This window comes from Oryx dammah, unplaced genomic scaffold, assembly GCF_014754425.2.
Source record: "Oryx dammah isolate SB20612 unplaced genomic scaffold, SCBI_Odam_1.1 HiC_scaffold_2, whole genome shotgun sequence".
Taxonomy (NCBI): Eukaryota; Metazoa; Chordata; class Mammalia; order Artiodactyla; family Bovidae; genus Oryx; species Oryx dammah.
In genome coordinates this window covers 92,210,189-92,281,212 of record NW_024070186.1, presented here as the reverse complement: position 1 = coordinate 92,281,212, position 71,024 = coordinate 92,210,189, and the positions used below count along the sequence as shown (strand labels likewise).

Sequence of the window (71,024 nt, the reverse complement as noted above, 5' to 3'; positions counted from 1 at the left end):
AGCAAAGATGAAAGACCCCACATGCCACAGCCAAGACCTGACACAGCCAAATAAATATTTTTAAAAAGAATAACTAAAGTCATTTTTTAAATTAATTCATTTACTACTCATGACAAACCCATGAAGTTTGTGCCATTGCCTTACAGATAGGAAGGGTAAGGCATAAAGAGGTTGCTCAAGGTAAGTAGGTCTGTGCTGAGGTGAATGGCCCAGAAACAGAAGATTTGGATCCCAGTGTCTCCATCTGTTGCTTGCATGAAGTTACTCTCTCTGGCCCTCAGTTTTCTTATCTCTGACATGCAGACTGTGATCCAGGCCCTCTGATGAGACTGAAGGTGCAGGTGCTTTGCGAACAGTAGCTCGTGATACCAGTGGAAAGTTAGCATTTACGGAAAGGAAGGATGCATTCCAAGGCCAAATTCAACCAAAAAGAGAAAATGGTTGATTTGCAGAATTTAATGGGCTTGCCACTCACAGAGAGGCAAAGATAGGGTCCTAGTTAGTCTTGCCTAACTTGACAAGACAAGACAAAGTTCTGATCTTGCCTGGGAAATCCCACAGACAGAGGAACCTGGTGGGCTAGTCAAGGATGAAAAAGACTTGGACACGACTTAGCTTAGTGACTAAACAACAACAACCACACAACAAAATGGGCTTATTCCACTCCCCATAGAGCTGTTGTGAGGATTGAATGATATGCCCTTAATACTGTGCCTGCAAGGAGTGAGTAATCAGTACAATGTGATGTGTGTGCTCAGTCTCTCAGTCGAGTCTTACACTTTGTGACACTTTGGAGTGTAGCCCACCTGGCTCCTCTGTCCGTGGGATTTCCCAGGCAAGAATACCAGAGTGGGTTACCATTTCCTCCTCCAGTTGATCTTCCAGACCCAAGGACTGAACCTATCTCCTCCATTGGTAGGTGGATTCCTTACCACTAAGCCACCAGGGAAGCCCCAGTAAAATGCTGATAGGGCTATTATTTTTTCTGATTTTTTTTTCCTCCCCATCCTCTGTGTGTCTTTATATTCCCCCAGAGACAGCTTCACCATGTGTGGGGCCCTGATGGAGAGGTATGTGGCAGCCATGGTGCTGAGTGCAGCTGGAGATGCCTTGGGATACTTCAATGGAAAGTGGGAGTTCCTCCAGAATGGGGAGAAAATTCACAGGCAGCTGGCCCAGCTTGGTGGCTTGGATGCCATAGATGTGGAGAGGTGGAGAGTCAGCGATGACACCGTGATGCACCTGGCCACAGCAGAAGCGCTCCTGGAAGCTGGCAAAGTCTCAGACTTGACTCGCTTGTACTCCCTCCTTGCTAAGCATTACCAGGACAGCATGGGAGACATGGATGGCCGGGCACCAGGTGAGAGCAGCTGGTGGAGATCTGGGCAGGTGGAGAATTAAAACAGACCCAAGGAAGTCACTTAAAATGTTGACTGGGGTTTAAATATCAAAGATACTAGCTTTTTATTTTTTAATTAATTACTTTTTTTTTGCCACACCCTGAGCCATGTGGGACCTTAGTTCACTGACCAGGGATCAGACGCATGCCCACTGCATTGCAAAGCAGTCATAACCTCTGGACCACAGGGGAAGTCCTGAGACATTAGTTTTCTTAGTTATGATAAAAATAGAAACAAGCTAAATGTTCTGTCATTTATTTAATTATGGTGACACATCTGCAGCCATTTAAAATTACACAGATAAGTATTAAATGATATGGAAAGATGTTGTATATGAAGTAAAGTAGATTATGAAACACTGCGTATCTTATGAACCCATTCTCATTAAGAGTATGTATGTATATCTGTTGGGAAAGATCTGGGTGATAAGAGTATTTATAGTTTCCTATTTTCCTTTCAATTATTTGTAGTTTCTAAGTTTTCTTTAATATCTATGAATAAAAAATTTTTCTTTTTAAAGAAGACTGGAAAAGGTCTTATAGAGACTCTTTTTCTGGTTCCAAGTCTACTCACAAGTGGTTCTTGCTCATTTTTTTATAGTCATTTGGCCAACAGCTGATGTGAACCACCTTTTCCCTGGCTCTTGTATTAGTGAGCTTGACCTGCCATAAGAAAATACCACAGATTGGCTGGGCTTAAACAACAGATGTCATTTTCTCACTGTTTGGGAAGCTAGAAACCTGAGATCAGGGTGTTGGTTTCATTTCTTCTGAAGGAATCCTTTCTCTTTGGCTTGCAGACCATGCTGTGCCCTCTCAGAGCATACATTTCTGGTGTCTTTTTGTGTGTCCAGGTTTCCTCTTCTTATTAGGACACTGATTAGATTGAACCAGGGCCCATCCTAACATTCTCATTTTAAATTCATCACCTTTGTAAAAGGCCCATCTCCAAATATAGTCACATTCCGAAGTTCTAGGGATTAGCTCTTCAACATATGAATTTTGGGGTATACAATTCAGCTCATCATCAATACAGTTCAGCTCATAACATTTCCTGATGAAAAGCCCCTCCCACAAACCCAACAGCGTCTAAGTACGCTTGTGTAAGTAAGGCACAGTGCTGACTTGGGGTTTGGAGTTGGGGGCCTTCATCATCACACGTTCTGGCTTTCCCTTTCCACCCAGGAAAGTTGGAAGCGGGGCTTGGTTCTCTCCTCCTGCCAGGCCTTTGCTTTGGTTACCCTGACCCCATTCTCTGCCTGACTCTTCCCAGGGGGTGCCTCAGTGCAGAACGCCATGCTGCTGGAGCCAGACAAAGCCAATGGCTGGAGGATTCCCTTCAACAGTCACGAGGGTGGCTGTGGGGCCGCCATGAGGGCTATGTGCATTGGTCTCCGGTTCCCTCACAGCAGTCAGCTGGACACACTGATCCAGGTGAGCATCGAGAGCGGCCGGATGACCCACCACCACCCCACAGGCTACCTGGGAGCCCTTGTGTCTGCTCTTTTTACAGCCTATGCTGTGAACGGCAAGCCTCCTCAGCAGTGGGGAAGAGGACTGATGGAGGTACTTCCGGAAGCTAAAAAGTACATTGTCCAATCAGGCTACTTTGTGGAGCAGAATCTTCAACACTGGTGAGTTTGCAGGTGCACACTCCTGCTAGAAAATGGTTGAGTCTGTGTGCACACCTGCATGCATGTGTATGCCTAAAACTCAGCCTTTTAGCAACCATCATCGGTCTCCCATCCAATTTCATCATCCACTGCATCCAGCCCCCTCCCCACCCTCCTGCTAAGGATTCTAAATACAGTCCCAGCTGTGATGGCCACCAAGGAGCCAAGTGAAGACCTCAGTGAGTAGGGCGGCTGCACTGCTTCCCTCATGTGTACGGATCCTGTTCTCCAGAGTTTTGTGGCTCTTCCTTTTCTCTCTTATTTTTTTTCCTGGCCATGCCACAGAGCATGTGGGATCTTTGTTCCCCACCCAGGAATTGAACTCGTGCCCTCTGCAGTGGAAGAGCAGTGTCTTAACCACTGGACCGCCAGGGAAAAGTCCCTGTGGCTATTCTTTACTGAGATGAACTTTCCTGATTATTTCCTGGAACTTGTTTTTTCAGTGTTGTCTTGACAAACAAATAATATTGTGAAATCCTTGGTTAAAATGACCTAAAGATAGGTTTTTCCACCAGGTAATTAATAAGTGGTAAGACCACATCTTCCCCTTTTTTGAATTCACTTCACATTGCCTTTCTTAGAATAAAAATGTCCAGAGGCTTTCTACTGAAATCATCTACAGTCATGATGTTCTGAAGTTCCCTCTTAAAAAAAAGTAGCTGTATAAGGAGATGATGTGTTAATTTGGTTGATTGTAGTGATCATTTCATTATGCATATGTATATCAAATCATCATGGTGTACACCTTAAATATGTACAATTTTGTTAAAGTAATATAAAATAATAAAATACATGATGACAGACTAAATAAATAAAGTTCACCATTGAAAGTTGACACTTGACCTATTTCTCAACTCAGGAAAAACAAACCTACATTTCTCACCTTTAACTTGCTGTATATCTTCTTTATGCATTAATAGCAACAGATATTGATGCATTATTTATATCACTCCTTAGCAAAAATGTATTGAATGAAGGTCACTTAGCATTCATTTTGATTTTTAATATCATATCATATTGGTTCTAGAGGTTGAAGTCATGTTGGAACTCTCCCTGTTCACATGTCTATCTGGTACCTTTCCTGATGGCTTTTGACTTTATTTTTTCAATTGATTGTAGTCTTTTTTTCTTCCTGCAGGTCTTACTTCCAAGACCAATGGGAAAAGTACCTAAAACTCAGAGGAATTTGGGATGGCAAATCAGCCCCTACCTTCCCCAAGCCCTTTGATGTGAAGGAAAGGGATGAGTTCTACACTTCTGTGAGCTACTCTGGCTGGGGCGGCAGCAGTGGACACGATGCCCCCATGATTGCCTACGATGCCATCCTGGCTGCAGGAGACTCCTGGAAGGAGCTTGCCCACCGAGCATTTTTCCACGGTGGAGACAGTGATTCTACCGCTGCAATTGCTGGCTGTTGGTGGGGAGTGATGTATGGTTTTAAAGGAGTGAGTCCCTCCAACTATGAGAAGCTAGAATACAGAAACCGGCTGCAAGAGACAGCTAGGGCTTTGTATTCTCTTAGGTAATTACCCTAGGGAGAAGTGACATTCATTTCTGGTGGTTTCTCCTCTTGTGTAGTCCCTTTTCTACTGTTTCACTTTTTTCAGAGTCAAGAGTCTTAACCTTGTACTCAGGGAATTTTGAGGTAACAGTTCCTTGGGCACCTGAAACTCAATGTTTCCAAACTTATCTTGTCTTCACCAGCCCCTGCCCCAAATGTACCCCTCTTCCTATCCTGAAGAGTCTATTTCTCAGTTAATGGGATCAGCATTTCCCAAATTAGAAATCTTATAGCCTCATATTTGGGTTTCCATTTTTACCATCTAATCTTTCACCAAGTTTTTTTTCTGTTTGTTTCAGGTTGGGTTCCCAAAAGTGGATTCTAAGACAAAGATCTGAGTGCAAGTAGTTTACTTGGGAGGTGATTCCAGGAGGGACTGTTAGGAGAATGGGGAAATGAAACAGGGAAGGGAGAGGAGCCAGGACAAGGTGTGTTGATGAGCAGGTTCCCACTGGAGGCACTTGAGATGCAGTCCATCTGGATCCTTTGCGTAAGGCACTCAGAGTTTTCCCACCGTCTTCCATCTGATGTTGGTGGAGGACCACTCCCAGGGGTGCTAACCCCCTGGTGCTTCCTGGCATGCCTTTTATAAAGCCAAACATGAGTGTACTCAGGTTAAGACTCAGAGATGTTTGCAGTGGCAGGCTGTAGGGTGCATGGGAACAGTGAGATGTGTATGTGGGGGTCCCCACAGCATCTGCTAGATGGTTCCACATCCTGAATATCCTTCAGATCTGTCATTCTTTTACCTTATGGCACCACATATTTTTCAGCTGGATTTCTGCATTGCAAACTATTTAAGTCTGAAGAGATTCTGCTCCTATTAATAGCTGCACCCTCTAATTTCCTAGGTATGGCACTTGACATGGTGCCAGCTCGTTGTCACCTATTTGACAGTCTTTATTCTCCTCTAGACAGAATCTAGCATGGTGCCCAGGTGCATAAGAGATGCTTCATCAACATATATTAAATGAATGTTATTTATGAGCCTCCTGCCTGGTGCCTCTAATTCCAGTACTGCCTTCCGCATTGCCCTACAGAGAGAACTTTACAAATACATAACAAGTTGATCATACTGCGCTTCTAATCATGTACAGTGACTACTTACCTTCTGCTTCTACATTTCTGGGTGCTCTTCCTTCTCCTCTTTGACCTTCAAGTTCCAGCTCAAGTAGCATCTCCCTGATGAAAACCCACTCTGACTCTTCAGGTTCTTGGCCTCTCTCTTCAAAACACCCACAGCCTTTGTCTCCAGCTCTGTCACCATACTGAGCATGTTGTGTGGTGACTGTGGGTCTTCTGAGGATCCTCTGAGGCTCCTTGTAAGGGCTTGTGTCTTACCCTCTTTGTGGTCTTCCTGTCTAGCCTATTGGAGACATTCAGTGTTTACTGTGGAGGTTCATCTGTTGGTTTTGATGTGAATGCTTTGAGCATGCACTGTCTCTTGTGTTTCAGATAGCCTCTACTCCATAACTATCAGGAGTGACCTGTGCTGGCCTGAGAGAGATGGAGGATTTGAGGCTTTAACCAGGCCTGTGTGCTGACTTCAGTGAGACAGAGATCTCAACTCTGTATCTGAAGCAGGCCTGCAGCAAAGGCATCAGATTTATCATTCTTTGATATGTAAAGGGAGAAGAAAATTCCAAAGCTCTTTTTCTGGTTCAAAAACTTCTCATATGTATTTATATATTTCAGAAAACAGATGTGTTTTAAATAATGAAACTAGTACAGTAAATTCTTCAGCAGGACAATCAGAAATTGCAGACTTTTAGGGGTGGGGATTTACCATTTACAGAACATGGTAATAACCTCTTAAATGCAGGTGTCTTAAATCCATGTGCACAAGAAGACTCCTCTGTAGATATATTTTGAAGACAGTTTTAGAATAATAGAAAACAGTAAATACATATTTACACAGGATTCTTGAACAGAAGATTAAGATGGAGACTTTTATGACTTTTTCAATTTCCCACTTGATAAAAAGTGACAGTATAGTACAGAATAGTGTGTACTTTTCTGCAGCTGTAGGAAAAAAGGAAACATTTGTTCCCTGTCTTTCTGGGGTTTCTTTTACCAGTAGTCAGGAGAGCTTGCAGTATTTATTTATTTATTTGGCTGCACCAGGTCTTGCAGCCTGTGGGATCTTTAGTCGTGGCATGCAAACTCTTAGTTGTGGCATATGGGAGCTGTTCCTTGACCAGGGATCAAACCCAGGCCCCCTGCACTGGGAGCAGAGTCTTAGCCACTGGACCACCAGGGAAGTCCCCTGCCTGCAGTTTTAGGGTGGGGCACTAGAATTCAGTGAGCACTGACCAAGCGGCAAAACTGAGATGCTTAAACCTTGTAATACAGAAAAGGGAAGAAGAGCATTTAGCCAGTGGATTCTGAGGCATGACCTGTTTTACCTCTATAACTGGTTTGATGAATTGTCTGAATTTAGTGGAAGCAAACATGGAATGATTTTCTTTTTCTCCAGCCACTGCCTTCGTATAAGCTGCTTTCCCTGCTCCTAAGTGTCATCTTTTTAGTTTTGTGTGGAGAGTGGGGTGGTGAAGGGTATTAAAAATCCAATCCAGTCCAGATTTTTTTTTTTAATTTCAGCTTTACTGGGATATGAATGAATGTAAAATTGTAAGATATTTAAAGTATACATTGTGGTGATTTAATATACATATACACAGTGAAAGGTTTCCCTTCATCTCGTTAATGAGCATATCCATCACCTCACATGTTTACCTTTTTCTGGTGAGAACATTTAAGTTCTACTCTCCTAGTAAATTTCAGTTTCACAGTATAGTGTTATCAACCATGGTCACCATGTTTTCCATCAGATCTTCAGACCTTATTCATCATAAAAGTTTATACCCTTTTACCAACCTCCCTTTATTTCCCTCACCACCACTGCCCCCTAACCAGCCCCTGGCAACCACTTTTCTACTCTCTGTTTCTATTAATATGGATTTGACTTTTTTTTTAAGATTCCACATATAAGTGATATCATGTAATATTTGTCTTCCTCTCTCTGGTTTATTTTAGTTAGCGTAATGCCCTAAGGTCCACTGATACTGTCGCAAACATCAGGATTTCCTTCTTTCGCATAGCTGAATAGTATTCTATTGTATATATGTACTGCGTCTTCTTTATCCGTTCGTCAATTGACAGATACTTCAGTTGTTTCCTTATCTTGACTATTATGAATGAAGCTGCAGTGAAGATGGGGCACAGATACCTCTTTGATGCCCTGTTTTCATTTCCTTTGGATATATACCCAGAAGTAGGAAGCCCCATCCAGTTTAATCAGTTCTAACACTTTAAAGTCATGTCCTCCTTCCTGCCCACCACAGTCAGTCTCGAGCCCAACGGGCTTAGAGGAGAAAAGGGGACATGGACGCCTCTCTCATTCCTCGCCTTCCTCTTTCGGGGTTCCCTGTCTCCATTGTTGCCCTAGACCCTCACCAGGGGAGCCCTGAGGGAAAAGAGTCAGTTTCTCTCCGGAAGGTTCTCCTCATCCTTCCTGGTCACAGCAGAGGGGTGCAGGCTGTGCCCCACCCCCCGGCCCCCTGCTGCTCTCTAGACTCCGCCCATCCCTCTCCAATAGGACAGATCTGGAGGCAGGGGAGGTTGCCCACCTTCATGTGGTCGCCCTCACTCTCAGCCGGTAGCCCCGCCTCACTTGTGAAGCAGAGCACCGCCTTCCTCCCTTACAGGAAGGAAGGGGAAACCCGTAGAACTTAGGATTCTCGCGATTTCTGCATCAAACCGCTGATTTCCTGCAGAGAGAAGTGGGGAAGGGAGGTCTCCTAGAGCAGTTCAGCTGCCTCCCATTAAGTCCTCAGGGATTTGTCCTTCCAGTCTCCTTAGAATGTGGTGGTGGAAGTGTGTGCATGTGAGGGGGTCACGGCAGAGGAAGAGGGTGGGGACTTAACATTTTTTGTTTTCTAGTTGCACTTCAGCTGCGATTGGAGACAAGAGCGAGCATCTCTTTAAGAGCCTGTTCTATTTGCTCTGCAAATTCTCACTCTTCACAGCAGGCACAATTCAGAATGAGATCAGACTTTCAGATTCCTTTTTCTCAAAACCTCCTCTCAAAACTTGACTCTAAGTTGACAGCTTTGCTTCCTATTTCCCTGAGAAAATAGAAGCAGTCGGAAGAGAACAACTGTCAAACCCATCACCTCTGCCTCTCCCCACCCACACCTGGGTTCTGCCTTCTCTCCTGACCTGTGAATGTTGGTGTGTGTGTGTGTATGTGTGTGTGTGTGTGTGTGCGCGTGCGTGTGTGTAAGAGAGAGAAAGAGAGAGAGAGAGAGGAGGAAGAACCAGAATGAACAGAGGAAAGAGATAACAGACTTAATTATATGCATAATGTTAGAATAAATTGAGAAGATGACCTGAACCACAGTATGAACTTCTCATGCTAATCAAGTTAATATGTGTGTCCTGGAAAAGAGAAAAGATCATGAGTAACGTTACAGGGATTAATGGTATTTTTGACCTGCTAAATGATGGCACTTCACTTGCTTTGTTATCTGATGGCTAGATGTTCTCTAGAAGTCTTGGCAATATGTACTTTTTAACCTGCAAAATTAGCATTGGTCTCATCTCTGGGCTTCTTCAATCACTATTCTCCATTCTCAATGGAGAATGAAATATTCTCCATTTCCTCATCTGTCTCCACCCCTGCAGAGCAAGTTAATGTGTATCTTTGTAAAACAGCCTGAGCTCCGGGGAGAATGATTTCAGTCAGCCATCCCCATGGATTACCTCCTCAAGGAATGGGGTCAAATTAAGGACCAGGGGTCATCCAGACACCATAGAGGGGGCAGTCTTGCCATCATTTTCTCATCCTTGGGGTTTGAGTTTGAGGAAACTGACACCTAGGGGGTTGGTGAGATCTTCCTTTGGGGAAGGAAAGACAAGAGCAGGAAGAAAGTTGCTAAGCGATGAGATGGAGCTGGGGCTTAAACCCAGGTCTGCTTGTCTTCAGTCCTACTACACCCTGATTATTTGCTATAATTAGAAAGTGTTTCTTTAATCAAAGCCAGAATGAAACCCAAGAGTGAGATGTTGGTGGCAGCAGCTGGTGCTCTCTCTTCATCTTCCTACAGCTATGAAGTGGCATCAAAAGGGAAGTGAGTGGTGGGTTTGAGTTGCGCGTTGGGCTTTTGTACTTCTTAATTAAAAATCATACGCGTGTAGAACTATTAAAAACCACACTTGAAAAAATTAATGTGACCTCATTTTGTAGTCATAAACAGGCCCAGAATTAATTAAATTTATTAATTAAATAATAAAATTTATTTTATATTAGTTTATATTCCCCCTACTTCCAACCCCACCCCTAAACTGAAGGCCTGGGATCCTGAAGGTAGATGAGGAAGCTGGGTGTCTGAGTTGGGAACAAGCAGGCAGGAAAGGCTGGAAGGGATTCCGTGGATTCCAGGGGTTGAAGCCTATAATTTCCTCTCTTTCTGTCTTCCCTTCCACCCCCCATCTCTTTCTCCCCTCTCTTTCTCTCAAAACAAGTGTTTAATGAGCACCTCCTATGTGCCCAGCAATGTTCTAGGTAGCAAGCACACAGCAGGGAGCCTGAGCAATGAGCGCTGGATATTGAACCCAGCATCCTCGATCTCTCATTTGCCTCCCCGTGTTCCCAGATCATAGGCAAGTAAAACCATCTGATTCCGCTCTAGGAGGCCTCCACGTGGTCTCAAGATCAGGCCCTTTCCCACGGCCCTTCTCTAAATAAGCATGCCCTGCAGAGTACCACCCCACTCCACCCCCTCCCCTTAGCAAATACTGAGCACTGGCTGAGTGGCAGGCGCTGTGCCAGGTGCTTGGGGACACCTCAATGAACAAAAGAGACCAGAGTTTTGCCCTCTGAAGGCTGATATTCTCCCTGGGGGAGACGGGCCATATACACTGATTATAAGCTGGTCCGCACCAGTGTCTCCTGTAGAAAAATCTCTATCCTCACCTTCTAAAACATGTCGCTTCACTTTCCAGGGGTACCCCGCTTTCTTGGCGCCCTGAAACAGTGCTTCTAGGCCACAGGTCTCTGTGAGCGTTGGTTTCCTCACTGGTCACATGGAGACAGCCTTGGTAAGAATTAACAGAAGACTAGTGGCTCTGGCATGAGAACTGCAGAGTCCTGGGCACAGCCCCAGAGGTTCTCAGTCAGCGTGTCTGGGTTGGGCCCAGCAGTCTGCCCTCGGTCCCCGGGGTGATTCTGAGCAACTGCACATGGAGAGCACTGACCAGATGATGAGTGTGAGGGGAGGGTGCTCTCTGCGTGTGAGCTGCGCTGAGGCTGCACAGGGAACACTGTGCTGGAGTAGCTGGAGCCACTGGCCTGGTGAGCCAGCTCTGATCGTCCACGAGAATGCCGTCCTCCGTCTCCTGCTCTGGGGAACCTAACTGATTCACGGTCCCAGTTGCTGCCCTTCTGAATCTCCCCTCGTCTTTGTGCAGACACCGTCCCCAGCTAGTGACTGAGCCGGGCGGGGCTGCTAACACAGCTCCTTCTCACAAGAGACGGGCTGCTCTTTAGCCTGAGACTTCAGCTGAGGCTTCCCCATGGCCTTGGCCAGGACATTCTAGGAACCGGCGGTATTCCGGGACTTCCTGAGCAGTCCTCTTTCTTCACAGATGCCAGCCCTCCATCACCTGCAGGGTCTCAAGTTTCTCCCTGCCGTCTTCTACTCACAAATGTTACTCCCGATGAACCTCTTGCACATCTAGTCCCACCCTGGCTCCTCTTCTCTGAGGACCTAGACCTCTGCGCCTGGCTTGGTCTCTGACACGAGTCGTGCCCTGTCTGCTGCCACTCTGCTTCCCGATGGTTGCAGTGCCTGAGCAATGGGATCACGCACAGGAGGGGAAGCGAAGGCTGGCCCCTCCAAAGTCATTTTATTCCCGTCTTGGGTGGCCCTAGCACAGCCTGTTGGTGCAGAGGTTGGTGCAGCCTGTTGGTGCAGAGGTTCAGGGCATGGCCTCTGGTGCTCGCTTGTCCTGCTTCAAATCCCAGCTCTGTCTGAGCTTGTGTAGGGTATAAGCCCTCTGTGCCCTGAAGCTATAGACAGATAGTAGTCACCTCACAGAACTGTGGTCTGGAACGTTCCGTGCTGCCCTGTTGGCGGGTTCTCAGCCTCACAGCAGCGTGCTGCAGTTTCAGGAGTGCTGGGCAAGCACCGTGCCTCGCCTTTCCCTGAGCTGTCCGGAGCGAGCCCTCCCTGGTTTCTGCTGCTCCTCTGGATGAAGAGGCCAAGCGGTACACTGGAAACACCCTGGTTCCAGGCCAGCTCTGCCACTTCCAGCAGCACCATCTCCTCTCCATAGGTCATTTTCGTTCTCTATTTCTTGGTTCCTTTATCTGTGAATTTAAGAAGCTGAACATCTCTTCTTAGAGGTTGGACTTACTTGTAGCCTCAAGATTCTATTAAGGATAGTGCTCTCAGAGGCCAGTTTCATCTTCTTTCATTCTTTCTGGTAAATGTACAGTAAACACATACTGTTGACTCAGCTCTGTGCTGGACACTGGGGACCGAAAAATGAAAACAGAAGGTCTTTGCCCTCAAGCTGTTCAGAGTCCTTCTAGGGGAATAAACATATCCACAGATGACTCCAGGACAATGAGGGTTTGTGACTGCTTAGAGATGAAAGACTTCTGCCTTGGGTTTTACTAACATTTTATAATGGGAAGTGGGAGAGGTGCAGGAAATTGTTTCCTGATGATGTTTGGTTCAGAGAGGAAGGACAATGTGTTTCAATGTCACTTGCCTTAAAAAAAAAAAAAAACTATTTATTTTCATTGAGAAGAAACAGAAAAACTGGGTAAGTTAAACAAAGAGGGAGAGTTTTCTTTTACAGGTCATGAGGTCAGTTAATGATTAGTGAGACCCAAGTGGGTGTTTGGTGAGAGGCTGGGTTATACGATCTCTTTGTCATTAGAAGTCAGTTCTACACCAGCTCTGAGACTTCCAGCTCAGTGATGCCCCCAGACTTCTGGGAGAGATGCTTCTGGTTGTGGGGTCTCCTTTTGTGGCTCAGTGTTGGAAGTACAGGTAAGTTGGGGGCTGGATCCTTGGGTGAAAATTCTTTCAGTCAATAATTCTGTTTTTTTCATGCCATCTATTTATGCAGCACTAACCTTTGGAAGGTCCCCTGTGAGTCCTCTCCTGAGATGAATTTAAAAGAGGGAGGGAAAAACCTTCAATCATAAGGGGAATGATGGCACGTCCTTAAGTAATAAAAACTAAACTTCTTCTAGCTGTTTTACTCATTTTTCTAAAATCTACATTACTCCTTTTGACCTTGCGCAAGACAAGAAGAGATTAAGGAAACAAATGCAATTTAACTCCAAAATATGATTCATTTTCACACTATACATACTCACTGTTCCAAGATGTATTTAATTTTAAAATCAAAATTTTCCAAACTAACAACGGTTTTGTCATTGAGATTGTTAGAGGTTTTTTCTAATCTTGCTGACCCAACTCAAGTTCAGGTTTGTCATCCCTCCTGGTAGGACTATGATAATTAGTCTGTTAAGTCACAGATGACCTGCAACCTTTAGCACAACTTCCCTCCGATGTGAAAACCCCACCCACCACTCTCCCTTGCTTAATATAGCAAATCTAAACTCTCCTGTGGCGTGGACAATCCAGGAAGACTGAAGATCCCCTTCTCTGACCAGCAGTGGCATCACCCTTAGAAAGCTCCCTCTCCCCTGCCCCCAACAGCCGACTGCTTTTCTGTCGCCTCCACAAGACATTTAATTCTCATTCCCCAGCTTTACAACGTGTCTGTCTGCCTTCTGCCTGCAGTTGCTCATACTACCTTTTCTGCTCTTCACGTCTTCCAGGAAAGCTTCCATGATTGATACCACCCTTGCAGCACTGCTTACCCCTTCCCTGCCTCAATGGGTGATGTTGAAAAGGTCTACTTACTTTTATGTGTGTGAATGTGTGTGTGTGTTAATCACTCAGTTGTGTCTGACTCTTTGCAACCCTATGGACTGTAGCCTGCCAGGGCTATCTATGGGATTCTCCAAGCAAGAATACAGTTCCTTCTCCAGGGGATCTTCCCGACCCAGAGATAGAACCCAGATCCCCTCCATTGCAGGTGGATTCTTCTCCATCCGAGCCACCTGGGAAGCCAGTTTAATGTGTGCCTTTCCCCTAATTCTGTCATATATGTGTGTGAGTGTGTGTGTGTGTGTGTGTATAAAGTGACCGTATATCTTGTATTGTGAAGTGGCTATTTATATACTATACACTAGATCTAAAAGGATGTATTTCATACACATTTTTGATGAATGTGAGAAAAACTGCCTTGTAAGGAAGTTATAACTGTTGATTAGTATGTGGGCATGTTTGTTTCCCCATCTCTCCACCAATACTTTGTTAATGTTATCAAATGTTTTTCGTATTGTCACTCTCATAGGAAAAGCAGTATAACATTATTGCCTTAATTTTTATTTCTTATTACAATTTGTGTCTCTGATGTCTTGTTTAAGCAATCTTCTTATAATCTTTCATGTTTTCTTCTGAACTCTATGGATTTAAATGAAGATCACCAGGGGCAAATCTTTTAGACCTGGGGTATTTTTTTCCTATTCCCATGGGGTATTTTTAAATATGATGTTGAATTTTATTTGCCAACATTTATTTTAATTTTTGCATATATTTATTATTTTGTATATTTATTCATAAAGGAAACTTATCTATCATTTTCTTTTCTTTTATTGCCTTTCTTTGGTCTTGAGGGTGCTGCTGCTAAGTTGCTTCAGTCATATCTGACTCTTTGCAACCCTGTAGACTGTAACCCACCAGGCTCCTCTCTCCATGGGATTTTCCAGGCAAGAATACTAGAGTAGGTTGCCATTTCCTTTTCCAAGATGATTATAACTGCAGGAAATAAGTGTGTTCTATGCAACAGTTTTATATTGGGTTGTCCAAAAAGTTCTTTCAGGTTTTTCTATTCTAGCCTCCAGAAAAATCCAAATGAACTTTTGGCCAACCCAATATAAGATAAAGGTTATTTATGATTTATAGATTTTATGGACTTCTCAAATAAAACCGTCTGGCTCTAGCACATTTTATGGTGAGAGAAGACTCTTGATTACCAATTCAATTTTTTTTTTGGTGTTTATTAGGATTTTTATTTCTTTATTATTCAGTTTTAGGAAATTATATTTTTCATTGCTGTTAAGTTTTCCAGTGCATTTGTCTGGGAATTTTTAAGAATATCTGTTATACCTAATGTTTTGCAGTTTTACTATCACCTGTCTAGTATAGATGCATTTTTTTAAATCTTGCTCATTACCCTGAATTTAACTTTTGATTAGAGAAATCATATCTTTTTTTAGTTATAGAAAATTATTTGCAGCACAACTTCTTTTCCCATCCTCTTGCCTTAGAGAACAGCCACTAGATAAATGTTGGAGCTTCTCCATGTGTTGCCTGTACTTTTTAACTGCACTTTCTTATTAAAAAGCTTCTTTGACTTCTTTTGTACTAGACAATAGTGTATATTTTTATTTCAATGACCTTTTCATTTCGAATTTCTAATTAGCTTTTTTTTACTGTATATCTTATCACTTATGCCTATTTTATTTAATAATTTCCTATGCTCTGTTCTTATGTTTGTCCTTGTATATAATCTCAGCTTACTCATTTTAAACCTTTGTCAACAATTTTTTAAACTTTATTTCACCTGGATCGAGTCAATGATTCACTCATTGACAATCTTTGTAAATGTTTGATGTCTTTATATATTTGTTTGCAAGCTTTTTTAAAAATAAATTTGTTATTGAAGTACAACATATATACAAAAAGTACACAGATTATTAATACACATATTAATGAGTTTTTAGAATGATCATCCAGATCAAGAAAGAAAACATCACCCGTTTCTTAAAACCCATTCCCCGCATCCCATCTTAATCACAACTGCTCCAAAAGTAACTATTACCTTGACTTCTAACACAATAGATTAGTTTCACTTTAATTTTCAGTCTCTCTTCGTCTCTGTGTCTTCCTTCCTGAGCTCCCATCTTTGCCCTCTCTCCTTTGGGGGCGGGGAGGGGGTTGTTTCAGCTTCTGTTAGTGAGGCTTTGTCTTTCCATCTATCTTCCTCAATAAAGCTATTACCCCAGTAAAAAGTTTCTCTGTGTGTTGTTTTTAGTTTCCTTTTCCGAGCTGGGGAGTCCTTCTCTCCATTGCTGGCTATAGATGGGTCTTTTCTACCGCTGACAGAGCACTTTGGACCCCTCAAACCTCACAAACCTGAATTCTTACAAACACTGCCTTCTCCCAGACCTGAAACCCAGAACCATTTCACAATTCTGTTCTTGTTCGTGGAGATATTATTTTTACATTTGAGGTTGTCTGTGTCTCTTTCTCTCTGTCTCTCTTGGGTATTCATCTGTGACTATACTTTGGTTGAAGTGGTGCATGCAGGGAGAGGCTATCAGAGCATGATCCACTGGGCCATGCTCCATAGCCTTGAATGATGGACAGTTTCATTCTTTAAAAAAAAATATATTTTTATTTATTTATTTCACTGTGCTGAGTCTCAGCTGTGGCATGTGAACTCTTAATTGTGACATGTGGGATACAGTTCCCACACCAGGGATTGAACCCAGCCCCCTGCACTGGGAATGTGCAGTCTTAGCCACTGGACCACCAGGGAAGTCCCTGAACAGTTTCATTTTATCATCTGCAAATATTGGAATTTTTCTCCCCTTTTCAAACATCATAACTTTTATCCTATTTCATTATCTTGTTTTACTAGCTAGGACTAGAACTTCTAGTCCAATATTTAATAAAAGCATTGATAGCATACATTCTCATGTTCCCAGTTCCAAATGGAATGCTTCTAACATTTCACCAGTGAGTATAATTGTTGCTATAGGCTTTTGGTAGATAGCCTTCCTTTCTTATGTTAAGGAATATTGGGTACTGAATTTTATCATTTTTCCCCCTACATCTATTGAGTTGAGCATATGTTTTTTTTTTCTTTAATGTGTTCATATGTGAATTACATTAATATATTTTCTAATGTTAAGCCATCTTTTCATTTCTTAGACTAAACCCTGCTTGGCCATGATGTATTTTTAGTTCTTGTTACCCTTGAAGGATTTGATATTTTATCTAGGGTTTTTATGTCTATGTACAATAGTGAAATTGGCCTTTAGTTTTCCTTTCTCCTTCTTTATTTGTCCAGTTTTGACATTTTGGCTATTTTCATAGAATGAGTTTGGATTCTTTCTCTCCTTTCTATTCTCTGAAATAGTAAGATAGGAATTGACTTGTTGGTGGAATTTCTATGTGAAATCTGTCCTGATATAGTTTTTTGATGAATAGATTTAAAACTACTGTTTCAATTCCTTTATGTTACAGCTTTAGATTTTATTTTCTGTTTTTTTTTCTTTCTTGACTAAGTTTTGGTAAGCTATTTTTCTAGGAAATTATTAGTTTAGGAAAACATCTGTATTTTTAAACTGTTGGATGGGTGTAAATATGCTCCTTTGTGGTTTAAAAAAATTTGCTGTGTTTACATCCCCTTTTAATTCTCTATATTATTTATTTGTGACTTCCCTCTTTTTTACTATGTCTTATAGAGAGTCCTGTGGATGGAGGAGCCTGGTGGGCTGCCATCTATGGGGTCACACAGAGTCAGACACTACTGAAGTGACTTAGCAGCAGCAGCAGCAGCAAAAGTACATCTTATTTTTTTAAGTACATCTAGTTTATTATCCTGTTCGAAGAACTACTTTTTGGTATTTATTGTGTGTGGCAAGTACTATTCCAGGCAGTAGAGTGAACAAAATAGATAAGATTCTTCCCTTCTTTGAACATATCTTCTAATGTGGGAAAATTAATAAGCAATACATTTAATAATAAACTGGTAAATAAAAACTTGATTAGGTGATAATTGCTATAAAAATAAATCAGGATAAAGAAGATTCAGAGAATCGAGGTGAGGCACTTAGTTTGTGTGTTGTGTTCAGTCATGTCTGACTCTGTGACCCCATGGACTGCAGCCCACCAAGCTCCTCTGTACGTGGGATTTTTCAGGCAAGAATACTGGAGTGGGTTGCAATTTCCTCCTCCAAAGGATCTTTCTGACCTAGGGCTGGAACCTGCGTCTCCTGTGTCTCCTGTATGTAGACAGATTCTCTACCAGCTGAGCCATTTGTTTCGGGCACATAGGCAGATGGCAATTTAAATGGGGGTTAGAGGAAAGGAGATGACATTTGATAAGCGAAGACTTAAAACAGAAGTGGGAATTAGCCACGTGGATGTCTGGAGAAAGACATGCCAGGCAGAAGGAATGCCCAGCACACAGAACCTCCAACAGGAACCTGTCTAGAGTGAGGAAGAGCTAGGAGGACAGTGGCTGGAACAAAGGAAGCAATAGTGGGGCAGGAGAAGGCTCCTTAGGAGGATGGTCTAGATATTTAGGGCTTTCTTCCACTGTTGGGACTTTGGATTTTATTCTGAGTGAAATGCCTTGGTGGCTTTTGCACAGAGATGTGACATGATTCAATTTACTTTTCTAGCTGCTGCTGCTGCTGCTAAGTCGCTTCATTCGTGTCCGACTCTGTGCAACCCCAGAGATGGCAGCCCACCAGGCTCCGCTGTCCCTGGGATTCTCCAGGCAAGAACACTGGAGTGGGTTGCCATGTCTTTCTCCAATGCATGAAAGTGAAGAGTGAAAGTGAAGTCGCTCAGTCGTGTCCGACTCTTAGTGGCCCCATGGACCGCAGCCCACCAGGCTCCTCCGTCCATGGGATTTTCCAGGCAACTGTGCCGCAAATTGGCTGAAGAGGATGAAGGCAGGAAAAGCATTGCAGGCCACATCATTTTGAGAAATGATGGTGGTTTAGACCAAAGTGGCACCAGTGTAGGTAGTGAGAATGGTTTAATTCTGAATATTTTGTTCTGAGGATTTACTTACCATTTGTCTGGGGGTGGGAGAAAGCAAAGTGTCAGATCTCTCCAGGAAGGTGGACCTGAGCAACTGCATGGGCTGAATTGCTCCCGATGACATTCTTGTTCATTTGTTTCTTTAATTTTAATTACCTCCTTTGTATTTATTTCCCTACATTTTATTTGCAATTGCTGTAGTATTCTTTCTCAATTTTCTGACTTAGAAGATTAACTTACATGATCTGTATCTTTCCCCATTTCCCCCTCATATTTTGCATTTAAGGTTATATTAATAGCTATCAGCCTAGTACTGTTTTAGTTACTTTAACTCAAGTTTTGATATTGTATTGGTTTTATTGTCTTTAGTTTTTAATCTTCTCTAATTTCTATTGTGATTATTCAACTCATTCGTTTACTTAAAAGGGAATTAAACTTAAAATCTCCAAATGTATCTTTAAATAATTTTGTTACTGATTTCTAATTTTTACTGCCGCTTATTTAGATAACGTTGTCTGGACTCTCTTGATTCTGTGATGCTTGCTGGGCCTTGCTCTGTGACAAGCTATGTTTGCTACATGGCCAATAGCGCAGTGCAGTCTGCAGAATGTGGTTCAGGTCTCCTATTCAAGTAGAGGCTTTTCATCTTTTCTTCCAGAGGTTAGGGGAGGCAGATGAGGTGGTCAAGTCATGACAAGTCTATCTTGGATCATAGGAGTGCAAGTTGCCACAGGCTGAGGAGCCTGCAGGCCTGCACTGTCAGAGTGGGCTTCACTGCAGGGGTGTCCGAGGTCTGGCTAGTGAGAAGGGTGATGCAAGGGGACTGGGACCAGGCCTGGGGCTCAGATGCAGAGGTGAGGAAACCACTGCTGGCATGCTGCAAGAGTGGGGCGCCCACGTTCTGCTCACAGTACCATGGCCCACTGCACTGCAGATCCACAGGCCTTCTGTACATGCTCCCCAGTTACCTCTGAAGGCAGAGAACTATTCCAGAAACCCCAGAGAGCTGTCTTCCTTGTGGAGAGGGCTGTGCAAATCAGTTTGCAACCTAGACCTGTCTTCTGATGTTGCAAATGGCTTTGTCCTGTGGTAGGAGTGTGAGGTCGCTGCTAACATTACCGGGAGTAGCTCCTGCCCGTCTCTTTGTGTGAGACACCTGGGTGTTAGAGGCCCCCCTCTTTATCACAGGCATGAGAGGGGGCTGTTGGGTCTCAAAGATAGGCCAGATTTTCAGCTCCCTGGGATGCAGGAGTTACAATATGCTGCCATTTCAGTTCAGTACTGTAGAAGGCCCTTCAGTGACCTTGACTATAAAATATCCTATTTAACTGTATCTGTTGGAAGGCACTGTTGAATACATATAGCTCATTAAAGGCCTTCTCTATCACCTGGACAGCCACATGCTGGGCACTGCAGGCTCTGGAGTGGCTCTGGACTGGCTCTGGACTGCTCCTAAGGACAAAAGGTGATTAGTGAGAAGTGATCACTCTGGGATGGGATGAACAGACCAGAATAAGCCTAGTCCCCAGAGCAACTGCTTCTTTTATAGCCCAGGGTTCTTTTCAGAAAGCTGTATTATTTAGTCAGGACTTTTGTAAGAAAGTGCCAGAGATGGGTGGCTTAAACAACAGAAGTTTATCCTCTCACACTTCTGGAGGCTGCAAGTCTGAGATTAAGGTGGTGGTAGGGTTTGTTCCTCCTGAGGGTTCTGAGTGAAGGATCCATTCCAGGCCTCTCTCTTTGGCTTGGAGATGGCTGTCTACTCCACATGTCTTCACATCATCTTTCTTCTTTGTGACCAAATTGCCTCTTCACCTAAGGACGTCAGTCGTATCAGATAAGGGCCCACCCTATTGGTTTCATGGCCTTCCCAGCTGCCTCAGTGGTAACGAATCTGCCTGGCAGGAGACGCCAGTTCCAACCCTGGGTCAGGAAGACCCCCTGGAGAGGGAAATGGTAGCCCACTCCCGTCTTCTTGCCTGGAAAATTCCATGGACAGAGGAGCCTGGCGAGCTACAGTCCATGGGGTTGGAAAAGCGTCAGACATGACTGAGCACACAAGCAATGGCTTCATTTCGATGTAATTACCTCTGCAGGACTCTGTCTCCAAATAGAGTCACATTCTGAGGTTTTTAGGATTAGTTAGTTAGTTCAACACATGAATTTATGGGGGGAAGGGGACTCAATTTAGCCATGACAATATCCATTTCATCATGGCCTTTAATCTTCTCTAGTTGAGCAATATTTTATTCTTCTCTGGTATCTTATCTTTACATAAGATAAAAAATCTGTGAAAAATAGTCACAGATTTTGGTTATAGAAGTGATGCCTTTAATAAATGAGTCATTACCCTTGCTGATTTATGATCAATCCCTATAAGCCCCTGTTTCTTTCTTTCTTCCTTTCAAAAGCGCTTATCTTCTTTTTAAGAACAGATGACCTCACCTTTGAAGTTTCTTCGGTTTTATTTGTTTTTTCTTCTAGGGGATGCACCTCCTACCCCACAGACGAATTGCACTGACTTCCAGAATGCCAATCTCCTCCGAGGCACCAGTCTCAAAGTCCAGTTTCTCCTCTTCACTCCTTTGGATCCCAGCTGTGGGCAGCTAGTGGAAGAAAGTAGTGACATCCAAAATTCTGGGTTCAATGCCACTCTAGGAACCAAGCTAGTTATCCATGGATTCAGGTGGGAGCCAACCAACCAATAAGATCACCTCTGCTAGGAACTAGAAAATGACCCTCATGCCACAGGAAGTTAGTGGGGAGCAAGAGGAGAAATGGATTCACTGCCTGTCACACGTCCCCTTGTTCACCTTCTGCTGGCCTTGAAGAGGTCTCATAGCAACATGAACACACAATGTGTTGCTCTTTCTTATTGGTCACATATGTTACTCCTCTGCTAAGTCTCATCTATATACTCTCAAACAGTAAATATGAATGACCCTGGATAAGTAGCACATGAAGCCTCGATTTCCAAGCCTGAATAAAAGGGAGGCTGTAAAAATGGTCTCAATGATCCTTTCCTCCCTCAAGTGTGGGTTGCATGATTCATTTCAGCCAGTGAGGTCACAAGCTTTGTGCAATGTAACATCATGATGTTTTTACCCAGGGTTTTATTTCCTCTTCTTCACTTCTACCTGGGTTTCACAACCTAAGAAACTTCCACTTCCATCATTCCCAGAGATGAGTGTTTCTCAGGTACTACACCCTTCTTCAATTTCTTTGATGATCCACAGTCCAACTTTTGTTGTAATATATAGTCTCTGAGTCCCAAATCAATCACCTTCCTTCCTTCCAACATCTTCTCTCCAAAATTCACTGACAATGCCAAAAACAGTAAAAAGTTGCTGGGAAGAGAAAGGGAGAGAATATGGTGAAACAGTAGCTAGAACAACTGAAATTGGGGAGGACCCAATGAAGAGGTGGACAGTGAGGCACTGCCCAAAGGATAATTGCTTCCTTATCTCTGGCTTGGTTCTCCCTGCCTCTCAAACCCCCGACCCCAGGGTCCCAGCCATATCCTCCCTTAGGCATTCCTTCCCACTCTTGGGCCAAAGTCTCTCCTCTGGCAAATCCTGCATTCAGCCACCATCCGAGGCTCAGCCAGAGACACCTGTGATCCGGAGACAGCTGATAGAGTGGAGAGCTGTGAAGCCTTGCTCTGCTGTCTGTTCCAGATGCCCGCAGGCCATATTCCCTGGTGTGCACCCGGGTTGGGCCCCTCTGTCCACATGAGCAAGCTCTGTGCCATGGAGAAGACTTCTTTCCCATTCCTAATCTCTTAGGAAAGCTTTCTGAAATTTTTCCTCTTCTTCTTTTCCTAGAAAAGTCCTATTATACTCTAAGTTCTAGAATAATAAAGAATATATCTCATTTTTCTTTATTTCTCAGAAAGCACCCAACACATTGCCTGGCCCATTTGTTGCCTGAAGGGTGAATGCATGAACAAGTAAATGGAAACATCCCCAAGGAAGGTGTCTGTATTATAGAGTGAGAATTAAGATTGCAAATCTTGAACTCTAATACACAAAGCTATCTTTTCTTTCCCATAAGTTACACAAGCAGGGTCAGCACAGGTGGTCCATGTGATTTATGCATTGCACAAAGGTACCTGGCTGAGGGCCAGTAGGGCTGAACTCTGACCTGAGCTCTGAGCCCTGGCCCAAGGCTACATCCACCTGGAACAAAGGTACCTCTTTACAGTTTACCCACAGGCTCCACATGTGCAAGCAGGAGCCCTGATAACTTCAGGATTACGTCCTCCTTATGCTCAAAGCACTGTAGGATTTAGTGCTCATATTTCCCTCCACCCACACCACACACACACACACACACACACACACACACGTGACTTTTTTCCTCTAGATTTGTTCTGTTTGTAGAAATGTCATTGTAATTTCCATGACAATGAATATTGATGTGGAAGCTAATCTTTCTTTCCTTTCTCGCCCCACATCTAGGGCTTTAGGAACAAAGCCTTCCTGGATCGATAGACTCATCGGTGCCCTTCTGCGGGCAGCAGATGCTAACGTGATTGCTGTGGACTGGGTGTATGGCTCCACAGCTGCCTATTTCTCAGCCGTGGAAAATGTGATTAAGCTGGGACTCGAGATCTCTCGTTTCCTCCGTAAACTCCTGGTAGGTGTAGAAGACCTTAGGGTGAGCTCTGGCTGCTTACGGGGGAGCGAGAGCTCAGGAAGAAAGAAATAACACATGAGGAGGAGCTTTAGGGAGGAAGCAGAGCCACCGGTAGTCTGTGGGTCTTTGGTTCAGATCTCACCTTTACCACTTACTGTGTTGACCTGAGGCGGAGTTTTGAACCTGAGACTCCAGCTGCTCCTCTGTAAGACGCGCCACTGCATGTTACATCGGGGGTGCCGATAGCTGGCCCTTCTATGCTTTCAGGAGGAAATGGCTGTGGTCAGGCCTCACACACCTTGGGCACCAAAAGTGAATGGGTTGTCCAGGTGGGAAGCCCAAGGAGAGGGCAAGTGATTAACTGCGTGAGATTCTGCACTTTCTCCCCAAAGCATGTGTGGCTGGTATGTCGTGCCCAAGACCTTCTGCTTCTGATGCCTCGGAGAAAATTGTTACCCTTGGAACAGGGGCTGGGGTGGCCCAAATGTAACTCATTGTAAATGCCTGTTCTAGGCGCTGGGTGTGTCAACATCCTCAATCCACATCATCGGCATCAGCCTGGGGGCCCATGTAGGGGGCATGGTAGGACATTTCTACAATGGCCAGCTGGGACGGATCACAGGTAACATTCTTCCCTGCCCATTCTCTCAGGTTTAGAGAGAGAACATGCCTGGAAGAGCATTTGCTAAGGCAGGCAGAGGGAAGTGTGTTGGGCCTTTGTTCTTATGATCAAGTCATTGATCATCACGAAAATTTACCTATTGTGGGCATTTTGGATAAGATGGTATTGTGTTGTTATTGCATGATCTCTAGTGTCAGTGTTGGAGGCCATCTATTTCTTTCTGAGCCTCAGTTTCTACAACTCTAAAATGGGTTGTGACAGCTCCTGTCTCCTTGGCCACTGTGGAAATCACCTTTACACAGTGTTTCTAAATAGTTGCACAGTGCTGGGAATTTTATGCTTCAGGAACTACCCTCAATCAGTAAGGAGCCAGAGCTGTATGGTAAATACTCTGGCTTCCTAGCACTTCAGTGGGACAATTCTGAGTTGTGTTTTGCTGAGTCCTGCAGGGGGACCCCAGTGGGATGAGACTCAAAGTGATAGTCTAGTCATTTAAATTGTCTTTCATTCTCTGGCTTTTTTCCACTCCTCATGATGCTTTCTGTGCGTGCATGCTAAGTGGCTTCAGTCATGTCCGACTCTGTGTGACCCCATGGACTGTAGCCTGCTAGACTCCTATGTCCATGGGATTATCCCAGCAAGAATACTGGAGTGGGTTGCCATTCCCTTCTCCAGGAGACCTTCCCTATCCAGGGATTGAACCTGTGATTCTTATGTCTCCTGCATTTACAGGCGGATTCTTTACCACTAGCACCAGCTGGGAAGTCCATGCTTTCGGTGATTTTCTCCCAAATAGGCTACTTGCACTTTACATACTTGTCTCACAGTCTGCTTTTTGGGTGGAATAGGGAGGGATCCAAGGTAAGGCCGGGAGAGAGTAATATTTACTTCACTCTATCATTATAAAGGGGCTTCCCAGGTGGCATTAGAGGTAAAGAACCCTCCTGCCAATGCAGGAGATGTAAGAGATGTGGGTTTGATTCCTGGATCAGGAAGATACCTTTGGAGGAGACCATGGCAACTCACTCCAGTATTCTTGCCTAGAGAATCCCATGGACAGAGGAGCCTGGTGGGCTACCGTCCATGGGATCACAATAAGCTGGACACAGCAGAAGCAACTTAGCATGCATGCACACATGTTGTTGTAAGGACTAGAATGTGTGAAGTTGCCCAGCACAAGGCCTGGCAAATTGTAACTACTCAAAACATTATAGCCATTGTTATTACTATGTGAGGATGAATATTACTGACATTAACCCTTACCAAATGGTCAGGGTTAGCAAGTTCATTTCAGAGCCAGAGGAACTGGGTCATGAAGAAGTTAGAGTTCTGTCTACTCAACAGATTAGTGTTCCCTGGAAAAGGTGGTCCTGAGCTAGTTCTCTCACCTTTGGGTCCTTGTTGGGGGATTCTGATCCGAACTATAAGGGTTGTCCGTGTAGGTGTGCAGTGGATCCATGAGAGTTCTTGTGGCTGAGATGACAGGGCCCCTGACATGTCTGTCCTTGCAGGCCTGGACCCTGCTGGACCGGAGTACACCAGAGCCAGCCCGGAGGAGCGTCTGGACCCTGGGGATGCCCTCTTCGTGGAAGCCATCCACACAGACACAGACAGTGAGCTGGGGGGTTGAGGGGCAAATGAGCACAGGGCAGAGGCGAAGAGGCTGACATTTATTGGAGTGGCCCTAGGAGGAGACCCTCCCCCTCTGAGCTTCTGTTGCAGTGAGGAGTTTATCAGCATGATCTCCAAAGACTCTTCCAGCCCTATCTTGCTCTGGGACTGAGATGAATGATTTTATTTTTAGCCAGCATGAGACAGAAGGATTCTCATTTGTGGACCAAAACTGTTTGGTCATGAGTCTCACTCTGATTCAACCCTAAGCCTCATCTGAGGTAGTGTTTGGAGGGCACTTCTGCCTGGCAGGCACACGGGAAAGTCAGGCTGCTTTTTCAGGGTGAACATGCCTCGCCCCGGGACACTGGGGCATTCCACTCCTGGGGCAGATGCTCGGGCCTATCAGAACTTCTCTCCTTCCCAGGAGATGAGGCCAGCCCTCAGTCTGGTGAAGAATGAAAATTGCCACCTCCAATAATGACAGGCACAGGCAAGAACCCCCAATTCTGAATCCATCATAACCAGCGGGCACTCCTCCTCATTTCTACTCAATGTCAAATGCCCACAGAGTCTAGTGCTAGGCCCTGTGCTCAGTGTGTTGGGTACAAGAGGAAGTTACATCTGTCTCTGACCACAGAGTTTGCAATTCAACTGAGAAACGGCCATGTCTCATTCCATTTGGCTAGAAGCCTTTTTAGCATCCAAAACTCACAGATTCATGATTCTAGAAGTTCATGTAGTCATATAACTCAACCCTGTTTTCCACCTCCATTTCACAGATAAGAAAACAAAGTCCATAGCCCTCTGCTTAGTTATTAAGTTAATTAACCATGTTAATTAACAATGTTAACCCTTTACGTTCCTAAATTTGCTAAATAGGTGACCCATTGGTCTCTATTTACTTGTCCTAGGCCTCTCAGTCCCCTTCAAAGTTGTAGCCACTACCTAATATGATAAAAGAAAGTTTTTATTTTTATGATAAAAAACTAACTTCCATTTATTCAATTAGTCTTGATTGATCTATGTAGCAGGCACTAAGAATACTGTAATGCACAGGGCACCACATGGAACTTGCAGGCTAATAGGGAAAGCATTCGTTCACTGATTTGTTCAATAAATAAGTATTTGGCACTAACATAGGTACCGTAGAGCAGGGAGAAGACGGGTAAAGGCCCTGCCTTAGTGGAGCTTACATCCAAGTCAATTACAAGATAATTCTACCTCGTGATTGTGATAATGAGGGATGTGGGAGAAGCGTCTGTGACTTGGCAGGGGGTGCAGGGTCTACTTCAGGTAGGACTATTGAGGAAAATCTGTCCAAGGAGGTGATGTCTGAGGTGAGATTTCATGGATGAGAATGAGCCAGCACTGGAAAGAGCTGGGAGAAGACCATTATAGATGGGGAGGACAGCCAAAATGAAAGCCTTATGGTGGGTGAGGGCAGGAAGGAGAACCGTGTAGTTAGCACGCAGCGAGTGATGTGATGAGAAAATGGAGCAGGACCAGACTGGACATGGCAGGGAGTTTACATCTTATTCTATGATCAATGAGAATAGGGCAGCAATTTGGATTCCTTTAAAAGATGACTCTGCTGGGCAGAGCGTGGACTGCAGGTGGGCAGTAAAGGAAGGCCCTTTGGAAGGTGTTTGCAGTGGTGGCCTGGATGAGGGGCCGATAGTGGTGAGGCAAAGGTGGTGGGAGTAGAGATGGAGAGAAGCAGAAGGATTCAAAATATATTATGGAGGTAGAACTGACCTGACAGATGATGGGCAAGGAGGCATTCTAGGTCATCACTTATACCCTGGATAGATGATGGTAAACCAGTAACACACACTCCGCTGCTTCCAATTGTGACAGATAATATGAAGGAGAAAGTCATGGTTTTTGGCAGGTGAATTGGACTGATTTTGAGGGGTCAGATAGCGTCACACTGATGGGATAAAGGCTACCACCTCACAAACTCATCTCTTTGTAGTCAGATTATATTTCTCCTCAGTCATAGAAGCACAAAAGCATGCAAGAGACTGGAAATGTGGTCTCACACATATATATCTGAACTGTTACTTTAAGTAAAATAGAAACTATTCAACAAGTAAATTTACCAAGCTTATTATAATATTTACTGATTCATAAAAACTTAAGGGATATTTTTCTTGATTTTATTAGGCAAATATGAGTATCTTCTTATGAATTTATTCTTAGCTTCCTTTCAGCGTGACAAAACCTCTTAGAAAACCATCTAAGGGCTAGTTAGTTCTGTCATCTTCTAGCATTTAGGAATAAGTGGGCCCCCATTCAGCACAGAGAAGGGGTGAGTACCCAAGGTCAGACTTCAGGCTCTGCGGCCAGTAGACCCTGCTATGGGACCTGGAAAATGGCCCCTGAGGGAAGAGGGTAACAGGGTTCTGCCTTCTTGCAGATTTGGGCATTCGGATTCCTGTCGGACACGTGGACTACTTCATCAATGGGGGCCAAGACCAGCCTGGCTGTCCCACTTCCATTTATGCAGGTCAGAAAGCCAGAAATACTCAGTGTTTGGCTGCTCCAGAGACTGGACTTTGTTAACAGGTTTCGTGTTGAGTCAGCCAGTGTGAGCCACAGGAGTCTTCCTGACAGTGTCCCCTGCCGTGTCCCATCGAGCTTACTCAGCACTTATTGAATGGATGTCTATGGAGACAAGGAATTCTAGGGGAGGACTGCCTGAAATTAAAAGATTGCTCCATATTTAGGTCCTCTCCCTATGTCTCAGGCCCTACCATCATCCACCATCCCTCAAGCCAATAACCTCTCTTCTTCCTGGGCCCCACTTTGTGGCAGAGTCCACACTAGCTACATCCTTTGCAGTGCCGCGTTGTGTCAGAACCAGGCTGATGCACCCAAAGCTAGCTAGCTGAAGGTTCAGTTCACTGCACAACCATTTCCCCAAACTAACTAAATTTAAGTTCTCCAAAATTGCTTTCAAGATAATCTTCTTGAATACATTCAGTGAATATACATATCTTCTCCTCTAAGTTTACTCTTCTGGAATGTTCTTTTTGGATATACTGATTATGTTCTTAGCATAATTTTAAACAATTTTAAATTTATCAAAAGCTAAGCATTAAGGGTTGTTCAGTCTTTTGATATTCTTCTCATGAATGTAGCTAACCTATCAACAGTTCATATGGGAGTTTTGATTTCTGAATACTATGTTTTTAACCTTTTCCTGCTTTGCCAAATTTTTTTCATTTTAAAGATTCTTTTGACAATCGTGTTGAGTAACCACTAATCCAACTTATCAAATTCACTGGTTTTCCAAATCATGTTTCTCTTCATAATTCATAATTTTTTCAGCAATTCTGATCAGATTGGATGGTTTGATTTTAATGGCTTTTGAAAATTTCTTTGCATTTTAGTTGGTCACTTGCAATTTTCTTCACAATTGAGAAGAAAAAAACCACAATTTTTTTAAAAACAATTTGAGAAGGGTTTGGTGTGTGTTTTCCAGCTCCCTGTTGTAGCTAGAAGGTGGTTGGCCATGGACAGTGTCCAACTATGGGGGAAGGGAAAGTCCGCACACGGCTCAGGCTGGGTTCTGATCCCGGTGAGGGGGTCCCAAGGTGAAGGGAGAGCATGAAGACCTTAAATGCTGGAGTTATGGCTCACTGTGGACCTCCTAGTGCAAGCAAATTCATTCAGTGTGAATTATCACAAATTTAAAAATAGTCAACAACAACAATAAGAAACCAAGTGTTTGTTGTGTTGGGACATTTGGCAGATTCCGTGTGTCAGTCATTGGTTTGGCTTCCGTAGATGGACCATGAGCTGCTGCTGACTCCCTTGATTGTCTCTTTGTTGGATTGGGTTTAATGAGGTTGAATAAAATTGGTTGTGTGGGTGATGCTGAAGAAGGCAAAAATGTGCAGACCAATATCCATTTTGAGAAGGAGGGTCAGGATTGCCAACTCTTCATATGCTCCCATTTTTCAAAAGAAAATCTGCATGATCATGGAAGAATGGGTCTCTAAGTAAGCAATTTTATTGGTAAATTAAGCTTAGTTAAAAGAAAAAAAAAAGAATCACTTCAAAAAAGATTAAAAAGAAAAATGAGAGTATAGTAACCATGTTCATCAATATTTCAAAAATGTGGCTCAGGGGGATATCCCATGTATTTATAGCCTGTTGGACTATAACATTCAATAGAGTTACCGTAAGTAGCATGGAGGGAGTTTCCAGGTGTCTTGAACTGAAACCTTGGTTGTGTCTTTTGGCCTTGTTCAGGCTACAGTTATCTGATCTGTGATCATATGAGGGCCGTACACCTCTACATCAGCGCCCTGGAGAACTCCTGTCCACTGGTGGCCTTCCCTTGTACAAACTACAAGGACTTCCTTGCTGGACAGTGTCTGGATTGTTTCAACCCTTTTCTTCTTTCCTGTCCAAGAATCGGTAAATGCTCCTCCTTTGACTCCCTCTGACGACTTGGGGAGAGTTCAAGCCTTGTCACCTCTTCAAGTCCTGATCTCCCACGGTCAAAAAGTCTATTCGAGTGGGGTAAAGAAAATTTAAGTAATGTTCAAAATTCAGCTAGAAGGTGGCCTTTAGCTTTCTGTGTCCCACCCCCCCGCCCTCTGTAGTGCTTCCTGATGCCGTATGCACTCTGTGCACACCCTTCATACACACAGAGACCCTGACCTGCAAGTCCACCTCAGCATGTTCTCCAGAAGCATCAGTGTGGTCCAGATCCCTCGCACCCACTCTTGGACCTGATGCCCACCATAGTCTGTGCACCATGGTCTTCCGTGCTAGGCCAGCCATTCTCCAGTTCCTGATAGGCTTGAAATCCAAGTGCTGTGGGGGAAATCCCTAAGACTGGCATTCATTGCCTGCCTTAGAGGTGTGAGGCCACGTGCCAGCTGGAGGGGTTCCTAATTACTGATTGACCTGGACACATTCCTGGAGGATCCAGGCTAGTCTGGAGAGAATGGCTCAGGAAGGCTGAGGGATCCAGCCTCAGCCCTGTGCAGATCATTGTTGTGAATATCCTGGGGTTATCCAGCCTGAAGGGTTCCAGAAAAAACTCCTGGGTAATGTGTGGTTCCTCCCCCTCTCATTCGCCCACTTCCCATCCCCCAGCTGCCACTCAGAACTGCAGCAGTCTGCCATTGTTTATATGAATGAAATGAAGATCAGCTTGACAAAATGTTAAAGTAGGTGTGGTTTCCCATAATAAAGCAAAACAACATTACTTCCTGCTCATCAGGCATATGTCACTGTTTCCCACGCATGTGATGGACCAGATGGTTAACAACCACTTTACACTCTCTGCTCAGCCTCATCTCCCACGAGATTTTCCCTTTTTTCTAAACACCTCAGGGATGCTAACTACTCATACTTCCAAGAATATTTTTCATGTTTCCTCACCCAATATCCCTTTGCCCAGACTATACTTTCTGCTTGGAAAGCCCTTCTCCAACTTATCAACCATTATTCTTCAGCTCAAACACTTCCTGTGCTCCAATGCACAGGATACAAATACCACTAAAAGAACTGTCATATAGATTGTCTTGCAAGTTGAAGACATCATTTCATAATTTCATATAAATACCCCTTGGGAGTGGGCTAGATAATCTGAAGAATGTATTTACTGTCTACTTGTGTGTTTATCCCTGTCTGGATGGAGTTGCTGTATTCCAGGACTCACCACAGTTGTTTGTAGAATGAGCAGGTGCATGAATTAATCACTGAAAGGCTGGGTGCCACTGAACCCTGCAATGGCCTCCTCAGGGCCCTGCTGTCTTTGCTTCTTTATCTCCAGGGCTGGTGGAACAAGGTGGTGTCAAGATAGAGCCACTTCCCAAGGAGGTGAAGGTCTACCTGCTGACCACTTCCATGGCTCCGTATTGTGGTGAGTGGGGAGGAACGCCCTGCTCAACTCTGCCAGTGTGCAGACCTGCTGAGTCCAGGGCTCCATCTTGGGCTATGTCCAGCCCAGTGTGGTAGCCAAAGTGGGAGGTGAAGAACTGGGGCAAAAAGGTCATGGAAAGTGACAGGTGGAGGGCAGCATCTCCTGGGCTTAGATTGAACCCAAACTTATCAGAGCCAGCCCAAATCACTGTTCTCTGGATAAGAACCTGGGGGCATCTTATCTTTTGGTCAGTATACTGATCTTCATTCCTCCCACCCTGCCATGGAATCCTGCCCTCCAGTGCGGGCTCTCTCTCTAGGGTGGTATTTGGGAGAACTTTTTGGGTTTCTTCTTGCTGCATACATTTCCCCCTTCTCATTGCCCACCCTGCACGTCTCCACTCTAGCAGCTTCTACGTCAGGGTTTATGAGGAATACTGAACCTTCACATATATATTTCAACTGTTTACTGTGGCACCTAACCACTGCATTTCATTGAAGCTAAGATGCTGGTGATCATGAATGATGATTAATGTGAGAGAAAAGGGAGTCTTAGAATCTATAACATAAATTAAGGGCTGAACCATCCTCCTTCCAATGGTATTTGCATCTTATCTAGGTTGGCTATACTTCCTTTTTTTTTTTAAATCCTGGAGTCCTGTCTGCTTTATTGTGTGTTCAGAATAGAAGTATGCTGGTTTGGGTGGGAAATTATATGACCACCCTAATTCTAAATGATTTTTTGATCACTGGTGTCTGGGCTGGTTGTTGGAGGGATGTTTGTGGCCGTACCTTCCTGGTAGTAGAGGGCCTGAAGTTCAGGCTCTGTGGTCACCCAGACCTAAATTGTTCTTGAATTCTCCATTTACCTGCTGTGTGATCAGGAGTTCCGTAATCTTTCTGAACTTCTACATACTTATGTGGCAAACAGTACTTATTGCAAAGAATTAATTGTGAGGATAAAATAAAATACATAGTACACAGGCAAACACTGCACAGTGACTGGATTCAATAAGTAATAATTCCCTTCCCTCTGACAATGGGAAAATTTGGAAGCTGAGATGAGGGTGTTGGTAACTTCATTAGAGAGAATTCATGGCTACTTCTTAAGAATAAAGTGGGTCAGCTGTGGGCTTTTCACATCCATCCTCTCATCTGACAACCCAGCCCCGAGCAGTGATGTGCCCAAGGCTCCGTGGGAGGGTGAAGAAGTCAGGATTCAACTCCGGTCTTCTGACTTCAAAATCTTTACTCTGTCCACGCCATCACTGCTTGCCTCCGCACTCGTATCTCTGCCCCCTCTTCCGAGAACCTGCTCTTTTCAGTTGTCTTTCTCAGTTACTCTTGGGCCCTTGCCGCCGCTCAGAGGTCAGCCAGAGGCAGGATGCTTTGTTTGGGTCAGAGGCAGGGCTGCAGGGACCCGACTTCCCATTTCTACTTCCAGCTCCAGGGCAGCTTTGTGGTGCCTCCTCCCTGTCTGGACAGCCAGGGAGCCTGAGGCACACATGAAGGCTTAAGGCATTTTTAGATCCCTGCTGAGGGGAATTCACTGAACCAGACTTTTTCTGTTTCATATTTGTTGTGAGATCCCCTCCCCATTCCCCCAGAAGTATGGTTATGTCTGTTCAAAGACCTCAGAGGGGCCTGCATCCTCTGAGCCTTCCATTCTGAGCATCAGAGATGGGCCCCTCCTCTCCTGGCAGGAGGGTATGTGTCGCCCACCTGGTACCCCACCTGACATCATCTCATCCACTCCCAGGTCACTGTGGCACCAAGCACCCACTCCCCAGCACTCTTGACCTGCCTCGGCCTCAGCACTGCTCACCAGGGCAGCTGTCACCCTTGGCTTCTGCCAGGCAGGTGCCAGCATGGACAGAGAATCTGCTCCCAAAAAATCATCTTTCCAAAAATACTATTTTTCTCTTGTAGAGCAACATTTCACCCAAAGTGTTTTCTCTCCATCACCCCATTCCTCACAGTGTACTATGAGGCGATGTTGGGGGTTACTGATTCCACACGAAGGAAGTGAGGCACAGAGAGGTTTGATGACTTAGGCAAGACAACACAACTGGTAAGCAGCAGGGCCTCACCTTAGATCCAGTTCTTCTGGCAAACCTTCCAGGGCTCATGTGCTGTTGCCCTTGTCACGCCCAGAGCAGGTAGGAATTTCACTACCATTTCCCATCCACCAATGTTAGCAGACCTGGCCCTCCTAGGGCTTCCAGAGTAATCAGAGAAGAGATAAGCAGAACCTTAGGAAACTGTCTTGATCACTGATACCTGCTGGTAAAGTGATATATCCAACTCAGCGCAGAGAATTAGATTCCTAAGACTATGTAAGTAGACGTTTGTTTTTTTTTTCCCCACATTTTGATTATCCACTCCTGTTCAGCCCTTGCCCGTCAACATAACACTCTGCATCCACAGTAAACAACCAAGAAAAAGAGACGGGGGGACGCAGCAGCTGCTGTTCCCCTCTGTGGAGGGGCAGAGTGCAGTAGCTCCTGTCTTCTTGTGGGTTCTTGGCAGGAGTCCGGGTGCTAACCCCATGAGCCCATATGGATCACATCATTACTTCAACTTGGGCTGTCTCCCTAAATCCACTTAGTCCCTCCTCCCAATATTCACCCAGAAAACATAACAAATGAACAAAGAACGGGTAGGGCAGAGGTGAAGGACTACCTCTTTAGCTATGTCCCAACCAATAAAGAAGTCTGTGAAAATGCTCAGAGACCAAAGTCACAGCCAGCTGCAGCCAGATGGGCTTACCCCTTATTGGGGAAGGGCTAGGGTGTGGGGCGGAGAAGGCAACAGCACCCCACTCCAGTACTCTTGCCTGGGAAATCCCATGGACGGAGGAGCCTCGTAGGCTACAGTCTATGGGGTCGCTAAGAGTCGGACACAACTGACCGACTTCACTTTCACTTTTCGTTTTCATGCATTGGAGAAGGAAATGGCAACCCACTCCAGTGTTCTTGCCTGGAGAATCCCAGGGACGGGGGAGCCTGGTGGGCTGCCCTCTATGGGGTCACACAGAGTCGGACACGACTGACGTGACTTAGCAGCAGCAGCAGGGTGTTGGGGAAGCTGCAATCCTTCTTAACCTCTCTTGACAGAGGGACCGCAGACCCAGGGGTATCACCATGAACCAGGCTGCTCACCCAGTCTGTGCGGACAATACCAGCTTTGAGAGCCCCAGTTTCAGTGCTGCCCAGGAGGGCGGCCCCCAGCCACCACAGGGAGGGCCCCCAGCCACCACAGGGAGGGCCACAGTCATCTCCTGCACATATGGTGGATTTCCTGACACTGTGTGCATGCTAGGGGGGAGGGGCGTTGCTATATTTTATGAGTTATTTAGTATAAGATAGACACTGTTTGGTTTTCAGAATCACACTATCAGGATAATGTTGCCAAACAGAGAGGAGAGGCACATTCTAGGATTACAAGTAATAATAAAAACTATCATGTATTGAATGATTCCTAGGCACAGACACTGTCTAAGGACTTTATATGTATTAACTCATTTAATTCTCATTCAGAACTGTGAGGTATGTAATTTTGTTATCCCAATTTACACTTGGCAACAGAGGATGATATAGTTAAGATAGCATCACCGACTCAAAGGACAAGAATTTGAGCAAACTCCAGGAGATTGAAGGACAGGGAAGCGTGGTGTGCTGCAGTCCATGCAGTCTCAAAGAGTAGAACACAACTGGGCAGCTGAACACAATTTAGACTTGAGGAAGCTGAGAACCTGTGATGAGAGGTAACTGCGCCCAGGCACACAGCTGCTAAGTGTTAGAGTGAGATTTCTAACTGCTGTGCTGCTCTCTGGGATTTTCACGCATTGCACCCACTGACCTCTGGCCCAGTTGTCTGCTCTGCTTTGGTTTCCCAGTGCATCACAGCCTCGTGGAGTTTCACTTGCAGGAGCCAAGAAACAAGGACACCTGCATCACAGTCACTTTCCTTAGCAGCAGCGTCACCTCCTCGGTCAAGATCACCATGTACGTAAGTGTCCCATATGGCTGGTTTCTCTCCTTCTATTTATATACACGCATCCCAGGACATGCTCTGTGTGGTCACTGATGGGTGGGCGGAGCCAACTGGGCCAGGGGTGGGGGTGAGGGTGGCACCTACCACAGATGGATCCACAGACACATGCCAGGCAACTGTTCCAGGTTCAGGATGAGTATTGGGCCCAAGAAGAGTGTATTCAGACAATAGCAGGCAGGCAGCAGTAAGGGAACATCCCAACAGGGGGTGAGAATGTGGGAACTAGGCCCCTGACAGGACGTTGTGTCAGGAATCCAGGTAGGGGCATCAGAGATGCCAGCAAGTAGGAGGACCTCGGCCATTGGCACAAGCAGGGCTGGTGAGAACCTGGGAAGCCCCTACTCCTGGGTGGAGGGATGGGGGGAATGGGGAGGGGGGCTATCAGAGTGGGTTACTGGAGAAGACTTCCAAGCAGAGGGTAACTTAGCCAGGGAGTGCCAGGTAAGGGCCAGTGGGGTTGATGCCCAGTGGTGCCAGTCCCTGGAACTGGGGCTGATTTTCCTCCTTTGTGGAGTCACACTTAAGCCAAGCAGCTGGTGGGACCAGGCTTGATGCAAGCGGGCAGAGATCCTCAACTGTAGGGAGCTGCAAGCCTGGCAGGGGACAGCAACTCAGCAGCTGTGGTGCATGTTTCTTTAAAAAGCCATTGATTAATTACTCATAAGCAGCAGGAGGCAGACTAACCAGATAAATCTCTGCCTCAGTCAAGGTTTAGTCTGGAAACTAGAGCCCAAGCCAGGCAGTCCAACAGAAAGAATTTAACACAAAGAGCTAATTACAAATATGTTGGGAGAATTGAAGACCCAGTAGAGGATGGGGAAGCAATGCAGAGGTCAGCAATAGGAATCATTCCCACTCCAGGGCCACAGGGACAAAGCCAAGTGGTGCTGGTAGAACCGAGTAGGGATGGGGGGTGGGAAGGGTAAGTGATTGGCAGGAGCTCAGAATCACTGCCTGAAGCAGCCTCCCACTCATGCCTGGGAGCCTGAGGAATGTAGCTCCCAGCAGGAGGGGTGCAGTGCAAACAGGGGTGTGATCAGTGCCCATACGTGCAAATGCACAATTGTCAGCAGTAACAGGGGCTGTGAGAACAAAGAAGATGGAGACTAAGTGTGGAGAAACAATGTTTGAGTAGAGTTTTGAAGGTTTTGGAGGATCCTTCCCCCCAGACCATGGGTTCGTGAGATGTGACCTTGGAGGCAGTGGTATCAGGCATGGGGACAAGAGGCTGGGGGAGCTAGTCAGGGCCAGACCATGCCACCCCTGGAGGACAGCGGAGGGATTTGGGGTTTTATCCTGAGAGCAGTTTGGAGAGCTGCTGGAAATTTTAAACAGGAGAGCGACAGGATCAGATCTGGGTTTGGAAACACTTCTCCGGCTTCAGGGATGCACATTAACTGTGCTGTCAGGGAAGATGAGTTTCCTCTTGGAGGAGTGCACATCTGGACTACCAAACACTCTGCCACCAGGCAGGGTTCCAACTCTCCCAGGCCACACAGCACAAGACAGCAGGCAGTCAGGACCCCCACACAGACCTGGGGTGCCCACATAAGCCTTGCAGATTATACAGCTGAGTAATTTTCATTAGATCAGTTCAAGATCATGTTAACTTCTACAAGTGGGTTTCTATCACCTCTCCAGCCCACCTCTCTGTTGGGTAGATGAGCCAACACTTGCAGGAATCATGATAATGACTCTGGCTGATTGTTAGAATCACCTGGAGAGCTTTAAAGACTGCTGAGAGCAAGCCCCGGCCCAGACCAGTCACAGAATCTCCAGGCATGGCCTCACCTCCTACGCTTTGAGAATCTTCCTGAGTAATTGGAATGGATATCCAAAGATTTCTTCTTCTCCCCAAAGAGACTTGCATTACTGTTTTGAAGAACGATTACTTCAATTCCTTGGGTTTTGTTTCCTCTTGCAGAACAGAAATTGAAAAGAAGGGAAGGGGGTTTATGTGTGGTCTTTCCCCTACTTTTTATAAATTTGTGAAACCCCAAGATTTCCTTCCAATTAGAAAATGGACACAGGTCAAGTCCCCAGGCCACCACAACTAGTCCTTCTAGTTTCCAAGCTTTCCATCCAAGCAGCCTCTTAAAGTGAACAGTTTTGTTATTTTTCCTCTGAAATAAACACTTTTGAAATCAAAAGAAAAAAAAATGGACTAGCTTTTATACAAAGTTTTATGGGATCTTCCTCAAAAGGACAAAACAAACTATATGACTAACCCTGGGTTAGAAAGTACACACAGAAGACATTTCCTCAGCACGTAGAGGCCAGAAAGGAAAGGGAACCATGCTCGGCTTAGACAATACACGATGGCATTCTGAGGGGAAAGCAGCACCCTTGGGAGCTCCCTCTTTCTCACAGTCCCTCTTTCTAAGCCCAGAGGAGCCTGCCCCTGAAGGGCAGCTCAGGGCAGGGCACAGGGAGCAGGGGCTGAGGTTCAGACCTAGGGCTGGGTGACACCAAAGCCGCAGCCGGAAGGAGACCACACCTGGACTCCACCCCAGCTCTGATTGGCCTCAAGGCCTATTACTTTTGCCTGGGAAATCCCATGGACAGAGGAGCATGGTTGGCTACAGTCCATGGGGTCACAAAGAGTCAGACATGACTGAGCGACTTCACTTTCACACTTTCACACATTCATACTCAGTCTGAATAGAGAGAGTAGTCTTCACGCAAAATTCTTAGAACTCAACATCCTGGAAGAGGCCTCTGACCTGAGAGTAAATATCTTCACTAACCTGAATTTAGATCATCACTAACTAGGACACTTACCCTGATGTGTAAATCCTGGAGCTACTGTTTTGCTGCAGGATCCACCTGTTTACTTTCAAAAATCAGCACCTATATTTTGCTTCATGTTCAAAGCTGTGCGGTGTGGGCAAGGTGCTGGTAAGGATGATGCAGAGGACTGTGTGCCCACCTCCCAGGGACTAACTGACCGGGCTACCCACAGAGCCCATGGGAGCCAAGGGGAAGCCAAGGCCAAATGTGTGACAGTAAGTTACTTTCCCTTTCCCTTCCAGACCTAAACAGCAGCGTGTTGGGAAAGGAGTCCTAGCTCACCCCAGCCCTCAGTGCCAGCTAAACCAGGTGAAGCTCAAGCTTAAGGCTTCCCACAAGGTTTGGAAAAAAGACCAAACGACCATCATCGGGAGGTTCTGCACCGCTCCTCTGCCTGTCAATGACAAGTAAGCCCCAGATCCACCCCACCCCAAACACACCCACCAGGACCAGGCTGACCTCAGATGTGACACTTGTTGAGGTGCAGTTTCATCATGAGGATAAGCTTCCTTGATGCGGAGATGACAAAGACCAAGGGTGTCCTGAACCTCCTGCAGGGCCATCTTGGGTTGGGATGCTAAGAAGCCAAAGAGGGTGGACTTTAATTCCCCATTCCCACTTTACTATAAGGAACCCCATTTTATCTGGTATAGATGTTTTATGTATGTGCTCTATTTAGTTTCCTCTGTGAAATTTTATTGAAACAAAGATTGCTCATTCCACATTTCCCCTTCTTCGGCCTCTGCTGGTCACAGTCATGGGTGTGAATACGGAATTCTTATCCCCTTTGCACCACCTCTAGCAGGCATTTAGAGTATGTCTTACCACACCTGGCCCTTGGAGGACAGGCGTGGACTCCTGTAGTAATCTTCCCAGAGATGATTGTAGACCTGACGTCAGTGAAACACAAGATCTCACAATTCTGAACCTTCTCTCCTGACCAGCCAGGAACCTGCCCTGAGCACACACCCTCTTGTTTCTCTTCTTTTGCAGCAAAAAGATGGTCTGCTTACCTGAGCCAATGAACTTAAAAGCAAGTGAGACTGTGTCTCATGACCTGAAAATAACCTGTATATAGTATATGGGCAGGATACATCCCCCTGGATTGGGAGTGGGGGATGAAGGGCATTCAACTTATTCTAAACCATTAAGACTAAGAAAGAATGCAGAAGTCTTGTTTACTTTCTCCATAATTAGCCACCTTAGAGGGGGAGAGAGGGCTGATTTTACAGAGCTTTGTCTCCATTGTCAGTTGAAAGAGTTTTACAAAGATACCATTTCAACCTTCCTATTCATGCTTAACTGCAATTGCCCCATATGCTTGGACAACTGTACCTAGGATTCAATAGAAACATATACAGGAGAAACACTTTTTTTTTTTTTTCCAAAATAAAACTATGGAATATCTGAATCATTCAATTGTTTTATTGGAATGAAATTCTGTTATGTACAAAAATGTGATTTATGATCTACAGGATTGGAGAAAACATTAGAAAACATTAAAATAGCAACTGAAAAGAAGTACTTGGTATAAGAGAGGGGAATGGAGGATGGGGAGGAAGATGATACCGCTCACCATCCCTCACCATTGCCTTCTCTGCGTATCTGAGAGGTTTAGGTAGCGCAGAGCAATCTTTGGGGAATATACGTGGATTTTCTTTGGGTCAGTGTTTCTAAAACTTTAATCTTTATAAATAACCTTGTATCAAGGCATAGGTACACTCAAATTGTGTAATTTGAGAATTTATTAAGAGGACTGTTTACAAAGGTGTTGGCAGGAAGTGAGGAAATTACAAGGGACAGTGCAAGTTCCCTGGGGCTGGGGGCAGTGGGAGCTGCTGTGTTCTATGTCTGAAGAGGCCACAGGAGGAAGCACCAGAGTCTGGAGACAGAGATCTGCAGGACCGCTGGTCAAGGGACAGTGAGGGGGCAGCAATCCTGCAGAGAGGGAACCAGGTAAACAGATTCTCCATCCTCAGTCGTCTTTCTTCCCTCATTCTCCCATTGGTGCTCCCACTGAGTGACTGCAGCCAGAAGCTGGAAGGCAAGAGGCGCGTTGATGTGGCCCCGGGGTATAAAACCGAGCAGAGAAGGTGGGAATGGCTGGGATGGCCTTGGGAACAGAGAGACATGGCGCACACCTTCACTGCCTTCTCCATAGCCGGGTACTCCTGCATTCCTCTCTACTGAATGGTTTTGCCTGTGTTCTATTGTGTTCAGTCGCTCCAGTCGTGTCCGACTCTTTGACACCCCCTGGACTGTAGCCCTCCAGGCTCCTTTGTCCATGGGATTCTCCAGGCAAGAATACCGGAGTGGGAGGAGCTCAGGGATGGGAACCGCACCTCCTGTGGCTCCTGCGCTGGCCTGCAGATTCTTAACCACTGAGCCACCTGGGTTTGGCTTAAGTTTTAGTGATAACTTTGACCATTTTTAAGTGCAAGATTTAAGTAGTATTAAGCACATCCACATTGTTGTGCAGCCATTACCACTATCCATCTCCAGAAATTTTTCATCATCTAGGACTGAAACTTTGTCCCCATTAACCAGTGACTCCCCTGTTTGCCGCTCCCCTCCAATGCTGGTAACCACCATTCTAATGTTTGTCTCTATGGATTCTACTCTTCTAGAATACCTGATGCAATCATACAATATTTATACTTTTATATCTGCCTGTCTTATAATGTTTCCATGGCTCATCCATATTGCAGTATGTGTCAGAATTTCCTTCCTTCTCAAGGGTGAATAATATTGTGCGTACAAGCCACATTCTGTTTATTGTTTCATCCATCAGTGGACACTTGGATTGCTCCCACCTTTTGGCTATTGTAAATAATGCTGCTAAGAATGTGGGCACACATACAGTGTTTGAGACAAAAAAAAAAAAAAAAAACCACCTAAATAAACGGGCTTTGAAAGGAAACTGCTGACTTGCCAATTCACTCTCCACAATAGAGGCTGGGCAAATGATGTAAGCAACAGGCTGCAGCTGCATCCGGGCTAAGTCACCTAGGTCATCAGGAGAGAGAGCTTCAGCCCTTGTCCAAAGGGCAGATGATACAGTGTGAATGCTCACAGACACACTTTGTTTTCGGCACTGTCCACCCCAGTCAGTAGAACAACGTATTTAAAAAATCTTCTTCAATATGTGGACTTAAGAGGTTTTTTTTCCCCTCAAAACCCAAACCCGTCTTTCCTTTTATCCTTCCCTTTTTTAACTCCACCCAGGTTCCCAGCAAGAACCTCCCTAGAGGAAAGGGTGGAGGCAGAAAGCAGAGCAAACGCCAGTGTGGCTGAATGGAAAGCTGAATTTAGGGACCGTCTGAAATGCCCTGTGCTGAACCTAGAAATGTAAAGGCCAGAAGTGATCACAGGGAACTTAATTTCTAATTTTAAAAAGGTTTTACAAGACTATCCTTTTTCGCATGTGTATTAAATAAGGTTTTAGGGAGGGGAAAAAAAAAAACAACCTCCCTAGAGACAGACCTACCCTGAACTGAATGAGGCTGTATTTCCTGTTCTCTTACTTTAAAGCACTGTTAGACTCTCACATTTTATTTTGCTCCCCATTAGAAACTAGATCATTACCATACATGGAAAGCCAGTTTTCCTTATAAAAATAAATACAAAAACATAACAGTGTTTAAAAACTCCAACTAGCTCCTGTGGCTTGCTGAAGGCTCTATGCCCCAGGCCTGCTTTATTCTTATTTTTTAAAAAAATTAGCAAGTGTGAGAGAAATGTCAAAAACTTATCGACACCAAACAGAGACTTTCTTCTGTGTATACAGTCAGTGGACTGAAAGAAATTTAGAGCATGGCTGGCAAATTCATCATGAGATCTGATGTTGTTTAATGCTGGGTCTATGTGCTACCTTAAACTACACTGCCTGTGCTCCAGGAAACCTGGCTTTACATATGTGGGATGTGTGTGGAGTTAAGAAAAGGGTATCGGTAACAACTTGCTTGATGGCAGGGCAAAGGCAGAGTATGGGTCTCTCATTCACACCCATGTCACTCCCAACTCCCGCTGAGACAGGGTTTCATGAACAGAGACTGTTGTTCAGTTGCTAAGTTGGATCCGACTCTGTGACACTGTGAACTACAGTATGCCAGGCTTCCCTGTCCTTCACTGTCTCCCGCAGTTTGCTCAAATTCATGTCCATTGAGTCAGTGATGCTATCTAACCATCTTATCCTCTTTTGCCCCCTTCTCCTTTTGCCTTCAATCTTTCCCAGAATCGGGGGTCTTGTCCAATGAATCGGCTCGTCGAATCAAATGCCCAAAGTATTGGGAGTTTCAGCTTCAGCATCAGTCCTTCCAATGGATATTCAGGGTTAATTTCATTTAGGATTGGCTGGTTTGATCTCCTTGCAGTCCAAGGGACTCTCAAGCATCTTGTCCAACACCACAGTTCGAAAGCATCAATTCTTGGCACTCAGCCTTCTTTATGGTACAACTCTCACATCCATACTTGACCACTGGAAAAACCATAACTTTGACTATACATACCTTTATAGGCAAATTGATGTCTCTTTAATTCAAGAATCAGCCCCTATACTTATGTGACACTAAAAACATTAATTCTGGAGGCTTCTTTTCTCTGGCCACTATTCTGAGTATGTTGAGTTTGTACTGCAGTCCCCAGAGTGGGCTCCATTTACTAGGCTTTTCCCCGCCACAGTACACCAGAGGCACATGGTTCATTTGTTATTTGTTAATCCTCCATTGCGTCACCCAAGAGTTGCTTTAGGGTTACCTACAGGTCTTCAGAGTTTAAAAATCTGTATTGATCCAGACCGCTTGCTTTCTTGTGGAGTTAATTTTTTGAACCTGAATGAACTTTCCATGTAATGCAATTCCTTCACATATTATTATTGTAGTCTCTCCAACCCATCAGAAAATTTTCACATCCTAATCTTATCTTAAAGAATACTTAGCACTCCCTTTAAGCTTTATGTCATTTATATCTATATGTAGATATATACGACATTTTTTGTAGACTTCTTTTCTATATCTATAGCTAAGAACTTGAAAGGAGGCCAAAGGTAGAGACCTACTTCTGTGTTAGTTGCTCAGCTGTCTCTGATTCTTTGCAACCCCATGGACTGTAGCTCCCCAGGCTCACCTGTCCATGGAATTCTCCAGGCAAGAATACTGGAGTGGGTTGCCATTCCTTTCTCCAGGAGATCTTCCCAACCCAGGGATCAAACTCAGGTCTCCTGCATTGCAGGCAGATCTTTATCAACTGAACCACCAGGGAAGCAGAGATAACAAATTGAAATCAACAGATTGATTGATCTTAATCAAATGTAATTAAGATCAATCAATACTCTGGACTTTTGCATATATTTCTAACTCATGTTTACCTTGGTACTTACATATTATGATAAAAGTTTCAATTCTTTATATGTACAACAATACCCTGATTAAAATATGATTAATTTAACTTTAGCATGACTTAATTCATGGAAATGCAGGCTCCTAATAATTGCTACTTTATTATCTAAATACATGCCAGCAAACTTTTTAGTGAATTATTCTTTGCTGGGAATCAACATCAAACTTCCTGATCTCTAATTTTAAGAGTCTCTGCTTTCTGGTTACTGGAGAGAATATATGTACCCACCATCTTCTAACCTTCTCTTTGGGATTATCTAGTGATTACTGAATAAAGACCCCAGTTACCCAGCGAAGTCTTTCGAAAGCAAGATTATAACTCAAGGTCTGAATACTGTGGTTGACTTAAAGCAGTTGAGCGATTTCTTTTCAACCTTGGTCTTCCTGTTACGTTCACCCCGAAGCAATATATGTTCATTTTGACAAGTCAGATTGTAGATACACTTTATGGTTTCCATGACCCCAAGGTAATGAGTGTCAATAACTTAATGTATGTCCTATACATCTTTCCACATCAATACAAATATATATACACACACGATTGTTGGACTTTTTTTGTTTGTTTTTTTTTTTTAACAAAGATGAAATCATAGCACACACATCATTCTGTAATTTTCCTTTGTTATTCACAATATATCATGAATATTCCTCCTGGGCCATACATAGACTTAATTTACTCCCTGGATATATATATTCCAGAGCATGGTCGTAACATAATTTAGCCAGCCACTTTCTTGAGATGAATATTAAGGTTGTTTCCAGTTTTCTTCAATTATAAATGATGCTGCAATAAGTATTTTTGTAAATTTATTTCTATATGATATATTTCTTTGGTGAGAATAGCTGGGTCAACAGATATAGCAAAAGTTTAGTAGTGCTGGATTACTTTCCAAAAATGTCATATCAATTCACATACATTCTGACAATGGTTGAAAGAAATAGTTTCTCTGCAACTACTTATTCAAGTAATTGCTTCGCCTAAGATCAGTAACCCAAATCACCAAATTTCTCCTCTGGAGTTACCATGTAGTATTCAACACTTTCCAAGTTGGCCAACTAGTTGGCCATCTGTGAAACTGGAATAATGCTCTTTCCTTCAGAAGAATAGGGCTTGAAATTTTATTACCTTTTAAAAATGACATTCATTTAGACACAGTAGTCCTCAGAGCAGTGAAATTTCCTATAGGTGAGCTGTAATGAACTTTTAAAAATAAAGGCTATTGTTTTTATGGTTATAAAATTCAACTAATTAAAAAAATATTTATTTGGCTGTGCTAGGGAGAAGGAAATGGCACCCCACTCCAGTGTTCTTGCCTAGAGAATCCCATGGACAGAGCAGCCTGGTGGGCTGCTGTCCATGGCGTCGCACAGAGTCGGACACGACTGAAGCGACTTAGCAGCAGCAGCAGCAGCAGGTCTTAGGTACGTGGGATCTTTGATCTTCAATGCAGCATGTGGGATCTACTTCTCTGACCAAGCCCTGCGCATTGGGAACATGGAGTCTTAGTCACTGGACCATCAGGGAAGTCCCCAAATTCAACTAATATTAAAAGTTATGAAAGAGAAAGTGAAAGCTAAAACTTCCTAAGCATTTAGCATTCTAATCCCTTTATATAAATTATCGTATATAATCCTCCCGACAATTGTATATATTACTTCATTTTACATATAAGAAAACTGAGGGACAGGAAAATTAAACAGCTTGCCCATGGTTAGACAACTAGGTTCAGGATTCACACCAAGCTGTCTGTCATCTGGGCTCTAACCACCACATTATACAGTTGTACATAAAAACTTGCTCAGTTGGTTTCTAGTACTTAGATGTCTTAACCAATGTCTCTAAACAAAGATCTCCTCAGTCTGGCCCCATTCTATCTAACTAAAATTACTTGCCATTTCCCCAAGTGTGCTTAAGCCAGTATCCCCTAAAGGATACTGTGGACCATGCCTTCTCCAAGCCTTTGCAGCTGCTGCTACCTCCATTCAGACTCTGCCCGTCATTCTGGGTCCACTTCCAGCTCTCTCCTCTGGGAAGCCTGGCCACTCACAGGTCATTGCAGTTGGTATCTGTGCAGCCTTGCAGTGGTGGTGAATAGCTTATTCCATGTTGATCAGGCTATGTTTTCTCTTTCTCTGCATCTTCTACATCATAAGCATGCAATAAAAGCTCTTTTAATTAAAGATAATGCTCTAAGGATATAGACAAAGGCAAAGAGAGAGGATAAGGCACAGAGAGGCTTGACTCTAAAGGTTGATGTCTTTTCATAAGTTTTGGAATGGCCTTCATTTATTCAACTTGTTTTAGAATTTCACCTGCCACTGTTATACTTTAACCTTTAAAAATCTCTGCAGAGGGAAGCTCTGGTTGTGTATATAAAGGACACAACATATAAATACAACTCTTTCCAAATTGCTGCATTCTCATCCAGTCCTTGATCTCCTTGTTGAGTGTTTCTAAGTGACATTCTGAAAGTGACATACTGCCTTCCCTAGCCTTAAACACACCTCTGACCTCACTTTTGAGCACACCCAAGCCCAGTGGTGATCATCTCAGTCCTGCCTCTTCTCCAGAAGAGATGGCTTCCTCCTTCTAGAGGAGAGTTTAGAGATGATGGGAACATTGCTGTACCTGAATCTTTCCATGCCCGTTTGAAGGCCTTGAAATCCTCCCTGATCCTCGGTATTTACCCTCTTATTTATGAAACCATACTGTTTAATTTTTGTGGCCATTCAGTATCATGACAGCAACCCAAACTCAACTCATGCAAAATCAAATCAACATCTCCCCCAAAGTTATTCTTCCTCTCCTTAGTGTAATAGCCACCACCATCATCCAATCTCCAGGCTTGAGGCCTGAGTCATCTTTGACTCAGAACATCATAGCGCTTGCTAAAATTTAAAAAAAATCTGTTTCTTAAAAAATTGTCTGTTACCTGTCCCCTCCCGTCTGTTGCCTCAGATATGTGGTGAGACCTTGGATCTGACACCAAACTCAAACTAGTCTCTTTCCCCCCAGCTTCTTTCTCCTCTAGTCCATTCTATTTACCTGGGCCGATAACCGTTCTACAAACTCTTTTTAAACTTACCAGTTTCCTGCTCCATCATTTTCACTGATGTCCTTAGAATAAGGGCTTCAGGGCTTCCCCGGTGGCTTAGAGGTTAAAGCGTCTGCCTGGAGTGCGGGAGACCCCGGTTCAATCCCTGGGTCAGGAAGATCCCCTGGAGAAGGAAATGGCACCCCACTCCAGTACTCTTGCCTGGAGAATCCCATGGAGGGAGGAGCCTGGTAGGCTACCGTCCATGGGGTCACAAAGAGTCAGACACGACTGAGCAACTTCACTTTTCACTTTCACTTAACTTCTTAACCTAGACTTCCAGAACTTTGTGGCTAAATTCTTATCTCTTTTCCTTGATTTCTTTCTTATTCTTTAGCAAAAGAAATCCTTAGCCCCTGATGAGTTGATTCACTATAATTATCATTAGTATGTTCTTTAAATAACATTTCACATTAGTCATCAAGCTACAGAGTGTCAGAGGAGGAAACCAAGATCCAAAAAGATTAAGGGAATTTCCCAAAGCTGTTAGCCATTAGAGGAAAGCATAGCAATTCTCCCATTTATATTGTACTTCCAAACTTGGGCACTTCTACTGGGTTTTGATAAATTTAAATGGCTCTTCATTACATGTGAGTGTGAGCTTTAATAACATTTTGAAGATAAGCAAGGGACAGTGTTTATCTGGAAGTAAATCCTTGCTGCTGCCTTGAAGTGTGGATCTCTAACATCTATCCAGGCCTAAGCCAGTACAGATTCTTAGTTTAGACAGAGCTGAAAGGTGGAGAGGTGGGAAGAAATCTAGGTAAATACCCTATGAAGAGCAGCCTCATATACGGGTACCCCTCTTGAAGGCACTGGGGTCAGACTGACTTAACTAGAAACATCCCTTCTCTCTTGCAAACACCAGGCCTCTCAACTTTAAAACTCCCACAGTGTTCACTCAGCCCTCCTGGTTGGGCTTGAAACTGAATCTATACAACCTCAGGATTACTTCCTTTGACTCTCAACCCAACTTCAATTCAGAAGTTACCCTCTGCTGTGTTTCGTAACTGGAAAGTACAGTGAAATGGGTAAAACTGGAGACAAATAATCACAAAACCAGAATATTCACTCATTCAGCAAATGTTTACTATAAGCCAATGGTGTACCATGTACCAGGCACCATTCTGAGGGCAATCTTCTTCTTAACAAGAACTACAACATAACTGAATGCTTACTATGTCCCAGGCATGTTTAAGTATATATACTTAAACTCTTACAACAAACATATGAGATAGGTTTTTTTTTTTCTATTTAACATATGAACAAGGTAAGGGGCCAAGCAGTAAAGTTACTAGACAGTGAATGATGAGGTTAAATGGCAGAGCTGAAATTTGAACCCAGGCAATCCAGCCCCAGAGCTTCATATTCTTAACCCTACATTAAGTTAACAGTGTATCTTAACCCAATGTCTACCTATGTCATTTTCATCTTCTTAAAAAAATTAACAAACACTTACTTATAATGACAAAATGTCTGCCATGTGCTAGATGCTGAGAATGCAAATACAAATAAAATGGAAAGGACTATTCTCTTCAGAAACGCACTCATTAGCTCCTAAGTGAGCCATCACGTGCCAGGGTTGGTGGTCTATAATTTACTTTAAAATACTTCAGCTAGGGCTTCCCTCATGGCTCAGTGGTAAAGAATCCTCCTCCCATTGTAGGAGACACGAGTTCAATCCTGATCTGGAAGGATCCAACGTACTGCGGAGCAGCTAAGCCCATGCACCGCAACTATTGGGCCTGTGCTCTAGAGCCCATGAGCTGCAGCTGCTGAATCCCACGTTCCTCAGCAAGAGAAGCCACTGCAATGAGCAACCCGGGCACCACAGCTAGGGAGCAGTCCCCACTCGCCACAGCTGGAGAAAAGCCTGTGCAGCGATGAAGGCCCACAACAGCCAGAAAGAAAAATAAACAAATAACAATAGTTTACAAAAATACTTGAGCTAAACAGTGTGATGCATGAGTTACCTTTAGTCACCATTCTAGGGATATTTGATCAATTATCTAAATCAGGAATAAATACTTTAGGAGAAGTCATCTGACATTTCACCTAAGCTCACAGTCCAGAGGCAGCTACTATAATCCCTTCAATCCTCTTCATGTCACCCATGGCCCCATCTGAACCTTCAGAACCCCTGGGAAGCATTTAGAACTACAGATTCTAAGCCCAGGGGCTCTCAAAATTCAATTGTAACTGGATTGCTATAGGCCCAGTTTTATATTGTTTTATATATTTATATTTCAAACATTTTTGTTATGGGACATTTCAAACACATATAAAATTAGAAATATAGAATAATGAATGTCCATATACCTGCTATCCAGCTTCAACAATTAACAACTCTTGGGGCTGTCTTGTATTGTCTATGGCATTGGTGTTTTTTAAAAACTTCTCAGTTTATTTTAATATGCAGTCAGATTTGGGAATCATTGATCTAAACAAGTAATCATTGCTCTAAACAAACAAGTGCGATCACTGCAAACAAAGAAGCATGCATTAGACATAGTGGAAGCGGGATGATGAACTCTGACCACCGAAAGAAAAGGGCTAGGGTTTCCTTAATTCCTCACTGGATCTCAGGGTTTCCAGGGCTAAACCATCCCTTGGCAGCTCCCTGATGGCTCCCACGGTAAAGCGTCTGCCTGCAATGCGGGAGACCCAGGTTCGATTCCTGGGTTGGGAAGATCCCCTGGAGAAGGAAATGGCAATCCACTCCAGCACTCTTGCCTGGAAAATCCCATGGACGAAGGAGCCTGACAGGCTACAGTCCATGGGGTCGCAAAGAGTCGGACACGACTAGTGACTTCACTTTCACTTTCACTTTCCATAATTCCTCACTGGATCTCAGGGTTTCCAGGGCTAAACCATCCCTTGGCAGCTCTGATGTCTGAGACTCTGCTAGGGGTGCTTCTTTAGCTTGGTCTGAGGATCCCAGGCTGGAAGCTGGAATCACATGCTCACACACCCACGAAATGAAGGCCTTCTCAAATATATATCCAAATTTAGTTGCATTAAAGTGGAGTTTACTAGGTCAGATAAAATAACAGTATAAACAGGGTGTTTTTTTTTTTTTTTTAATGTTTATGTTTGTGACTAAGGAAACAGACGTTGAAATCATTTAGGAAGGAGGGAAAGGAAAGAAACAGAAGGGGAGCCGAGAATAGTGAGGAATCGAGTTACCTAATACAGTGGGGCAGCGCACAGTCCCTAGCGCGCAGCTGTTGCTGCCGGCCTTACCCAGCAACCTGTTACCAGGCAACGGTTGCTGTGAGACCATTAAGCCAGAAGATTCGAGCAGTGATTAGTGGTCACGCTTAGCCATTGGTCGGCGCCGGCAGTAAACTGCACCCCCAACCGGCAACTGTCAGTGAGCAACCGTTAGCGGCGCCACTTGGCCATTGGTCGGAGTCACAGTATATCCCTCCCCAGAGCGAGCAACCATTAGTAGCACGGCTCTGCCAGTGGTCAGAGGGGTGGTGGTTGTCCAAAGCAAAGCGAAGTAAGAGGTGGGTCCTGGCCTCCCCTGGGCCCTCCAGCTCACCCAGCCTTAGGCCATGGGGTGAGCTGAGGGGTCCGCGGAACAGGCTTAGAGCTGTGTCCTGCAGGGCTCTAGAGCCCTCCACAGGCCACACACACGGGCTGGTCCCAGGCCTTGAGGTAGTAGTGAACCCTGCCCCCATTCCCGCCTCTGTGATCTAATAGCAGCGGCCATCTGCATGGGCTGCAGTCTGCGGGATCTGGCCCCCTATCTGCTATTTGGGTGGCCTGAGGAGGCTGAGGGCTATTTGGGTTCTGGATGCCTGGCTCCCTCAGCGATGATGGTTGGGCAGGGTCTGGGGACCTGGCCCTGAGGGAGCCACCAGTTGAGATCTGCTGCTTCTTAGACTGGCAGTAGGACCCAACTGGGCGCTGGACTAATGTTCCTGGGCAGGGTAACCGGCCAGCACAGGGATGCTCCATCCCGCCACCTTCTCTTAGCCAGGGCCTAGACCTTGGAAGGTGAACTTTGAGTCTTGGGACCTTGCCCTTCCTTGTCAGAACAGACTGTTTGTTTGGTGGAGTTTTACAAAAAACATCGTTATCTGACCGTGACTGATCTCCAGAATAAAGGATCTGACACAAAGAAAGTGAAAAGTGAAAGTGAAGTTGCTCAGTCATGTCTAACTCTTTGCAACCCCATGGACTGTAGCCCATCAGGCTCCTCCATCCATGGAATTTTCCAGGCAAGAGTACTGGAGTGGGTTGCCATTTCCTTCTCCAAGGGATCTTCCTGACCCAGGGTACAAAGACACAAAGACGTCTACAACTAACCATGCCCCTCCCTCTCCTTTCCTAGAAAAAGGGCTTTGCTGAAAGCTTTGGGGGAGTTTGGGGTTTTTAAGATATAAGCCACCCATCTCCTTGTGGGGCCCTGCAATAAACCTTTATTTGCTCCAAATTGTTGCATTTGGTATATTTGGCCTCACTGTGCAGCAGGCACCCAGACCTTGTGCTTGGTAACAGTTACAAGAAACAAGGAAGAGAAGAAACCAAACTGGAGAACAGAGGAGTCGCCAATGTTTTCCTCTCAGACACTTCAGGGAGGAGGATGAAGGCCAAGCTGTCCAGGGCAGGAGATGGGGGCACCAGGCCTGAGCCCCAAGACACCAAACAGAAAGGACCTCGTTCCTCAGCCACACATGAGTCAAAGAGAAAGTGTTCTGGCTTGAATAGTGGACAGAAGCAAAAGGAAACTGGAAAGCAGAACTAGAAGTGCTAAAATCCCAAGAGTTTTATCTGACCCAAGCTGAAATGAGTAGCAGCTGAACTTAACAAAGCTCCAGTCGGTGCCACTTAAACACCAGTGCCCCGCGAGACCATGGCCATGGGTCAGGGTCTGCATGGCCCTTTGGTGCCTCCACAGGAAGCCTAGGGGGAGAGGAGGGCTGAACAAGGCAAATCCACAGGATCCTCAAGTCCTGTGGGGATTGATACTGACAAAGCTGGAGGGAAATGGTGCGAGAGTGGGCAGGGAGGGGATGTTTGCACCAGCCTTGTGGGACGCATAGGATTCAGGGCTGACAGAGGGCAATTCCAGGCCATTGAGCATCTGTCCGTTGACAGCGGCAATCATGTGCTGTGCAGAGGAGGGCTTGTGGGAAGGCTCACGTCAGAGAAGTGAACCAAAAGTGAAATAAAATCCCATGATCTCCAGGGAAATTTCTGAGTAGAAGACACGTGTAAGTGTATAAATTCAATGACAATTAGAAATGAAACTGCTGAGGGCATTACTCACATTTCTTCAGTCATCAGGATTTGTGAGGGCATCTACAGGAAACTAGAGTGTTCAGAATATTCAGGGAAGAAGGCCCAGAATCTCTAAGGTGGACTCGACTCCCCTCCCAAGAAGTTCTCCCCAGGGTCTCTCACAGGTATCTCTTCCCACGGCCATCACATTCTCTGGCCCCTGGTACTGTAATAGGGGCGGAGCAGGTGTACAGCTACTAGCTCGAGACTATTATTGGGAGACCCTTAGTGCCACAGTTAGGGGTCCCACTCCGCCAACAGTCAGCCTTCAGTGGTTCTCTCCCTGCAAAGTGTGTGGTGGGAGGTAGATCTCAGCCTTTTCTCTGTGGCCCTCCAGGCCTTAGGTGGGTGGGTTTAGCTGGGGGACCCAGGAACAGGCTGAGGTCTGTGTTCTACAGAGCTCCAGATCCCTCGCCATAGTCGCCCACTGGCCAGGCCCAGACCAGCTCCGTTACCTAATGGTGACGACAGTCTCCATGGGTCACAGTCCATGGAGGCCTCAGCACCTGGAGTGTATGGATACTGCTATTAAGGTAACAGCTTCTACCAACTTCAGTCTCTCCAAGTTTCAAAAATTGGTATAGCTGAGATCAGCTGTCTACCCCTCGGAGGTGGCCAGCGGCCAGGGTTAAGTTGCAAGGATACTGTACATCACTGCTTCAGCTCCACCTCTGTGGTTTTGTTGTAAGCTAGGAATTAACCTGATTGGTATTTGCTACGATATATATTCCTAGTGATCCTATGCAAATAATTCTCTCCAGTTTAAATGAAAAGCCTGAGGACTGGCTGGGTCCTGGGTGCCTTGTTTCTTGAGTGATAATAGCTGCGCAGTGGGACCTGGCCTTGAGGGTGCTGCCAGCTGAGATCTGCCTCATCAGCCAGGCCTGGGCACAGGCATGAGGACCCAGACTGGGTGCTGGACCAATGCTCCCAGCAGGGTAACTAGCCCCGCAGAGACCTGCTACTTTTAGCCAGGGCCTGGACCTCAGAGGGTAAAAGCTGAACCTTGGGATTTTGTTCTTTCTAGTCAAAACAGAAAGTAATGTTTGTTTGGTGATTTATAGAAACATCATTATCTGACTGTGACCTGACCTCAAGAACAAATGATCAGACACCAAGAAGTTTGCAACAACTAACCACATCCCTCCCTCACCTTTCCTAGAAAAGGGCTTTGCTGAAAGCTTTCTGGGGGTTTAGGGGTTTTAAGGCATGAGCCACCCGTCGTCTCCTTATATGGCCCTTCAATAAACCTTTCTCTACTCCAAACTCCAACTTTTTTTTAATCGTTTGGTCTCGCTGTGTATCAAGCACACAGACACGCATTTGCCAACAGTACCTCACAACCCAGTGACTATTTCAGCGACCTTGACTATTCTCCTGGCTTTGTTTTCTCAAGTCCCTCAGAACACGAATATTTAAGAAACAGCTACACTCTGCCAGACCCCATGGGGTGCACTGAACACAATCTCCCTCCATGCTGCTTTGAAAATACCATTTCCAGGTCCATGTCCCACTGCCTTGTGGAGTTCGGATTCCACAGCCGGTCACTGAGAGCTATTGCTTCTCTTCTGCAAGCATGCCTTCCTTGTACATCCAGCCCACAGACTTTGACTTACATGCATTTTTCACCTGAATTGCTTCGGTTTTGCCCTCCTTTCTCTAGCTTTTAAGACACAGCTTAAAATCAACTTTGCTGTGAACCCTTCCCAGTCCCAGAAATGGGAAGTGACACCTGCTGAACTGTTATAGCTCTTGTAGTGGTTTCACCACTCATGTTAAGGCTTTCCACAAAGGACTGGCATAGTGTTTATTTGTATATGTATCAGGGCTCTAGCTTCACCTTAAACTAGTATGCGTCACAGGAAGCCTATTTATACAAGGGACTGAGAAATCTGGGAAGATGAATCCTCAAAGGAGTCAGGCTCAGGGAGCTTGACTTAGTAAGGCTATGGTAGAGATGGGGGAGGTGCCTAAAGCTCATGTATCTTCTTTTCTAGATCTGGAGCTCCTTCAGGGCAGAGACCATGAAGTGATTCATCCAGCAAAGCAGGTGGTATCAAGAATAGTGTTTGACAGCAGTGGATATTTAGTAGGTGTTAATGGAATAAAAGAATACTTACCATCCTCTCCTTAGAGCAAATCTGAGTATATGTCAGGCTTTATTCCTGAGTATATGAAGTTGTAATCCAGAGATTTTTTTTATACATTGTGGATCTCTAGCATGGGCTTATTGTAAAATGTTCACAAATCCATATCATGTCAACAATTTTATGGAGACTGAATAAATACAATGCTTTGTACATACATGTGTGCAACACTGTTTCAAACAGATAAAGATACTATTTTGGTTAATTTTTCAATCTATAAATTTATCTATAACCCTTATTGGAATCCAAATGTCTTTTGCCCTTACATATGACATTAAATAATAAAAACACAACTTCTATGACATCAAAGTCTGATCCTTTCAAAAACAAACACACATTAAAAGAGGTCCCCAGGACTTCCCTGGTAGCACAGTGGATAAGAACCTGCCTGCCAATGCAAGAGACATGGGTTCAATCCCTGGTCTGGGAAGATTCCACACGCCACAAGTCCATGCACCACAATTCCTGAAGCCTGTGCACTTAGAGCCTGTGCTCTGCAACAAGAGAAGCCACCGCAATGAGAAGCCTGCACATAGGAATGAAGAGGAGCCTCCACTTGCCACAGTTAGAGAAAGCCCATGCATAAGCAATGAAGACCCAGCACAGTCACAATTTTTTTTTTTTTAAAAAAGAGGTCTCCATCCCAAGGAACCTCTGTTATGTACCACATGTGTGTAACTACAGCCCTACCTGGGCAGGCCCCCAGCTGGCAGGGGGGTGCCCTGCCCTCCGGGTGACATTTTTTAGTCTCAATTTACAGTGTACAATGAGCTTTTCTGTTGTTTGTTTATTGCTTCATTCACTGCCTACAACAACACTCAAGGGTTGGCAAGAGAGCGGTTGGATTTGTAAGACTGACAAGAGGCTTCTATTGTGAAATGTACATGGAAGAGACAGAAATCCAACAAGAAAGAAAATAAATGCACAGCATAATTTTAGAAAAAAAATGAGAAAAGAGCAGACGAGCTCTATAGAACACACTGAAATGTTCTACAAAGCACATAATTGGAATCCTAAAAGGTGAGGAAAGAGGAAATAGGGCTCTGAAGATGACAAGAAGGCAAGAGGACAGAAGGTTATGGTGAGGTGAGGCAGGTGTCTTAGCTGGGATGGTGACATTGGGCTGAGAACTGGATGACCAGAAGTAGTAGCCAGGAGAAACTATGATTGAAAGCATTGCAGAGAGAAAGAAAAACTGCAAAGATCCTCATGTAGAAAGGAGCTGGGTGTGCATGAGGAGCACCCAAAAGTGTACTGTGGCTGAAACATGAGTGAGAAAGAGAGAGGAACGAAGCATGGCTGGAGAGACAGGCAGGCAGGTGGGGCCTTGTGGGTCATAAATGGCTAAAAGAGTAGCATTCATCAGGTATTTCTTTTGCTTTCCCATATTTCACAGTTCCTTTAATCAGCAAAGCACAGAGTTAATTATGTAGGTCCATGTGACTAGCTCTAGTCAATGGACTGAGGGCAGAGGGACTTGTGTCATTTTGGGGCCAAAGCATCAAAGAGCCAGTGCAGAAACATCAAGCCACTTCTTTATTCAGTGGACAGAGCCAGGTCTAAGTAGGGTTGAATCACTGAATTGCAATATGAAGACAGTTGCCCTGATGAGTCATACAGATTCTCAGTAGACTTTAAGAGCAATAAATCTGTATGATATTAAGTCATAATAGACTGATTCTGACTAATAACACATGGTAAAAAGTTTAGATTTTATTCTGGAAGTCATTTATAATAGAAAGTCATTTGAAATTTTTAGCAAGAGAGTGAAGACATCATACATATACGTTGATATGATCACTTTGTGTAGAATTGATTATGGGGAGGACAGACAGAAATCAGGAGCCAGTTATAAACCTATTAAAGTTCATCTAGCCATGAAATAATGGTAGCTCGAATTTCGTGGTAGCAGTGGACATGGTGAGTTGAATTGGGGATATATTTTGAAGAAAGAACTAACAAGACAGGAGAATTCCCTGGCAATCCAGTAGTTAGGACTCAGTGCATTCACTGCCAGGGGCCAGGATTCAATCTCTGGTTGGGCAACTAAGATCCTGCAAGCTGTGTGGCACAGCCAAAAAAAACCTAACAAAACTGATGGAAAGACTCCAAGGTTTGGGGCCTGGGCAACTGAATAGGGAGAGAACAAAGAGTTATAAAACTTGTTTTGGTTTAAAGATCTCTTTCAAAGGACAAGGCGAAAGAGAGAGAGAAAATGTTTCCCAACTCCTTTCACAGAGTCAGCATAACCTTGATATTAAAACCTGACAAGGCACATAGATGCAAAACTCCTAAACAAAGTATTTATAAACCAAGCTCTGTATACATAAAGAGGAAAATATATCATAATAAAATTGGATTTGTTCCAGGGATGCAAGTTTGTTTTAGCATTTACTTATCTGGAGTTTGTTAACAAAATGGAGAAAAATAAACTTGACTAATGCAGAAAAATCATTTGATAAAATTCCATACTCATTCATGATTTTAAAAATTAAGACTAGAACTTCTTTAATCTGACAGGACACTATAAAAACCTAGTAGCATATGTCATACTTAATGGTGAAATACTGAAAGTATTTTCCTTACAGTCAGGTATGAGCATCATCCTTGCTGCTAATCCCTGTACTTGAGGTCCTACCCAGTGCAGCAAGTAACCAAAAGAAAGAGGAGGAAGAGTGAGAGGAGGGTGGAGGAAGAAAGTATAGGTCAAGAAGGAAGAAATAAAACTGTCATTATTTACAAATGACACTAATGTATCTATGGAAAATCTGGAAGACTCCATGGATTAGTAATTAGAATTGATAAATGGATTCATCAGGATCTCTGGATGGAGTTTGAAGATACAAAAATCCATTATATTTCTGTATACCAGTGAAAAAAGAAAGTAAAAGTATTAAATAATAATATTTACAATAGCACCAAATTCAACAAATACCTAGAAATAAATGTAACAAAATTTGTGCAAGAATATTTGTATGGAAAACTACAGAACATTATTAAGAAAAAAAAATTTGACGAAGCAAACTATGCTCATAAATTGAAAAATCAATATTATAAAGATATTAACTCTTTAGCAACCTAATCCACAGTGTGAATGTAATTCTAACAAAATTCCAGCAGAGCTATATTTTTGTAGAAATTATTAATAACAAGCTGGTTCTAAACTGTATATGGAAATGCAAAGGGAATAACCAAGACTAGAATAAGAAGGAAGATCACCAGATATCAGAACCTAAAGCTACAATAATTAACCAGATGGCATTGTCAACAGGTAGAAAAATAGACTAATGGAACAGAATAGAAGATCCAGATAGAGACCTACAAATACATGGATCCTTGATTTATGACAAAGAGGACACTGAACACTAGTATAGAGAGGATAATCCATTCTGCTGTCTATTGGATATCCACAAGGCAATAACAAATTTGATCCTTATTTTATACCATACACAAAAACCAAATGCAGGTTGCTTGTAGACCTAACTGTGAAATGTAAAACAATAAAACATTTAGAAGGTAACAAAGAAGAAAAAATCCAAGGCAGGAAAAGTTTTCTTAAACATGACACAGAAAGCATTAATGATGGAGGAAAAGATTGATAAATTACTACATAGAAATTAAGGACTTGTTTTCATCAAAAGACATTATTTAGAGAAAATAATTGGGAAAATACACTTGAATGTCTAAGCAACAAAGGGCTTTTAACTTGAACATTTAAAGAATTCCTTAAAGTCAATGAGAAAAGCATAGAGAGAAATGGACAAGAACTGGAGTAGACACTTCACAAGAGAGGATATCTGCATGGCTAAGAAAACCATGAAAAGATACTCACCCTAATCATTCACCGGGAAAATAAGAATTAAAGCCAGAATGATATGCTGCTACATACACCCAAGTGGCTAAAATGAAAAAAAAAAAAAGACGATGCCAACTGTTGGGGAGGACGTGAAACCACCAGAATGCCCGTAAACTGTTAGTGGGAACGTTAATTGGTGCAATCACCTAGGAAGTGTTTGGCAGTATCTACTGTAGTTGAACAGATGCCTCAGTAATTCCCGCATATACCACCAAATGTGTATGTATGTGCACCGAAAGATAAGGTGAAGAATGTTCATAGTAACACTATTCATAATTGCCCCAAGCTAGAAACTAGCCTAACACCCATCAGTAGTGGAATGGATAAATTGTGGTATATTCACACAACAGAGTGAAGTGAAGTGAAGTGAAAGTCGCTCAGTTGTGTCCAACTCTTTGTGACCCCATGGACTATATAGTGCATGGATTTCTCCAGGCCCGAATACTGGAGTGGGTAGCCTTTCCCTTCTCCAGGGGATCTTCCCAACCCAGGGATCAAACCCAGGTCTCCCGCATAGCAGGTGAATTCTTTACCAACTGAGCCACAAGGGAAGCCCAAGAATACTGGAGTGGGTAGCCTTTCCCTTCTCCAGCGGATCTTCCCGACCCAGGAATGGAACCAGGGTCTCCTGCATTGCAGGCGGATTCTTTACCAACTGAGCTATCAGGGAAGCCCTAAAACAGAGTATTATACAGCAACAAAATAAACAAGGTTTTGAAAGAGAAAGGATTGCCCAAGGATCCCCAGCTGTCCCAGCCCTCAACTGTTTGAGTCTTCCCAGCCTGGACCCCAGACACATGGGTCAAGAAGCCTTTGAGGTACTGGCTGTGGCCACTGTCTCAAAGTAATAGCACAAGAAACTCTGAGTGGGGACAGCCCAGTTGAGCCCAGTCAAGCCCCACTTTTGTGAGCAAAACAAATTATTGTGACGATTTTAACTCACTGCTTTAGGGACGAATGTTGCACAGCAATAGGTAACCAGAATAGGCGTGTAAGTATTTAGGGGAAAAAATAAAACAGAATATGTTAAATTTGTAAGTCTACTTTAAAATGTTTAAGGAAATTTAACTAAAGAGATTTGTAAAACTACTTCTAAAAACTACTGTTTAATATTAGGGTCATAAATAAAGGGAAAGACTTATAAGTTGAATGTAAAAAATTAAGGGAAACTAGATTCTAAAATTTCTACTTACCTAAATTGAACCTTAACTGAGAAAAATATTTTAAATAAAACAAGACAAAAACACTGAAAACTTCTTGGATAGCTAACTTCATTGATGCTTTCAGAAAGTTAAGGAAACAACATAAGGAAAGGAAATGAGTGATTTATTGAGTGCTTACTAGGTGTCACAGCATGTCCTAGGTGATTTATTGAAATCAACTCACGGAATCCTTACAACCCTATGAAGTGGGTTTTATGATCACCCCTTTACAGATGATGCTCAGAGAGGCTATGTGACTTGCCTGAAATTCTGCAGTTAGTAAAGGATAGAATCTGTGCTTTGGCACTTTTGGATGCCTTCTCTTGGAAGGAAGGCTGATGAAGGCAAAATTCTAAAAGTCGCTCGGGGGCCTTGGTGTGGTTGCAGTGCTGGCATCCTCTGTGTCTGCTCCAACCTTGCCTGTGAGCCTTCCAGTGCGTGAAAAGAGGGGTGTGCACACAAGTGACCATCCTGTGAGGATTAACGTGGCCAGAGTAAAGGATGGTCCGTTGACCCTTACAGTTCAGGAGTCTGGGTTGGAGCCAAGGGCGCCTGTCCCCTGGACACAACTTCAGAGTAGCTCCGGAGAGGAGTTCTGGAAGCTGTGGAAAAACAGAGGAAGGATTTCAGCACTGTGGCTTGGGATAGCTCACATAACTTCAGAGGGTTCTGTTCAGGTCTCTTTTTCCTCTACAAGTTTCCAATATTTTAACCGTATGCAATGTCTAACACAATAGGAGCAGCTGAATCATCGAATCATTTTCTTCTATAATATTAGGGTGAGTCAGTTTTGAAGTTATATAGTTCAATTCCCTCGTTTTATAGGAGAAGAGACCAAGAGATCAACTTTGGTTGCTTCCTATGAAGAATCTATAGAACTATACTTCCTATCTAACACTATGGAATGAGTTTAAAAATCTGCATAGAAAACCAGTGAGTTTTATAAAACCCTTGTGTTTTATTTTTACAAAGCAAGGAGTAGGTAAATGAGACCTGTAAAATAGAAATAGAAGAAAAACAAATACAGGCTGTGGGGAGGGAACTGCTGCCTCTAACTTTACTTGAACATGGATCCTTGCCAGGTTAAGCAGAGCTACCATCCAGAGACCCAGACCCGGAGACCCCAGCCAGCTCCTGCCAGGCCACCTTCAAGGGCAAGTCTTCTGCCCCAGGAGGCTTTCCAGTGGTTCTGGGAGAAACGTGCTATTTAACAACACTGACAGCTAACAAAGCACCATAGGGACTTCTGAGGGAAGGGACCTGAATATAGTGTGATGGTGATCTGTCTCCCCTGCACAAATAAAACAGTTGAAGGTCTGACCATCCCTTAGCTATTCAGGGGCCAAGGAGCTCATGTGTGTTTTCTTTGGACCTCCAACTTTTTGCTGTTCCTTTTGTTGTCAGGGGATCCTGTCGGTTATTACCTTCCTTAGGAAACCAGACTGGAGGAAATAAGGGTAAATCATGTGTCTCAGAAGGAGTAGGGGGAGGGACTGGGGAGGGAAGTGAGAGTGAGAGAGAAGGGGAGGAACTTGCAAATAACTATACATAGAATAGAATTTTAAAATACATTATACATTAAACTAGGAATTTACAGCTTAACAAACTGCCTTTGTGTATTTTATCTCAATTACTCCTCAAGCAACCTGATAACATCAACAGAAGCTACCTATTTACTTACTTCTGAATAATACTGGATAGTGAAAGTTGCTCAGTCATGTCTGACTCTTTGTGACCCCATGGACTGTATAGTCCATGGAATTCCCCAGAGCAGAATACTGGAGTGGGTAGCCTTTCCCTTCTCCAGGAGATCTTCCCAACTCAGGGATCGAACCCAGGTCTCTCGCATTGCAGGCAGATTCTTTACCAGCTGAGCCACTTTCTCCAGAGGATCTTCCTGACCGAGGAATCGAACTGGGGTCTCCTGCACTGCAGTCAGATTCTTTACCAACTGAGCTATCAGGGAATCCCATTTACTTACTAGTAGGTATTAATTATCTATGAGACTATTAGCCCTGTTCCTCAGCTAAGGAACTGCCCTTGAAGGTAATTATGTGGCAGGACAAGATTCACAACTTAGAATCATTGAATCATAGCATCACAGAGTTAGAAGGCACCTTAATAGCAATAACATAAGGCATCCTTCTCTTGGAGCGTGAATCACCTTAAAAAAACCCTCTGAGAAGATTTCTTCTGATCACTAGTTGAATTCTTCTAGTAACGAGTTACTTACTACTCCTTGAGGCAATCCATTCTCATAGCTTTCAGTCCTTAATTCATCTTTGTCCTCAAGAACGTCACCAGATTAAGGTGAAGATATCTTTTCAAAATTTGAAGATATTACTCTTGTCCATCTCTTGCAGATTAAGCATCTTCCAGTCTTTCAGTTGTTACTCATGATTACTCATAATATGATTACCTGGCACAGTGCCTGAAATACATAGTGAATACTCAGTGAATGTCTGTCGAATTGGTTCTCTGGCCTTTGGTAATATGTCCTGGTCCTAGCCTCTTTCCTTGACCACAATTAGTCTCCATGTTGTAATGTGTTTCTCATTTCTTTGTTTATTTAAATAATAAAAAGGAAGCAATAATAGTCTTTACTTTCAAACTACAGAGTCTTCAGAAGAATTTGAAAACATAAGCTAAACTGGCCAAATTTTAGACAGCTTTCAGTTAATTTGTGATAGTAGACTCAGTAGCTTGACTTAACTGACCACTTCAGAGATGTATTCATTGAGCATCTCCTGTAAGACATCAAATGAAACACTGTGGAGTGTGTTCATAGAATTAACAGGAAAGATTCTAGAGAAGGCAGGGTTAACGTGAGGTCTAACTGTGAGACCCTGCATGAATACATTATCGTACAGTATTGCTTTGCATGTTAAAAAAGTATCAACCAGTTTTGGCTCAGTTCTGGGTACCACCAGGCTGAAAACTGTGCTCTTCAAAACAAACAAACAAACAAACAAAGGATGCTCCAGTAGAAACACTGACTATTTTCAGTTGGTTTTAAACTGTCTTGGTGTGAGGCACAGCACTGCTGTCAGTGTGATGAAGCTGTGTCATTCCCAACAATGCAGAATCCAGTCAGCTTCATGGCTCTTATGTTAAGTTCTGGACCAGCATGAATAGCAATGAGCTTACAGTTTTGGTTGCGGAAGAGTCAGGGACTGGATGGTGAATTGTGCCCTGCTTTGGAAAGGAAAGAAGTAAATTGCTACCAGTCTTGAGGCACTATGCTTATTCATTACAATAATAACCATAAAAGGAGTTTGATGACAAATAAGTCAAACCAAACGTCCCAAAATACAATTTGGGAAAAATGTCTCTGGGCTAAATTATCCCATCCCATTATCACAAACTAAAGCTGTCTGAAATTTGGTCAATTCGATCACATTTTCAAATTGTTCTGAAAACTCTGTGGAAGTTCAGTTCAGTTACTCAGTTGTGTCCGACTCTTTGCGACCCCATGAACCGCAGCACACCAGGCCTCCCTGTCCATCAGCAACTTCTGGAGTCCACCAAAACTCGTGTCCATTGAGTCAGTGATGCCATCCAACCATCTCATCCTCTGTCGTCCCCTTCTCCTCCTGCCTTCAATCATTCCCAGCATCAGGGTCTTTTCCAATGAGTCAGCTCTTCTCATCAAGTGGCCAAGTATTGGAGTTTCAGCTTCAACATCAGACCTTCCAATAAACACCCAGGACTGATCTCCTTCAGAATGGACTGTTTGGATCTCCTTTCATTCCAAGGGACTCTCAAGAGTCTTCTCCAACACCACAGTTCAAAAGCATCAATTCTTTGGTGCTCAGTTAACACAGTTTTTTCCTTTCTCTCTATTACTTAAACCAAAGACAATTCTAATATATTCTCTCTTTACACTCCAAATACTAGTAAGTATAAAGAAACTGAGTTATATTAGCAGTTTTCTCACTGTGAACCTCAGAAAAGGCTGAATTTGGGAAGAAGCCTTTTTTTCAATAGTATTAAGGGTAGAGGACCTGAGAGACAGAGGTGGGACCACCTTGCATGTGAACATCTCACCGACCATGCCTCTCACATGGTAGGTGAGATTCTTCACAGGTACAGAATGGAGAGAACTGATAGTTAAGAAGAACCCTGCTACCCAGCAGAGAGGAGGACAGCTCCAAGTCACAAGAGAAATCATAGTGAAACACAGCAGCGAGTTCTTGCTGGAAGACACACTGATGTCCAGGGGCTTGTGTCCATTATAAGGTTGCCTGCCTTGCTTCTTTTTCCTCCTCTGTACAGTTCATCCTTTTCCTTCTCACATAAACCCAGGAGGGCCTTGGGGGGGCCAGCTGGGTCAACACATTCATGTGAAGAAAGTAAGACTCAGTGAGACTGTGTGCTTTGCAAACAGTAGTAGAGCCAGACATAGCAATCAGGACTTTGGGCTCCCAGTGCAGGTCTCTTGTCTAAAACACTGCCTGCCTGTTAACGTTTGGGAAAACTCATGCATGAAATGTGCAGCCATCAAAGAAGAGAATTTTCACATCCTCACTTGAATGGTTTTCTTCATAGGCAGAGGGAGAGGTACTGATCTTGGAAGAGTCAGGATTAAAAATTAAGTTGGGCATATAGGGCAGTTTAGGAAGAAGAGATGGAGCAAGACAGGAAGTGGAGAAACAGGAAGAAGGCAACAGAGAGATACATACATAAATAGTCAAATGGGGTCAACGTGGAGGAAAAGTATAGAGAGGGGAAGTTAACAGAGAAGAAGCAGAAATGGGCCTTTTTCTTCTTAAAAGCGGCACACTGAGGAAGCCAAGGACTGAGCAGAAATTGGAAGGAGGGGAGAAAGAGGAGAACAAATAGGGCCAGGAAAAGAGAAGCAGGCAGAACATGAGAACACAGGGAGCTGTATGAGTTCAGAGTGTGTGCAGGTGGGTAGGTATGACAAAGAGTGGGGCCCACGGGACAGAATTCACACACACTGGTGGGTAGGCTAGTAGGGAGGCGACTGTCAGCACAGCGGGGGACGGACAACGGGAGAGGACCACACAAGTGGAGGTCAAGAGAGTGATCTGCTAGACGCTGCTTCTAAGGACTGATTCCATAGGTTCTTAGTTCCATATCCATAAGACCAAAGAGCTAATCTTTTAGCACTCACCTCTCTCACCTCTTTCTTCATTTATATGATTTGCTTTTCAAAATGTACAAACATTCACTCACTAAACCTCAAAGTACCCTAGATGCCTTCCTACCTGAAATAGTTCCTTGGGAAAACAGTGTTTCCTAAAGAATGATTAATCTCTTTAAGCACCCCTCCCCGACCTTGGAAATGTCTTCCAAACTGAGAACAGTGGTATTTTCCTCAGGAAAAGCCAGGCCTGCACCATGGTTGGGTGGAGTCCTAGAGGAAAATGTCACAGCATTGTGAGAGCAGTCAGAGGAAACATGAGAACAATTTCCCAGAACTGCTCAGCACAGCCTTTTATGTACACTCTCCTGAGCTGTACACACCCTCTCTTACGTCAGATTCACACCCACTCTACCTCCCACAGTTAGGATTTTCTAGGAAAGTCATTCTATCATGGTAACATTCACTCAGCAGTGACCAGTCCTGGGCCTGAGCAACACATTCTCCACTGGGTCAGAGGATAGCAAGGTGGGCACATTTTCTTCCCAGTGTCATTAGCCTCCAATCACAAGCCTCTTTGAAATAGGGGCGATTTTAACAGAAGTGCCTGTCCAATCCAGGCTGAATAATGACTGCTTTCTGGAGCTGACTATATGCCAAGAAGAGTCATTAGGAATTTGAGCCATGCCAGCTTTTTAAAGTATTCTTTAAAATGCACGCCATAACAAAATACCCTTTAGCCTTAAATGTGACCTTGGTTATTAGCACAACCTTGGGAAAAAAAAAATTAGCAACCTATCTGCTTGGTCAAATGTCAGCCAGCCAGACCACTTTTGAAAGCAATCACAATTAATAAGGGATGAGTTTTTAAAAAAAAAAAAAACCCTCATGCCTTTCATGCAACAGGAGTGAGTTGCTATCGGCAGGGTTGGGTTAATGCCACTTTCTGGGAGTCTTCTGAGAGGACAGGCTCCATGAAATGATTTTTTGCCCTTATAAACCAAGTTAAGGCCAGCTATTGGCAAGACTGCAGCAACTGCCTTCTGAGTACTTACACAGGATCCCGGGCCGGGTGGCTGTGCCCATGTTAGTTCTCCCCTCACCTCATGTACTCCCCATCACTCTTATAATCCATGAATGATTCTGATCCCGACACCTCCTCAAAATCCTCCAGAACCAGACTGGTGGAGTCCTCACCCAGGACGCCGCTGTCGGGCCTGGACATTCTGACCCAGGGAGGAGGTGCAGGAGAGCTGGTGATGCGTGGGGGTGGGGAGCTAGGGGGTGTTTGCTGGACAGACGTGTGCAGGGCCTGAGGAGGGGATGCCGCTGGCTCACGGACTTCCTCGTCATCCTTCTCAGACTCTGGTCCTGCATCTGGGGCAGCAGGACCCAGGACGTGGTAGAGGCTGGGGAGACGGATGTCAAAGCGTAGCCCGAACTTAGCAAAGAGCTTGTCATTGAGAGCGTAGAGCTTCTCTGAGATGTCATAGCCCAGCAGGACCGAGAAGAGGCGAGAGATGTATCGCTCTTTGGTCAGAAGGAGGTGGAGATTTTTCCGGGGCCAGGAAATGTAGCTACATTCAGTCTCAGCTGTCAGAGTGACCTGAGAGGGGTCAGGGACAGAAAGTGAAGGTTGAAACTTAAAAATGTATCCAAGCTTAGTACAGAGATATATACAGTTTACTTGGCAAATCGCTGCATTTTGTACTTCTCCTGAAGAAGCTGTGGAAGTACCTCTCCAGGGCCCTGCCTTGAAGAGGTCCAATGAATGACTTTTATTGTGTGCACTGATATGGTGGGAGGGATGGAGTAGGGGGGTGTGTCTTGTGAAGAGCCCTGAGATCACCTTCTGGAACCTCACAGTCCACCTCCAGTCTCTTCAGCTCTCATACACTATGTTCCATGGCTGATCCCACTAATGGCTGCAGAAGGTTCTGAGCCTGTTGTGATCACAGGAGAGAAAAGGGGCCTCCTGATGCTCAGAAGAAAGGTCAGGATGCTGATGACAGTTTTTAAAGATAAAAGATAATATATTGGAGTTGGGACACAAAGAATTGGGAATAATTTCAGTGAGAAGAGAGCCTCTGATCAGGCATGCCAGGCTACATCAAGTGGACAGACCCATGAGCTGCACTTGACTTGGGCCCTACAAGTAACCAAATGAATCTGATGACTAAATTAGAAAAGGGGCATAGAGGAAAAGAAACTCTTTTTTGGTGGTGGGGGGGGTGGGGGAGGTGAGGTGCCTTGCAGTTTATAGGATCTTAGTTTCCTAACCAGAGATAGAACCCGTGCCCCCTGCCTCAAGAGCACAGAGTCTTAACCCCCGGACCACCCAGAAAGTCCCAAGAGGCACTCTTAAGAACACAAAGTGGAAGGATACCCCACTCTCCATTTATATAGACATCTAGTAATTTCTGTGTACTTGGCTATGTGCCCATGATGCACAGCTAAATCACACTTGCAGGGTCAGTAATGTGTGCAAAGCACAGAGCAGGTGCTTGAAAAATCTTATTAAAATAATGATGAGTGGTAAAGATAGGTTTCTAATGCAAACATTCTTACTATAGTAAAGGAAAAGTGCGTAAAATCACACAATTCTTTATACCCTGTCCTGAGTACTTTAAAAGTGAGCAGCTTGGCAGAGCTTAAGATGAAGATTCACAAATGGAGACAGTGGAAATGAGAAGGAGGACAGCAGCTAACATTTACTGAGAGTAACCGTGTGCCAGTCATTGTGGGTGCTTTATGTGGGTTGTCTCATTAAAGGTGGGGTTCTTTATCAGATCATATATATAATCCTTTCATTTCATTGCCTCCAGAACAGCCCCTCTGCTCCCCTCCTCCCCTTCCCATCTGCAGAACCCCTCTTCGTTCCCTTCCTTCATTTCCTCCTCTCCCTCCCCCACCCCTCAGTCATCAGCACTCAAGTCAGGGCCTCAATTGCCTCATCAAGACCAGAAACGAGTTTCAAGTTCCAGCTTTACCAGCTGTGCGACATCAGATAAATTGCTTAATCTCTCCAGACTTGTTGCCTCATGAGAATACTGGTCCTCACAATCCATCTGTTACTAATCTGACTCAACAAGTAGCTGTCACATGTACCATAACCTGTACTTTCAGTGCACTTACTAACAATTCCCAAGCAAGAAATCAGGGTGATGCACATGAAGTGGGTACATGAGAGCTAATAAGGATGAAAGAAGTGTGCTCAGTGCTGAACAGAAAAGACTGTGGGCGTTCTTGCAAATACACTGTTACTTCTTCCATCTTAAATCAAAATTTTAAAATCAAAATCTTTTTTTCTTCACTCTAGTTCCTTGGTTAGCTATCACTCCATTGATGTGCTCTCCTTTTCAGCAAAACTCCATGAAAAAGCTGTCTATACTTGGCTGCTACCAATTCCTCTCCTTGTATTCTCTCTGTTCAGCCAGCAAGGCTTTGCCCCAGTGGTCTACAAGCTGTTCCTGGCAAGGTCACCTATGACTTCTACATAGCTGAGTCTGATGATGAGTTTTCACGGCATGCAGTCCTCCTCTTTGATATTCTTCACTTGGCTCCCAGGATGCCACACTCTCCTGGTATAACCTCCTGATTAGTTCCTTTCAGCTTCTTTTGCTGCTTTTTACCCCCTTCAACTTCTAAACACTAGAATACCCCAGGGTTAATGGATTCTTGAATCCCGTTTCTGTCTTACTCACTGGTGATCTTGTCCAGTGTAACAGCTTTAAATATCATCTGTAGGCTAATGACTCCCAAACTTAGTCTCAAGCTCAGACCTTGTTCCTTAATTCCAGACTCAAGTATGCAACTGCCTACGCAGTGTCTGTATTTAAATGCCCATAGATGACGCAAATCTAATACCTCCCAAATTGGACTTCCCTCTCTTCTCCCAAAGCCAATACTATCTGCAGCCTTCCTTATCACATTTGATAGCAGCTTCATTCTTCCAGTTTTTCAGGTCAGAAGTCTTAGAAGTTTTCTTGATCCTCTTTCTCTCATACACTACATCCAATGTGTTAGGAAATCCTTTGGGCTGTATTTAGAAAACATACACTCTGGCCCTAGATGACATGTCTCCTTACCACCTCTCTGCCTTCCTCTCCTGCTCTTCATCCCCCTCCTTCTCCCTGCTCCAGACTCATTGACCTTCTTTCTGGACCTCAAACATGCTAGTCTCTCTCACACCCAGCTTTTGCACTGGCTCTTCCCTCTGTCTAATATGCTATTCCCCCAGCTATTCTCAGAGCTCACACTGCTAATCACCTCAGGTCTTTGCTCAAATATCACCAGTTCAACAAAGACTTCCATGAAATCCCCAATTACAATTGCAACTATAGTTAATCCTTGAGCAACACAGGTTTGAACTGTGTGGATCCATTTAAATGGGGATTTTTTTTTCAATAGTAAATACCTGAAGTGCTACACAATTGGCTGATTGGTTAAGTCTGAGGATGTGGAACCCCAGATCTGGGGGAACTGTATATTTGGAGGTTGGACTATAAATTATGGGTTTCCCTAGTAGCTCAGCTGGTAAAGAATCCGCCTGGAATGCAGGAGACCCTGGTTCGCTTCCTGGAGAAGGGAAGGGCTACCCACTCCAGTATTCTGGCCTGGAGAATGCCATGGACTGTATAGTCCATGTGGTCTCAAAGAGTCAGACACTACTGAGCAACTTTCACTTAAATTATACATGGATTTTCTACTGTGTGAAAGTACCCCTACCTCCTGTGTTGTTCAGGGGTCAATTGTATCTCTCCCTTAAACTATTCTATTTTTTTTACTATAATTTATTATTTTTAACATATTACATAATTTACTTATTCATAATTTCTATGGCTAATTTTTTTGTCTCACCTACTAGAATGTGAGTTGCATGAAGGTAGGGACCTTCATCTATTCTGTTGACCGATACACTCTGAGCACCTTTAATACTGCCCAGGTGGGAATTCCCTGGCAAGCCAGAGGTTAAGACTCCATACTTCACTGCAGGGGGCATGGGCTCATGAACCATGGGTTCAATTCCTGGTCAGGGAGCTAAGATCCCACATTCCGTGTGATGTGGCCAAAAAGAAAACCAAACAAAAACAAACCATGTAGTGCCCTGGTTACTGTAACAGCTCAATAAATATTACTGACATGAGTGAATGAATCAGGTAAAAACTACTAATATTGTATGTTGCAAAATAACTTGATGTTGTTTTCTCATGCCCAGTATAAAATCCTTCCTAAATTTCTTCAGAAACCAATGGATTGACTGGTTTGATCAGGTTTTTCTTTAACCTTCACCTTGGAAGCTAGTTGAATGGATTAAATGAGATGATGTACATAAAGAGACCTTGAGTCCAGTAAAACATGATGCTAATTAGAGAAATAATGCTGATTTCCACGTGATCACCCCCACGTCATGTTCTCGGTGACTGATGAGAGGGCCACAGTGTTTACCAGGCAATAAATTCTTCATCGAATTCTTGAGAGGTGTGATGGAATGTTGATCTCTTGTGACAAACTCAATAAGAATTATGATTCAGTCACTGTGGATTCCCTATTAGTCGACAAAGACTATGCAAACGCAAAGGCAAGGACAAGATGAACTACAACCTGAGACAACACTTGACATTTGCAAAGAGGAAATGGGACTTCACAGAGCCAAGAGCAAGTGTGTGGATCTCAAGGCTCCCAGTGGAGGTGCATACTAAAAATACAAATGGAAGAAATGTGACGGTCCCTACATCCCTCTCAGATGCTGAGAGGCCATCTGGGGTCATAGCCCTTCCTTTCAAGCATAACTAAGGGGAGGACACCCGGCTTATCCACCACCTGTTTCTCGGTTTCAGTGTCAGAAACAGAGCCTGGTCTGGCTGGCTCAGGACCTGACTCAGCCCTCCTGAAGGTTCTTGTGGCTCTGAGGGAGTTCTCAAAGGTGACTGCTGAGCTGCTTGGAGGGGATGTGAGTGTGTGGTGGGGGAGGCACATGTTCAGAGGGGGGCCTGTGGCTGATGGTCCAGGCAGGGGGATTAGGATCGCCCCTCAGGGCCTGTCCTCACAGAGCCAAGAGTCAGGGTGGGGCGGAAGCAGGCCCAGCCAGGTGGCACTGCCTGGCATGTGTCTATTTTGGGGCTGGCATAAGTGCTTGCCTGAGGAACTTCCTGATAGAACTGATAGGAGACAGAGGGAACCCAGTACTGGCCAACTATCTGGACAGGGGAGTCCCTATAATGGTGTATATGTGTAGCCTCCGCTTTCCTGGAACCCCCCGTTTTAAAAAAGAATAGAATAGTGGTGTCAGGCAACTTGGTTTTGCCACTTTCTAGATGAAGCACTTGGGCAAATTACTTGAGGTTTCTGAGCCTTAGTTGCCTCATCTGTTAAACAGGTTAATAACAATATTCAATCCAGAGGACTGTTGTAAGAATCGATAAGGCAATGGAATAGGTAGTGCCTGTCACGTGCTAGCCATACAGTAAGTGAGAACTACAAAGAAGGTAACTGAAATCTGAAGGATCGACAGAGAAGAGAGGAGGGCTCGAGCAGCCAGGCCCTGACCTTAGCCAGTGTATGTGATGCCCTCTGGAGCACTCTGAGACACCAGTGGCCTATTGGCGAGGCAGTTCAGTGAAACTTTACTGAACGCCTACTACTGTGTACAAAGTGTTGCCCTTTGGAGCCTGGAGATGGAGAGGAAAAGCCCAGATTTCTACGTCAAGGAATTTACTATGCAAAAGACAGAAAGAAAACCAAATCGTACATGTG

General features: G+C 44.2%; 3 protein-coding genes across 8 annotated transcripts in view; 2 read left to right on the top strand and 1 right to left on the bottom strand.

The window, feature by feature from the left end:
• Positions 1–7,859, top strand: part of ADPRH (ADP-ribosylarginine hydrolase) — a 10,722-nt gene extending 2,863 nt beyond the window's left edge. Inside the window, exons 1-4 of one of the 2 annotated variants that reach the window (XM_040251147.1) lie at positions 946–1,360; positions 2,673–3,033; positions 4,211–4,594; positions 6,089–7,859. In XM_040251147.1, the coding sequence (XP_040107081.1) occupies positions 1,048–1,360; positions 2,673–3,033; positions 4,211–4,594; positions 6,089–6,092 (1,062 nt within the window). In that variant the 5' untranslated portion in view covers positions 946–1,047 and the 3' untranslated portion in view covers positions 6,093–7,859. Of the gene's footprint in view, positions 1–945; positions 1,361–2,672; positions 3,034–4,210 lie in introns of those variants that run through there. The other variant, XM_040251138.1, reaches the window with a different exon arrangement.
• A 4,394-nt stretch (positions 7,860–12,253) lies between these two features.
• PLA1A (phospholipase A1 member A) lies at positions 12,254–54,382 on the top strand. 4 transcript variants are annotated; one of them, XR_005722986.1, is made up of 11 exons: positions 12,254–12,696; positions 21,052–21,253; positions 23,028–23,205; positions 23,719–23,827; positions 25,339–25,440; positions 27,861–27,950; positions 29,702–29,869; positions 31,239–31,328; positions 35,226–35,338; positions 38,416–38,580; positions 53,954–54,382. XR_005722986.1 is itself a non-coding variant. In XM_040251017.1 (11 exons), the coding sequence occupies exons 1-11, from the start codon at positions 12,624–12,626 to the stop codon at positions 53,982–53,984; spliced, it is 1,317 nt and encodes a 438-aa protein (XP_040106951.1). In that variant the 5' UTR covers positions 12,256–12,623; the 3' UTR covers positions 53,985–54,382. The 4 variants fall into 4 exon arrangements, 2 of the variants coding, with proteins under 2 accessions (XP_040106951.1, XP_040106942.1); XR_005722985.1 differs by lacking the exon at positions 53,954–54,382 and adding an exon at positions 39,167–39,592; XM_040251017.1 differs by having other exon boundaries at positions 12,256–12,696; positions 35,226–35,334.
• Positions 54,383–59,213: 4,831 nt separating this feature from the next.
• The window catches only part of POPDC2 (popeye domain containing 2), an 18,336-nt gene continuing 6,525 nt past the window's right edge, over positions 59,214–71,024 (bottom strand). The window contains exons 3-4 of one of the 2 annotated variants that reach the window (XM_040251116.1): positions 65,324–65,874; positions 59,214–59,763 (exon numbers count right to left, since the gene is read on the bottom strand). In XM_040251116.1, coding sequence (XP_040107050.1) covers positions 65,368–65,874 — 507 coding nt within the window. In that variant the 3' untranslated portion in view covers positions 59,214–59,763; positions 65,324–65,367. The remainder of the gene's footprint in view (positions 59,764–65,323; positions 65,875–71,024) is intronic. The other variant, XM_040251125.1, reaches the window with a different exon arrangement.

Excerpts from the sequence above, each read along its gene's own strand:
- PLA1A (XM_040251008.1), top strand. The coding sequence starts at position 12,624 with ATGCCCCCAGACTTCTGGGAGAGATGCTTCTGGTTGTGGGGTCTCCTT. Across the intron at positions 23,206-23,718 it reads GTTTCCTCCGTAAACTCCTG|GCGCTGGGTGTGTCAACATC; the intron begins GTAGGTGTAGAA and ends TGCCTGTTCTAG. Across the intron at positions 27,951-29,701 it reads TCCCACTTCCATTTATGCAG|GCTACAGTTATCTGATCTGT; the intron begins GTCAGAAAGCCA and ends GGCCTTGTTCAG.